This window comes from Staurois parvus, unplaced genomic scaffold, assembly GCF_062004578.1.
Source record: "Staurois parvus isolate SC_StPar_1 unplaced genomic scaffold, SC_StPar_1.0 ptg000365l, whole genome shotgun sequence".
In the NCBI taxonomy this organism is placed as follows: Eukaryota; Metazoa; Chordata; class Amphibia; order Anura; family Ranidae; genus Staurois; species Staurois parvus.
Window position 1 is genome coordinate 5,012,130 of NW_028318161.1, and position 71,470 is coordinate 5,083,599.

The 71,470-nt window shown below is 42.1% G+C and overlaps 3 protein-coding genes and 5 non-coding genes across 9 annotated transcripts in view; 7 read left to right on the forward strand and 1 right to left on the reverse strand.

Moving 5' to 3' along the window:
* Window positions 1-8,886: 8,886 nt before the first annotated feature.
* Window positions 8,887-31,432, reverse strand: MED22 (mediator complex subunit 22). Of its 2 annotated transcripts, none has more exons than XM_089685222.1 (5): window positions 31,257-31,432; window positions 28,575-28,704; window positions 24,093-24,173; window positions 22,811-23,019; window positions 8,887-11,151 (listed from the first exon to the last, which is right to left on the reverse strand). In XM_089685222.1, exons 2-5 carry the CDS (start codon window positions 28,695-28,697, stop codon window positions 10,977-10,979), a joined length of 588 nt encoding a protein of 195 aa, XP_089541348.1. In that variant the 5' UTR covers window positions 28,698-28,704; window positions 31,257-31,432; the 3' UTR covers window positions 8,887-10,976. The 2 variants fall into 2 exon arrangements, with proteins under 2 accessions (XP_089541348.1, XP_089541347.1); XM_089685221.1 differs by having other exon boundaries at window positions 8,887-11,157; window positions 31,257-31,430.
* Window positions 31,433-33,702: 2,270 nt separating this feature from the next.
* Window positions 33,703-33,771, forward strand: LOC149456293 (small nucleolar RNA SNORD24). Its single transcript, XR_016313920.1, has one exon. It is a non-coding gene; the product is annotated as a small nucleolar RNA SNORD24 (small nucleolar RNA).
* Window positions 33,752-39,981, forward strand: RPL7A (ribosomal protein L7a). The gene is made up of 7 exons (XM_089685220.1): window positions 33,752-33,962; window positions 34,210-34,359; window positions 35,055-35,195; window positions 35,377-35,456; window positions 35,998-36,128; window positions 36,310-36,379; window positions 39,825-39,981. The coding sequence occupies exons 1-7, from the start codon at window positions 33,767-33,769 to the stop codon at window positions 39,927-39,929; spliced, it is 873 nt and encodes a 290-aa protein (XP_089541346.1). The 5' UTR covers window positions 33,752-33,766; the 3' UTR covers window positions 39,930-39,981.
* LOC149456295 (small nucleolar RNA SNORD24) lies at window positions 34,915-34,986 on the forward strand. The gene has a single exon (XR_016313919.1). It is a non-coding gene; the product is annotated as a small nucleolar RNA SNORD24 (small nucleolar RNA).
* LOC149456296 (small nucleolar RNA SNORD36) lies at window positions 35,239-35,313 on the forward strand. The gene has a single exon (XR_016313921.1). It is a non-coding gene; the product is annotated as a small nucleolar RNA SNORD36 (small nucleolar RNA).
* Window positions 35,849-35,922, forward strand: LOC149456297 (small nucleolar RNA SNORD36). Its single transcript, XR_016313918.1, has one exon. It is a non-coding gene; the product is annotated as a small nucleolar RNA SNORD36 (small nucleolar RNA).
* LOC149456298 (small nucleolar RNA SNORD36) lies at window positions 36,169-36,244 on the forward strand. The gene has a single exon (XR_016313922.1). It is a non-coding gene; the product is annotated as a small nucleolar RNA SNORD36 (small nucleolar RNA).
* Window positions 39,982-63,274: 23,293 nt separating the features above from the next.
* LOC149456299 (sulfotransferase 1C1-like) overlaps window positions 63,275-71,470 on the forward strand; it is an 11,718-nt gene continuing 3,522 nt past the window's right edge. The window contains exons 1-4 of the mRNA XM_089685223.1: window positions 63,275-63,463; window positions 66,320-66,442; window positions 69,091-69,188; window positions 69,268-69,394. Coding sequence (XP_089541349.1) covers window positions 63,337-63,463; window positions 66,320-66,442; window positions 69,091-69,188; window positions 69,268-69,394 — 475 coding nt within the window. The 5' untranslated portion in view covers window positions 63,275-63,336. The remainder of the gene's footprint in view (window positions 63,464-66,319; window positions 66,443-69,090; window positions 69,189-69,267; window positions 69,395-71,470) is intronic.

Here is a 71,470-nt window from a genome sequence, read left to right on the forward strand (position 1 = left end):
GCAAGCAAAGATAGAATAGAAAGTAGAAAAATGAAGGATCTGTTGCTATATGTCTCTCTATATAGTTGTGTTCAAAATAATAGCAGTCAGACATCACTAACCTGATCAATCACTGTTTTTGGTAGAAATGATATTTCTACAGGGCAAATAATTTACTAGCAGGTGTAGTAGAGTAATAGAAATCCAACAGTCATGACATGCATGCTGCTGATTCTGTGTAATTGAATCACTAATTGAAAGGGGCATGTTCAAAATAATAGCAGTGTGGAGTTCTATTAGTGAGGTCATTCATTCTTTGAAAAACAGGTGGCAATTATTGCCCTTATTTAAGGAAGGAAGGCAGCAAATGTTGTACATGCTGGTTACAGTGCATTTCTCTCTGAAATTCTGAGGAAAAAGGGCCGTTCCAGACATTGTTCAGAAGAACAGCGGACCTTGATTAAAAAGTTGATTGGAGAGGGGAAAACATATAAACAAGTGCAGAAAATGATAGGCTGCTCAGCTAAAATGATCGCAAATGCTTTAAAATGGCAACCAAAACCTGAAAGACGTGGAAGAAAGCGAAAAACTACCATTCGAATGGATAGAATAGCCAAAATGGCAAGGACTCAGCCAACAATCAGCTCCAGGAAGATCAAAGAAGGTCTAAAGTTACCTGTGAGTACTGTTACAATTAGAAGACGCCTATGTGAAGCCAAGCTATCTGCAAGAAGCCCCCGCAAAGTCACACTGTTGAAAAAAAGACGTGCTGAAGAGGTTACAATTTGCCAAAGAGCACATTGACTGGCCTAAAGAGAAATGGTGCAACATTTTGTGGATTGATGAAAGTAAGATTGTTCTTTTTGGGTCTAGTGGCCGGAGACAGTTTGTCAGATGACCCTCAAACACTAAATTCAAGCCACAGTACACTGTGAAGAAAGTGAAGCATGGTTGCACAAGCATCATGATATGGGGATGTTTCTCATAATACTATTTATCGCATACCAGGGATCATGGATCAGTTTGAATACATCAGAATACTTGAAGAGGTCATGCTGCCTTATGCTGAAGAGGAAATGCCCTTGAAATGGGTGTTCCAACAAGACAACGACCCCAAACACACCAGTAAATGTGCAACATCTTGGTTCCAGATCAACAAGATTGACGTTAGGGAGTGGCCAGCCCAATCCACGGATCTAAATCCAATAGAAAACTTGTAGGGTGATATAAAAAATGCAGTTTCTGAGGCAAAACCAAGAAATAGATAAGAACTGTGGAATGTAGTCCAATCATCCTGGGCTGGAATACCTGTTCACAGGTGCCAGAAGTTGGTTGACTCCATTCAACACAGATGTACAGCAGTTCTCAGAAACAGTGCTTATACAACTAAATATTAATTAAGGGATTCAAAGGAAAGCAAAATCTTCAAACATTTTTCAGTTTATATAGTGAATGTTTGAGTTTGTAAAGAAGAATACAAACACTGCTATTTTTTTGAACAGTCTAATATTCACTTTTCTTCAGTTTTTTTAGAGGAACAACACAAATTTGATATATTTTTCTTCACGTTTTGATTTGGAATAGAATATGTAGTGTTCCCAATGCATTTGTGTGTATGGAAATAAAAGCTGTTAGAAGGATTTTGATATGCACCACTTGTCTCTAAGGACTGTTTCCACAAGGGTTACAATCCTTCAGTGCAGAGCCAAGTCCTAACAATGCACTGAAGCTCTAATGCAAACTATCCCACGTACGCTGCCAGCCAATATTTGACGATCGCGGCGTCTGACCCCAGCCCTTCTCACCAACTCGTGACCAAAGGACTAGGCAATCTAAAACCACGCTGTCACGTGCGTAACAATGCCATGCCCAGCTGCACCCTGCACAAAGATTTTCCAGCTAATGGATCACAATCTGTGTCTGCAGCCTGAGAGCGATTGTTACTGGGTCAGGTTAATTACGCAATTAACCCTTCACACTGCTACCACCTCCTTTTTGTACAGAGAAAGAGGAAACTCTGCAAAATCAGCAATAACACTATGATGTTGAATAATCGTCTGTATACCACTTCACCGCAGACAGGATATACAGAGGTTTAAACATACACGGTAGCGCTCTTCAGAGGCAGGGGTACTTAGTTTGAGAGCTTTAGAAACATAGGACAGGGTCCACAGGGTAGAAGACAGGGGTCAGTGGGACATAGGATGGGGTCCGCAGGTCAGAGGATGGGGTTACAGGTGGCAGGGCACTCAACAGAGCTGCTCCTTGCCACACCACACACAGCTGAGATCAGAGTGTTTTACAAACAGATCCTAGATCTGCACACTGTGACTGTAACTGTAACCAGCTGTTATAGCTGCTCATCTGAGAACTACAACAGTCAGCTACAGTCAAACTGCGCAGGTCAAGGATGTGTTTGTAGAAGAATTTGGTGTCAGCTATGTGCAGTGAGACAGAGCAAGGAAGAGGAAGGAGCTGGGAAAAAACCAATCATGTTAACCCCTTAAAAGCAGCTGCAACCTCCGACCGGCTTTGCTGAGGTGGGTGTCCCAGGCTTTCTTCATGTGCCATCACAAATGCAGCTGCGTCCTGGGGGTTGCCGACCCCTGTAGTAGAGGGTTCTACATATACATTATTATGGGGGTCAGACACACTCTGCACTCCTGTACTGTAGTTAGTAAATGAGACATGCGCAGTGACACTCTCACACTTGTGCACTGTAATAAACCGCCCTCCCCCAGTCTCAGACCCAGCCGCAAGCTGTCACAGCCAGGTGCCTACACTGAAGATGCCGGTGCCAGAGAGAGAAGACGACTGGTGAAACCAGCGGTGGTGAAGAGGGACAGATAAGTGGCTGTATTTTAAAAGTCAGCAGCTACAGTTTTTGTATTTGCTGACTTTTCTTTTTTAGGTGGAACTCCGCTTTATTATTTATTTATTATAGGTACTTGTATAGCGCCGTCAATGTATGCAGCGCTTTACATATTGTACATTCACATCAGTCCCTAACCCTCAAGGGGCGTACAATCTAAAGTCCCTAACTTACATTCATGCATACACATATTAGGGCCAATTTAGACAGGATTCAATTAACCTACCAGCATGTCTTGGGAATGTGAGAGGAAACCGGAGTACCCGGAGAAACCCACGCAGGCACAGGGAGAACATGCAAACTCCAGGCAGGTGGTGCCGTGGCTGGGATTCGAACCAACAACCCTAGTACTGCCAGGCTGAACTGCTAACCATTTAGCCACTGTGTTGCCCACAGCTTTAAAGCCGCCCGCCCCCCCAAAATAAAAACAAAAAAAACTAATGCAACCTCTACATCTCAGGATTGATAGGCTGCAAGAATATACATTTTTGTTTTGCAGTTTAATACTGCTTTAGGCTGCCATGATCATGTATGTTGGTTCTTACAGGATATCAGGCCCTGCTGTTTGTCTTTCCTAACGTGGTACCTTCTTCTAGATATTACAGTTCAGTTACTGCAATCAAATCTGATTTCTGTAATAAGCCTATCTACAGTGTCTCCAATGAGGGGCAAATTATTTTTCTTTATGTTCATCTGGTGATCCTGCCAGTAAGTCTGTTATTTTCAATGTCCTTTACCAGACCAAGCTGTCCAGAAAAATGGACCTTAGATGCTGGAGACAAATCATTTATAGATTAACTCTGCTCAAATTACCCTTGAAGCAATTCTGGCAGGAGCCTTTGGCAGGGTTTCCCCAGCTGCACCAAATTTTATGGTGGTGGGCTATATTAAGAAATGATATGCTGGCCCTCCAGAAGGACTTTGGACACGGTTTACATGTAAAGTCCCCCTTTTAGATAACCAGGGCCCTAAGTCTTGGGGTACAGTTGCAGCTGAGCTCAGCTAGAGAAGAAAGTGATGACCACAAGTGTTGTCTGAACAGCCCAGAGTGGTTGCTTCTGCGCTCAGCTGGAACAGGGAGAGATCTGAAGTAGCAACATTATTGTGAGGTTCAGACCATCCTGCAAACAGGTAATTGATACCCAATGATCACAAGATCTAGTTTTCCCAGAGTGGACTTTTTTCTTTTTTTTTTAATATGGAAAGAAGGGAACTTTTGTGCTATGGAGTTGTGAGTTTTAAATTACATGTATTGTTTTGTATAATAAAGATCTTACATATCTTCCACCCTCCTAATAATGACCAAAATATAGAACTCATAATGGCTGTAACCATCTTTTATCTCTGCTCTCCCCTGCACCTACATCCAGTATAATGGACAACCTTAGCATTGCCACTCTAGATGGCCATTACACTCTATAGAGGTGCAGTGTGTGTGTGTGTGTGTGTGTATATATATATATATATATATATATATATATATATCTTTTAAACTCACAACTCTAACACTAAAGGGTCTATTTATAAAAACAAATGCTGTGCAAGTGAGTATTATGTTGATTTCCTATGAGTGTCAGCTCCATATAGTGGTCATAATGTGGCATTTTCTTGATTGAGGTATTTCAGGAAAGTACTTCATTATGGCCACTAGGTGGAGCTGCTGATGATAGGATCATGTTAAGTAATATTTGGAATGATTTGTTACAGATGAGCAAATGCTTTGCACAGCATTTTTTTATAACTTGTAACCTATTTGTTTAGAGTCTTAAAGCAGAACTTTAGGCATACAAAAAAAAAAAGTTCACTTTTTTCTTGAAGAGACTTGCTTACCTTTCTATTCGCAAACTCTTTAGCATACATTGAGCTGTGCACGCATTTCTCAGAGTGCAATACTGACATCAACTGGGTGCTGGATTGAATGACCTGTGTGCTTGCATAGGAACTGCACTAGACCTATTTTCTTGCAGTACATACAGTGAGAAACAGAAGTATTTGAACACCCTGCAATTTTGCAAGTTCTCCCACTTAGAAATCATGGAGGGATCTGAAATTCACATTGTAGGTGCATTCCCACTCTGAGAGACAGAATTATTTTAAAAAATTCAGGAAACCACATTGTATAATTTTTAAAGAATTTGTCTTGCACTGCTGAACATAAGTATTTGAACACCTGAGAAAATCAGTGTTAATATTTGGTACAGAAGCCTTTGTTTGCAATTACGGAGGTCAAACGTTTCCTGTAGTTCTTGACCAGGTTTGCTCACACTGCAACAGGGATTTTGGCCCACTCCTCCACACAGATCTCCTCTAGATCTGTCAGGTTTTTGGGGCTGTCGCTGAGCAACACAGAGTTTCAGCTCCCTCCAAAGATTTTCTATTGGATTTAGGTCTGCAGACTGGCTAGGCCACTCCAGAACCTTAATATGCTTCTTATGGAGCCACTCCTTGGTTATCCTGGCTGTGTGCTTCGGGTCGTTGTCATGTTGGAAGACCCAGCCACGACCCATCTTCAATGCTCTGACTGAGGGAAGGAGGTTGTTGCTCAAAATCTCACAATAAATGGCCCCATTCATCCTTTCCTTAATACAGTGCAGTCGTCCTGTCCCCTTCGCAGAAAAACACCCCCAAAGCATGATGTTACCACCCCCATGCAGTAGGGATTGTGTTCTTGGGATGCAACTCATCCTTCTTTTTCCTCCAAACACGACGAGTGAAGTTTAGACCAAAAAGTTCTACTTTGGTCTCATCTGACCACATGACTTTCTCCCATGCCTCCTCTGGATCATCCAGATGGTTACTGGCAAACTTCAGACGGGCCTGGACATGTGATGACTTGAGCAGGGGAACCTTCCGTGCAATGCATGATTTGAAAGCATGATGGCGTAGTGTTCTACCGACAGTGACCTTTCAAACTGTGGTCCCAGCTCTCTTCATGTCATTCACCATTGATCTTGCATGGAGTCCCAGTCCGAGGGAGACTGACAGTCATCTTTAGCCTCTTACATTTTCTAACAATTGCTCTAACAGTTGATCTATTTTCACCAAGCTGCTTGGCAATTGCCCCGTAGCCCTTTCCAGCCTTGTGGAGGTCCACAGTTTTGTCTCTGGTGTCTTTTGACAGCTCTTTGGTCTTGCCCATGGTAGTAGTTGGCGTCTGACTGACTGAGGGGTGGACAGTGTCTTTAAAGAGCTCAGACAGGTGCTACTAAGTTAGATTAATGAGTGGAGTAGAGGTGGACTTTTTAAAGGCACACTATTAATACCACTCCAAACCACTGACCATATACTAAATAAGTAAATATACCCCAGTAGCATAAATCCACCTTCAGGCTTGAAGTAGTCAAATTAATAATCAAAAAATGCCACTCAATATAAATAATACATCAAAAACATACAAAATCCCAAAAAAAAAAAAAATCAAACGTCCAAAATTCTAAAGTTCAAAACTATAACCCCAGTGTTTGTAGTTGTCATATATGTGATTCCACACAGTAATCTCAATATTAGAGCCTCCCACAGGCTTGCACGATCAAAATCACCTCAAAGAAAAAGAAAAGAAAAAACATAGTGCATTATGCTTTTACATAAATAAACTTTGAGTGAATGCACTCCACAAAAAACACACTTGTGAATCCAATAGTGATTAGAGTGCAAGTGTATAAGTGAAACATGTGTTGTGCCACACAAGTGAAAAACCGTGTTCACTTCTATTAAAGGAAGGAATAAATACCCTTACCAGAGCAACAAAATAATTAAGCCTTATCCAAATAGCAATGGAAGTTTTATAGCCCTTGAAAAGGATACTTATGGTTATCCCTCTCTCCTTCTATCCTCAGGATCCATCAGCAAGTCAGCTCCATACTCCTCCTTACACCATACGCCACCAAGTTGCCAAAATATATGGGGAATAGAATAGTGTAATACCACCACTGTACCATGTAATATCTTTATTCAGTGTACTCACAATATACAAGCCTTAAAACCGCATTAATAACCGCAAGTAATATCAGACCTTTTAACAATCCTCTGCAATCTCCATATAGTTTGGTATGCTTTTGCCACTACTAAATTGTCCGCCGCCCCACTTCCGGTTCTCGTGTGCGTCTGACGTCACTTCCCTTTGGCGAGTTTCGTCATCCGACTTAGATCCGTTATAACTAAGTCGGATTACGAAACGCGTCAAAGGGAAGTGACGTGACACGCGCATGAGAACCGGAAGTGGGGCGGCGGCCATTTTAGTGGCAAAAGCACACCAAACAATCTGGAGACTGCAGAGGATTGCTGAAAGGCAAGAGAGGACCGGAAGTGGAGCGGCGACCATTTTAGTAGTGGCAAAAGCACATCAAACTATCTGGAGATTGCAGAGGATTGTTAAAAGGTCTGATATTACTGGATTAATGCGGTTTTAAGGCGTGTATATTGTGAGTACACTGAATAAAGATATTACATGGTACAGTGGTGGTATTACACTATTACATTTTCTTATATTTTGGCAACTTGGTGGAGTAAGGAGTATGGAGCCGACTTGCTGATGGTTCCTGAGGATAGAAGGAGAGAGGGATAACCATAAGGATCCTTTTCGAGGGCTATAAAACTTCCATTGCTATTTGGATAAGGCTTAATTATTTTTTTGCTCTGGTAAGGGTATTTATTCGTTACTTTAATAGAAGTGAACACGGTTTTTCACTTGTGTGGCACAACGCATGTTTCACTTATACATTTGCACTCTAATCACTATAGAGGATTCACAAGTGTGTTTTTTGTGGAGTGCATTCACTCAAAGTTTATTTATGTAAAAGCATAATGCACCATGTTTTTCTTTTCTTTTTCTTTGAGGTGATTTTATCGTGCAAGCCTGTGGGAGGCTCTAATATTGAGATGCCAATATCCTGACAATCCTGATTGGCTCACCCTCTGACGATGTGCGTGGCACGTAACGCGTAAGGAGGAGCCTGCTCGCGCCGCTGACGTCACGCCGTTGGAGCATCGTGGAGCTCCGACAGCCAACACATTTTTGGGACCATCAGTGTCTGATCTTACGGTTTCCTTATATGTTTTTGGATGCATACCTGCTTATCTACTCAATAAATTTGTATTACCCTCCTACACTATGGGCGCCTTTTTGCTTTGACCCCGTGTGGGGAGAATCTTTTTCAGACACCTTTTGCTCTGGATTTATCCAGAAAGGGAGGCACCTGTCACCATTAGAGCTACACCTATTTATCTCTAAAGGGGAACTCTGGTCTGGAGCATTAACCTACTAGTGTTCCTGAACCTGATCCACTCTGAGAGGGAAGTCATCCTGCCTGCTGATCCAGATGTGTAGTTCGGCCCATACCAGGAAGCAATTTGTTCATTGCACTTTAATAGTGCACTTCCGGCGAGTGCGCATTTCTACTATTTATCACAAGGCACTTTCACCGATCTGGAATTGCGGGGACTTTTATTGTGGAAGACATAAAACCTGCAGATATCTACAGAAGACTTCAAGCACAGTACGGTGATGAGATGCTCAGCCGTAGTAAGACATGTGAATAGTGTAAAAGTTTCAAAAATGGCCATACATCTGTCAGTGATGATTCCAGCCATGGTGGTTCCCAGCCCACAGCAGTCATTCCTGTGAACGTTCAACACGTGAAACACCTGATCGTGGATAACCGACACATAACCTGTCATGAAATTGCACAACAGACAAATCTTTCTGTGGGAACGGTGAACACAATGATGGCGAAGTGAAGCAGGCTGTCCTAGAATGGTTCAGGAGTACTGACAAATCTTTCTTTGCCGAAGCTTTCCAGGCATTTTAAATGCTGGGATAAGTGTATAAATGTAGCAGGCGAGTATGTCAAAAATGAAATGCAATTTCCACTCCTTGAAATTTGTTCTTTTATTATACAAACTCAAAAGTCCTGGTTTGACTTGAACGCCCCTTATATTATATGTGGTCTGTAAAATGACTTGTCTGTAGATATATCAACGGTATATCTGCACCTGGCAGGAATACAAACTGTACACAATAAAATACAAAGACAAAGTTAGAAAAAAAAGTATTTAATTATTATATTGCCGTCTACAATATATACAAAACAAAACCAAAAAAAACTCGACTGGCGAGCAGCAGTGTTACTTGTCTACATAGTAACCAAATATAAAATTTTAGCGCACTGCACTTTAACCTCTGCTCTGGAAATAAAAGGTTTAAATGTTTACTTGACAGTTAACCCTTCTCTTCCCAGAGCACACAGGACAGTGAGGTGCTGATCACAAAGACACTATCATAAATGAAGTGTGAGTATCTCCAGCACGGAGTCTGTACAGCCAGACAGACAACATCTCAGAATGTCTCTTAGTGGCTGTTCCCTGAAAGATCCAAAAATACGGACCTATATTTTCCATCCCCTGTGTAGATATTTTCACTAACCCCATATGTGTTGCTTGGTCCTAACATTCTATGTGGCTTGAGTAAGGTGTTTCTGGGAAGGAGTGTATAAAGCCTGCGTACCACATATCATAGGGAAGCAATCACCTCACTGCCTTAACAAATAGCAGCTTGCATTAACAAATGTAGCATTTGGACTACTTTTCAATTGGCAGTCAGGGGGCAGTAAAATCAGGTGGTTGATCCCTGTTTTTACCTCCACCAAACCTAAAAGTGGACATGGTGCTGCTCAGAGCAGCACACATTGTTGTGGCTGTGACGCTTTGCATTATGGCGCAGCAATTTTAATGCTACATGCAGGGTTTGACAGGCAGCCCTGTTCTGTCTAACTCTCCCATGCAAGTCAATGCGGGGCGCACCGCAGCCACACAACAAACCATTAGCACAGTCCCACAGTGTAAAGTTGCTGTTCAGCAATTTAAAAAAAGAAAAAGGAGAAACAAAAACCAGACATCAGTATTTCCTTCTAAACACCTGATAAACTCCTTTCACTGCCTTCTGAAAAGCCATCCATCACAGACTGCTTTTCAGAGGGGCAATCTGTGATACTGCTAGCGTGAAAGGAACCTAAGTGCTTGTATGCAAGGGCTTCAGTGTGTGAAAGAGCAATGTATGCAGCAAGCTTTTACAAAGCTTTCAGCAACCTTTCAAGCTAGCTTTGTTTTAGCCTTTAAAGTAGTCTTCAGTTACAGTACAGAGACATTAAACATAATCTGAATGGGAGTGAGAGAAGTGTCACTTTAAACAGGCTGCTATCAAGCTTTAGTGGGCTTTCAACAATATTCAAGCAGTGTTGAAGCTTATGGAAGACAGCTAGCAGCTTGTTTAAAGTGACAGACTTTACTTTAACCTCTCCAAACTGGAGCTGATTGGTTTAAAGCCCTGTGACCTAAAATGTAAATGCTTTGTAAAAAGACTGCTGCACACACTGTTCTCATGCATGTGTACAAAGCCATAGATAAAACAGGGGTGAGTGATTATCATTTCACACATCAAACCCTTTATCATGGGTAATGTCAAGGGGTATAATTGCCAGGAGATCCAAAAGGATTGATTATCCAGCCCAACATCATCCAAATGTAACATTTCTAATGACAGACTATAGTGAAGTTGCTGCCTAGATTTACCATGATGACATATAGTGCTGTCTCTGCTCAAACAAGGTCCACCTTCCCTCTGTAAAGTCAGCGCTACTGCAAAGTTTGTTTTGAGGTGATTGTGCCAGACTTTGCCTGCCTTTCTCTGTGCAAATTAAATGACCCAGACTCAAACCACATGGATGATATAGCTTGAGGTCTTACACAAAAAAAATAAAAAATTAGCAGACTCACCAATTGTTGTTGCTTGTATCAGCAGCTAAGCAAGGTACTCCACTACCAGTTGGGGAGAGAGGTGTGCAATAATACAGAGTGTAGATAAGCCTTCCTCTAAGTATGACCAAATACAATGAAATGGGAGGCATGGGAGCTTCTCTCAGAAGAAATGTTGGAGATGGAAGGTCTAACATGGCTGCCCCCACCTTCCAAAGCCTCCTCAATCAGCAGATATTGCACCTGCCTGATTACAAGTGATTATAAAACATTACCTATGTGTGATTGTGGAACGGAATGGGCAGATGTCAGTCTTTAGTGACCATCTATGTATATGTTGCTAATGGACCTGAATGTGGAAGAGGACAAGTATAACTCAGCTGTGTTCCACCATGCCTCCGCCATTTAGGTGAGGAGATGCATGAATTTGGTTATTGCTGGAAGCGGTCTCCGCTGATACCAATGGTGAAGAGAAATCCGGAGGTGAGGAGTCCAGGCTTTCGCAGGTCCAATATGCTTCACACAGCGGGAGGTCACTTGGCTCACACACACTGTAGCTTACAACACAAAGGCCAACAGGTAAAGCAGAGAGTGTCCGGGAAGCGAAAGGAGAGTGGAGAGAAAAGTAAGACAGAGGTAAAGGGTTAAGAAAACAGCAGCAAGAATGCATTTCATTAAGGACTGAGATAACGATCCCATATATGCCATAACTACATGGAATAGCAGCTGGCCATATGGGAGCACTGTCACTTGTATGTCACCAGTTTACACCCCGTACTGAGAGAAGCTAATCGTCACTACATAGGTTAAGAACAAATATATGGCCTGTCTGCATTATGAATATGAAATTCTTTTCCGTTAGGATAATCCTAAACTTGTGGAAGAATTTGTATTCTATATATAAACATAACACATTTTTGCTAGATTACAACACAATTACATGCTGTATGTAGAAATACTATTTCCAATGGATGCTATGGAAGTTGGATCATCCATGGACATGCCATACATGACCATGGGTTCAATGCAAAGGCTGCTTATGGCGATACACAGTACTTACACTCTATAAAATGACTGACTGGTATTTGATACAAAACCTTATTTTCTATACTGCTATGCCAAATTTGTGTACACCTGAATATAACAGTTTTCAGCTTCCAGCATTCCCTATGTGCTGCGCTCTACTAACAGGCAATACCACCCATTACATATTCTGACATGCACTACCCTAAGACTGGCAATAAAGAGACGTTGCGGTCTTTATCGCATGACACCTGAATACATTGAGGTATTGATTTAAATATCAAACTAGCCCAGATATTATAGAAAGAAACAGCTGATGAGGAGAAGAGCAACATTAAATAAAGTATAAAATTAAATGTCCTATGCTCCCAGTCTGATTGAATGTCATAAGACATACAGTGATGATTTTATTTTTGAAATGATTGTATATTGTACATGCCTTCAAATCCAAGAGCATGTGTATGCCACCTCCACCTGTACCTGTACTTGAATTGCCTCCATCAGATCATTCCCAGGGATTTACATTCAAGGAATTAACTAAGCTTCCTGAACCATTATAATGGTGAAGGGAATTGTCAGAAGTGGCATGCACCACATTAAACGGTAAGTTCACCTTTTAACAAAAAATAATAAATGCACATTTTTTTTTGCAGGTAAAAAAAAAAAGTGCATTATTTTGGTGTTTCTGAAGCCTCTAAAAGCACAGCACCAGCAATCACCAGATTGCTGGTATCATGCAGGTCTCCTGCATACCTGTCAGTGTATCTGTGTGCCCATATGGGACATACCAGGCAGATACTTACTGACAGGAAGACTCAGTGAACTACCACGTTTCACATGGGATGTGAGCCATCAGAGGAGAGCTCACGTCCATCTCTCTGCACATGCAATGATTACATAGCACGAGCAGAAAAAACACAGGGTTAGAACCCTCCTTCTCCTTCGGTACTGAGTTGTGAGAATGCAGATCTCGTTCTCTGTCAGGCACAGCACACTCTCTATCGCTCCCAATTAACAACTGTTACAATTATAATTGGTAATTAAGAGCAGCAGCTGTTTCATATTCTAAATTTAGAAGAACTGTGCAAGACTGTACTTGCACAACTCTTTAATTCCTCCTCCATGTTTTTCTTACACAGTCCCTACTTAAAGCCTACCCAAAGGACAACTTGTCCCCTGACATTTCTCTAGTCCTCACTTAACATTCAAAACTCCATGCAGTTATTGGCAATACTATCAAAGAAAAAGACATTGTTATGTGCGGCCAACCTTAAGACAAGTTAGGCAAATTGGAAACACTTAGGGAGGTCAACGCAGCTTTATTCTTTATATATTACTATCATAATATAAATCAATTATATATTCATTAGAAGCCACAGGCACAAAATAACTGAAGTATCTGAAAACATACACCAGGCCTATTTATAAAGATCAGTGAAAAATATTTTAAAATAAAAATAAAACAATTGCACCACCCTGAGAAAAGGTCCTCCTTTTTTCACACTAAACAGAAACTGTGTACTCATGTTGCTTATAAATGTTTGTATAAATAAAAAGGTCTGTCTACAAAAAAAACATTTAAAAAGGGATTATCACCTTTGTAGGGAGAAAAAAAAAGGAGGGGAAATAATCCTGGGGCAGCAAAAATAGTTCTTGCGGGAATGTAGTGTAAAATGCTTTTCTTGGAGTACATCACTGGACACAGAGGAGTTAATAGTCCTTACTACATGGGGTATGTTGCCACCTTCAAGTGAATAGACAGGTGCCAGAAAAAAAGAGGAGCCTCCACCCAGACCAACTCTATCCAGCGTAGCTAAGCCTCAGTGTGTAGTAAGCAATCCTGTAACCTGGTAGAATTTGTGGAGAAGACCAGGAAGCAGCCTTATAGTCCATTCTTTTTCTGCCTGAGGGACCTCATAAGGGTCAGGCTACTTCTAAATCCACTTCTATGTGGATGTGTAATCTCATTTCTTAGTCCTATGTGTGCAAGGGCAGAGTTCTCCTTTCCCAGTTAAGGCCCATTTCACTAGGAGTGTAGGTGCTTCCGGGGCCACTTGGCATTCAGCTTCTGTTGTACAAGTGAAATGGGCCTTAACTGGGAAAGGAGAACTCTGCCCTCGCACACATAAGACAGAGAAATGAGATTACACATCCACCTAGAAGTGGATTTAGAAGCAGCCTGACCCTTATGAGGTCCTTCAGGCAGAAAAAGAATGGAATTAGACTGTCAAAACGAAGTAGCAGACTTCAGATACATTTGCTCAGCCTGAACAACATCCAAAGTGTGAAACACCTCTTTTGGATGCTTAGCAGTAGGACAAAAGGATGGCAACAAATGAAACTACCTTAGACAGGAAAGAGGAACAAAGCTTCACCACCACCACCTATAATGGTGAAGAACCAGGTAGAGTTCTTTGCAGGAAAGCATAGCCAAATCTGAAACCCTGTTAGCCGAGGTAATGGCCACCGAAAAGGCACCCTTGTGTGTAGGAAGCGACAAGGTAAGAGAAAAGACTGACTAAACTTTGACCAAATAATGAGGCTGAATTTTGTCCTTTGACGGTAATAAATGGCAAGGATATCGCCAGATGAGATTGGAGAACAGCTGGAATATGCCCTATGACATACTGTCGAGCATGGAACTTATGCGTTTCACACCAAGTGAAAGAATACGCTTCTTGCAGAGAAGTTCCACATACCAACACTTAGAGTAACTTCACTTTCGTTGAGAAAAACCCCAAACCCATCTGGGTAATCAATGTACACAGGGATTTTACCAAACTTTGCAGCAAATTCCTACGCTTTGTTGAAGAAATAGCTCTTTACTTCACCCAACCGATTACATACTCATTCTGAATGAGAGGGCCTGATGCATTATTAATCAGTTGATGCACTGTGTTCTAACGAGGAAAGCTGTAGTGTCTGTAAACTTTTGGAAGTGATTTGCCCTTGGGGAGTATCTCACCAATACCTAAATTTCTATTGCAAGGAGTGCCTAAAATCTGGCTTTTACCTTAGTGTAGACTTCTTGGAAAAATCAGTGAGTCAATCACACAAGCAGAAAATGAGATATTTGGAGGCGTTCTCTACACCAAATACAGGCATACAGAACGCCTCCAGATTGCCATATTGCATTGAATTTTACATAGAATTACAGATTGAAAAGGAAAGGTAATTTTTAAGAACATTAAATTACATGGCCTGTGTAGCAGTTGTATGTGCTATGCTCTATTTGCAAACTTTTTTTTTCCCCCATGAAAGTGGAGTTACCCTTTAAGCCATGTGGACAGACATAGTGCCCACATGTGAAAGCTGCCTTATGGAGTCCTCCAAGGCATGCACTGGGAAGCTCAGGGCTCTCAGAAAGTCTTCCAGGACCTGCCAAATGGCAGGATCATCCAGATCAAATTTCCTGAAATGAAGCATATGTTTCGCCCAGATCTTAAAGGCTTACCACACTTCTACTGCAGCCACCTCAGAGAGGACCTCCAACCTCTTATTTGTGGCATCTTTAAAGAATGAGACATCATCCATGGAGACCATCAGGGTGTTAGGAAATAGCTGGGTCAAAAGTAGGCAACCCCCATTTCTTGCAGAATTCTTTCACGATGGGGTACTGGTGAGTATATCGTTTTAGTGGCAAAAACATCTTCTCTGGGTAAGCCCAAACAGCATACATCACTCCCTGCAAGTGAGGTTGTACTGGAAAGCACTTGGGGTGATAGCTAAAAAGAGTGGGAAATTTGACTGGAGAGTGAAAAACCATTTTACTTTTGACTGCTGATGCTTGCAGTTGTTTTATTTTCTTCTTTGGGGTCTTGCTAGAAGCTTTTACTTTTTTAAATCACTTTTTCTGTCACTTTTTAAATAACGTTTTTTTTCCTTCCTTTCCTTCGGTCATTCTGCTGATTAAGGGGAGGGTTAATTGGTAACAGGTGCTGCAGGTACTATATAACTTTCTGTAGAGCTCATTCTGAGCTTGCCTGTATTTTGCTTGCTGGACCTTTGACAAAGTGGACCATTGATTAAGTGGAGTTAAAATACCAGAGTAGAAAACAGGAGATTAGAACAGGAATCTACTAACCTGTAAGTGACTATTGATATTTCCTATTAGTAATATCAATATTGTAACTGGGATATGAGTGCTAGCGTGGTTGAAGGTTTTGTGCAGTGCACAGTGTGCCCCATGTATGCAACAATGGAGCAACAGCTCACAGATGTGAGCGGGTTGCCCTTCTAGAACCTCGCGTTAGAGATCTGGAGGAGCAAGTTGCAACACTGGGCAGAACCGACAACCTTGAAAGGGTTCTTCTGCTCACTGAGCAGGTAGCTAATGGGATTGATGTGGAGGGTGGACGGGCTAATCAGGATTATCAGGTAAGAAGATGGGTTACTGTAGCGAGAGGGAGTGGTAGGGGCTCACAGAAAAAGAAGGCAGGCCCTGGGTTAGTGCACCCAAACAGATCTGCCAAATTGGGTGAAGATGTGGGGGTGGCAAGCTCAGGGGTGGCCGCCCTGGGTGTCACGGTTATCACTAACAGCCGGGAGGGCAGACCATCTGGGAGGGGTGGTAAGGGTAGTGCAAGAAGACCTAGACAGCTGGTGGTAGTAGGGAATTCTATAATCAGAAGGACTGATAGAATAATTTGTCACCAGGATCGCCTCAACAGAATGGTTTGCTGTCTCCCTGGTACCAGGGTTCGGCATGTGGTGGACCGGGCTGATAAATTACTGGGAGGGGCTGGGCATGACCCAGCTTTCAAGGTACATGTTGGAACCAATGACAGAATACATGGAAGGTGGAGGCTCCTTAAGAATCAATTTAAAAAACTAGGCTGCAAGTTGAAGGGAAGGACCTCCAAGGTGATATTCTCTGAAATATTGCCTGTGCCATGCGCAACTCAGGAAAGACGGGGAGATTAGGGAACTAAATGCGTGGCTAAAGACCTGGTGTAAGAGAGAAGGATTTGGGTTTCTAGAGCACTGGGCTGCATTTTCATTGGGATGCAACCTATATGCTAGAGATGTTCTGCACCCAAATTGAAGGGGTCTGCTGTGCTGGGGGAGAGGTTTATGGGACTGCTGGAGGAGTATTTAAACTAAGATCAAGGGAAGGATGGAGAATTGGATTATAATGGGGAAGACAGATTAGACAGGGGTCCGTTCTTATTGGTGGGTGGAATTGGGAAAGATGGGGGGAGGGCTATGGCAGATAAGGTTCCCATGTTACAAACAACCATTGGAATTGGTACCATTTGTATGAAAATAAAAAATATGCAAAATACGTGTGCACAAGGTGTCAATGAATTGTTTGTTCACCAATGCCAGAAGTCTGCCAAGCAAAATAGGTATGGCGTTTGTTACAGATCTCCCAGTGTTTATGAGGAGGTGGAGACTCAGCTCCTTGCACAGATTTAAAGGGCTGCAAGTGCTGGGACAGTGAGAATAATGGGGGATTTTAACTACCAGGAAATTGAGTGGAGTAATGGTACTTCAGGAACAGTTAAAAGGACAAAAACAAACATTACTACAGGACAATTTTATGGTACAGTTCATAAAGGCCCCAACTAGGAATGACGCTCTGCTGGACCTGGTAATCTCAAACCACGCAGAGCGAATGTCCATATAAAAGAACATCTGGGCAGCAGTGACCATAACATGATTTCATTTATTGTTAGCTGTAAACAGCAAGCACATACGGGAAAAATAAAAAACGCTCAATTTCAAGAGAGCTAATTTTCCAAGGCTGAGATCTTCTCTCCAAGACTTAGACTGGGAGGGAATATTGGCATAGGTGAACACAACAGAGAAATGGGAGTTCTTCAAATAGACTGTATGTGAACACACTGAAAAATATATTCCCATGGGCAACAAGTTTAAAAGGCTAAAAATGAAACCTATGTGGCTTACGGCCAATATCAAAAAAAGCTATAGATAACAAAAGAGCTTTTATTAAATGTAAAAATGAAGTAATGCTATCATCGTTTAAATATTACAAAGAATAGAAGAGAAAATGCAAAAAGGAAATAAAAGCCGCAAAAATTAAAAAACGAACGACAGATTGCAAAAGATAGTAAGACAAACCCCCAAAAATTCTTCAAATATATTAATAGTAAAAAGGTCCGGTCTGAGCATGTAGGCCCTTTACAAAATCTAGAGTGGGTGACTGGGGACAAAGAGAAAGCTAATTTATTAAATACCTTCTTCAGCTCTGTGTATGCTCTGAGCATGGGGGAGCATTTGTCCATAATGGGCATGGTATTGACACAGCTCCAAATGATCTACACTTGCTCACAATTGATATGATCCAGAAATATTTAGACAAAATAAAGATGAATAAAGCACCTGGATCGGATGGCATACACCCACGGGTCCTTAAAGAATTGAGCTCTGTCATTTCAAAGCCATTGTTTCTAATTTTTAGGGACTCTTTAATGACTGGCATAGTACTACTGGATTGGCGTAAGGCCAATGTGGTGCTAATATTTAAAAAGGGATCAAAATCTTTACCAAGAAATTATAGACCTGTTAGTTTAACTTATATCGTTGGGAAGATACCGGAGAGTTAAAAAAAAGACCACATAGATGAGTTCTTGCTGGAAAAAAAAATTTAAGCAAGAGAGAATGGAAAGACAGAAGTTGTCAAACAAATCTGATTTCTTTTTAGGAGGAGGTGAGCAAAACCTTGGACAGGGGGGTGGCTGTGGACATGGTATACTTGGATTTTGCAAAAGCGTTTGACACAGTTCCCCACACACAGCTAATGTGTAAGGTAAAGTCTACAGGCTTGGAAAAATCATTATGTAAATAGAAAACTGGCTAAAAGATCGTATTCAGAGAGTAGTGGTTAATGATTCATATTCTGAATGGTCTGGGGTTGTCAGTGGTGTACCCCAAGATTCAGTGTTGGGACCCTTACTTTTTAATATATTTATAAATGATATAGGGTCTGGAATTAAAAATACCATTTCAGTCTTTGCAGATGACACCAAGCTGTGCAGTGGAATAATGTCCTTACAGGATGTCTCCAACTTACAAGCTGACCTCAATGCACTGTTTAATTGGGCAACTATGTGGCAAATGAGGTTTAATGTTGATAAATGTAAGGTTATGCACTTGGGGGCTAAGAATATGCATGCTTCATACATACTAGGGGGGGTACAACTGGGGGAAATCAATGGTGGAGAAGGATCTGGGAGTTCTGGTAGATCACAAGCTTAATAATGGCATACAACGCTAAGCTGCAATTTCTAAAGCGAGCAAAATCCTCTCTTGTATTAACCACTTGCCCTCCTGAGGATTTACCCCCCCCCCCCCCCCTTCCTGACCAGGCCATTTTTTTGCATCACGGCGCTGCGTTATTTTAACTGACAATTGCGTGGTGCAGCCATATGAAACTTACGTCCTTTTTTCACCATGATTTGAGCTTTCAGTGGTATTTGATTGCCTGTGCATTTTTTATTTTTTGTGCTTAAAAAAAAAAAAAAAAAAAAAAAAGGTCGGCAATTTTGAGGGGAAAAAAAAAAAAAAAAAACAGTACTTTTTGCTATTAAACATGTCCAGTAAAAAAATTTTAAGAAATCAAATTTCATCATAAATTTAGGCCAAAATGTATTCTGCTACATGTCTTTGCTAGAAAAAAAAAAAAATCGCAATATGTGTAAATTCATTGGTTTACGTGAAAGTTGCAGCGCTTACAAATGGCGGTATATATACTGGAATTTTTTTTTTTTTTTTTATTAGTAATGGCAGCAATCAGTGACTTATAGCGGGACTGTGGCGGACATTCTGACACTGGGGAACTGACTTGGTGTCACTGACATTCCCAATGACACCAATACAGTGATCAGTGATTTAAAAGAAAAAAAAAACAAACACTGCCACTGTACTAATGGCACTGGGCAGGAAGGGATTAACATGAGGGGCAATCAAAGGGTTAACTGTGTGCTGGAAGTGTTTTACTAGGGGGCGGTGTGTTGGTGCTTCACTGCAAGCACACTGCTCTGGATAGCTGTGCTGTGCTCGCGCCCCCTCCCCGAAAGTACAAAATTGCGTATATATACTATTATTATTATTATTATACAGGATTTGTATAGCACCAACAGTTTGCTCAGCGCTTATATACGTGATTTTGAGCACCGCTGTAGCAGTATTTCTGCTATAGGATGGCAGGGAAGCGGTTAAAAGAGGTATAGACTCCAGAGAGAGAGATATCATTTTACCCCTGTACAAATCATTAGGAACACCTCATCTGGAATATGCAGCTCAATTTTGGGCACCAATTCACAAAAGGAATATTGGGGAACTGGAGAAAGTTATGAGGAAAGATTAGAGGAACTGAACTGATTCTCTCTTGAGAAGAAGAGATTAAGGGGGCATATGATCAACATGTATAAATACATCACAGGTCATCACAGAGGACAAGGGGACACTCTTTACAAAAAAGAAATTTAATCTCCAAATATGGAAAGGTTTCTTCACAGTAAGAGCTGTGAAAACGTGAAATGGGCTCCCTCAAGAGTTGGTTCTGGCCAGCTCAGTGGAATACTAAAAAAAAAAAAAAAGGCCTGGATTGTTTCTTAGATACACAGAATATAACTGGTTACTAACATTTTCAGGTAAAGTTGATCCAGGGAATATTCGATTGCCTCTCGGGGGATCAGGAAGGAATTTTTTCCCCTGCAGGAGAGAATTGCATCATGCTTTACTGGTTTTTTTGCCTTCCTCTGGATCAACTGTGGGTATAGGATTATAACTTTTTTTTTTATGGTTGAATTGGATGGACTTTTGTCTTTTTTCAGCCAGAATATATTATTTATATATATATATATATATATATATATATATATAAAATCTCTATATCTTAGGGTTAGATTTTTTGGGAAGCAGCAAATTAAGGTTAGTGTGATCCACATCTGCCAGGAAGCCCATCTATAGAGGAATCCCGATTCTCCACAGCTTCCACTTCTTCCTCATATGCCTCATCGTTCTGCAAAAGGGAGAAGGCAAAGAGAATGCCCATGCTTGTGTTCCAGGCAAGCGAGAACTCCTGGGAACTGATCTCGTGGTCCAGATATAGCTTTGGAGAATTCCTCTCTTTGCCCAAAGGAAGTGGAGGATTGTGCCCCTGAAGCAGTGGAGGTACCAGATAGGGGCACGGTTTCACAGCTAATCTGACCCACAGGGGGCCATTGCAGGACAAGAGTACCTCCCTACCTAAAAAGGGAATCGGGGAGCACCTCTGTCCTTCGGCCCACCCCCCTGTCTGCATGACGCCATGGCTTGCTGAAGGATGCAAAGCCTGAAACCAAGCAAAAAGTAGCCATTCACCTGAAAGGTGTGTTGGTTATGTCAGAACACTAAGGTGGCAGCACTTACAAGTTCCTCTGTACTTGCCGTGCTTCGATGGTAAGAAGTCAGTCACCAGATCACGCTGCAGGCCTCAGCAGGCCCAGACTCCATCCAATAGGCAGCCAAACCCTGCAGAGGCTCAGCTATCCTCAAAAAGAATCACTGCCCTGGACCTACTGGCCATAGTAACCAATAAAGTGAGAGTCCACCCCTGCCCAGACTTGTGAAGAACAGGCCTACGGAAGTAGGTACAAAGTGCCCCCCCCCCCCAAAAAAAAACCAGACTCGCAGAAGCATGCATCACTTTGGGACACTGGCAGCATAATCCATGTAGTAATCACTATTAACTCCTCTGTGTCCTGTGATATACAATTAGGAAATTCAAATTTAAAAACAACCGCCAGGTATATCATAAGGTCATGAAGGGAATGCCGGTCTGATGGTTACACAATCCTTCAATACATAATAATAGACAGATCACCATGAATATTAAGCAGAATTTTACAGAGATGGAATAAAATATCCTGGAATCAGTCAAATTCAGTTACTATGAGATGCACAAACCTCAAAGTAAAAAAACTTTACATTCCTTGACTAGGCCAAATTCCCCTTATTTGTGCTTCGCATGTTCTCCCTCTCTGACACTGCATGTCACAGTGGGAGAGTTTCAGCAATTATGTCAATCTTGAAAGCAGTGGGCAGGACTAGGTTTGGACAGGTGCTTACAACCACATTGGATACAAATGGAGAAACAGAAAAAGGGTGCACCGACTTAGTGCATTATCGTTTAAAATAATTTATTGAAGAAACAAAATAGGTATCATACTCACAATGAACATATTACACAGGCATGTCAAACTGAACAAGATGTATGACCCAAACAACATCTGAGTCCATATGATGGAACCCTGGATGACCAACTGGCTAACGCGTTTCGAGGACACAACCTCTTCCTCAGAGCCAGGTTGGCTCTGAGGAAGAGGTTGTGTCCTCGAAACGCATTAGAACTCAGATGTTGTTTGGATCATACATCTTGTTCAGTTTGACATGCCTGTGTTAATATATCCATTGTGAGTATGATACCTATTTTGTTTCTTCAATAAATTATTTTAAACAATAATGCACTAGGTCGGTGCGCCCTTTTCTGTTTCTCCATTTGTATCCAGTGTATTTGGACCACCCTGGTCTGTTGAGGGCAGCAAGCAGTGCATATTCCAGAAAATTCCAGAACATTCCTATTGGGTCTACTGAGTCCTTTCCTAGCGCAGGAGTAAAGTGTTTGTTGTGTTGGCTTATAACCACATCCCTGCAACATTTTCACAACCCATTGTAGTGCAAGGGGGCTCAGCCTAAACGAGTGGCAACTCTGCTTTGAATTCAGGAGCAGTGCATCGTTGTCACACCATTACAAGAACCTATACTACATGGACTTGACTAGCAGGATTTATGTGACTTTGAAGGGGGACTAAGACAACTGTAAGTACATATTCACTTGTAATTAATAATGTTTTATATTTTGTAAGGGAGGGCATACTTCTACTTTAAAGTGCCTTTTTTTACCCAGGCTAAGGCCTCACTCTTGTAATGCTTACTATTTTTATTTAATACAAGATGCCACCTTCATATAGCACACAACACAGTGATTCTACAGGGTCAATAAATCAAACATACAACCCAAAACACTGGCACAGGCCATCTCTTATTTCATTAAGGCACATATGTCTGCCAACACTGCAGCCACCAATATAACCTACATAGTCCAACATGGCTGACAAAGGCACGCTTCCTGCAACATGCCATTTTCCGCTGGAGTTGTACCCAGGCCCCTATTTATACCTGGAGGAGTAATATTCCTCTTCCAGCTCATAAAGATCAATGGCAATCTCGTCCCGCAGAGAAATGAGCTTTTTGTCGCATTCATCCTGGAGTGTTCGCAGCTGTTGGTTCCTTTGATTGATGGCCTCATTCACAGAGGGAAAATCATTCAGAATGAGGTACTGTTTCAAATCAGAGACCAGCCTCATGAGAGATTCACCTGCACGCACCTAGAACACATGAGAAGAACAGCGATTGGTGCATCTACCAACAACACTTTTCAGAATGGTAAACTGGTGATCCCAAAAAGGTAAAGGTGAGGTTACCTACAAAACATGCCCTATGGACAAGCTACCCCTTCCAACTACCTGAAGAGAAGGAACTAAATGGTGGCTGCATTGGATGTAATTTATAGTCTGCACATCAGCGACTGAGAACAGAAAATTATAAATGGAAAATGGTAGTGACTTTACCACTCTGTACCCCCTCAGAAAAAGATGTTGTGGTGCAAAAGGATACAGGAGGGACGTATTTCTGCTGTGCTCAGCAGACTTCCTCCAGGAAACTATATTCTCTGACAATACATAAAAAAATGGAAAATGACAGCTCAGGAAAACAAACAGTGGGGGGGATTTACTAAAACTGGTGTGCTCAGAATCTGATACAGCTGTGCATGGTAGCCAATCAACTTCAATTAAGCTTTGACAATAAAACTTAAAAGCTTTCTATGCAGAGCTTAACCTAATTTTGCGCCATGAAAGGCATGGCACCTTTACTGGTTAAAGAGACACTGCAAGAAGATACTACAGAGATTGTGTAGGAGGCATCTTGTGTGAGAGGAGTATAGATACTGTGGTCCATGCAAAGACCTACCCAAGAAACATTTTACCCCATGACTGTACAGAGAACATTAGAGGTCAAACTGGTTATTCTGCTGTCCCTTTAGGAAAATGTAACTTGGAATAGTTTCTTATGTATAAAGCTGATTTGATCTGTAGAATCTCTTTGCTAATATTTCTAATAATGCAAATAACCCGGATTATCTACTCTATACTGAAAATTATGCAACCAATTTAAAATTACTTTCTGATGTATTTGTGCCAATAAAAGACATGAATTTATAGGCAGTCTCTGCAATGAAGATCTGCATATAGTACAGGATGTTGTGATGCAGTCTGATCATAGAATACTGTTTGGGTGGCACTGGAGGTATTTGATAGGCAATTATATGAAGTGCTGAATCCTATAAACTTCAGCAGTGGGACATCTGCAATCACTCGCCACCCTTGTCCGCCATGCTTACTATGTTAGCAGCTCGGACGTGCATCTCATAGTTATCCTGTTCTCCTTGAGTTGAGCGTGAGACTTGATGCTCTTCTTCAATCTGTAACATACAAAAATAAATACAGTTGAATTCTACATTTGTTTCAAAGCCCAACTATAACAGCTAAAATGTTTGTTATAGTTTTGGATGGAAGCCTTAGCCCACATTTTTATAGCTACCAGGTTTTCTGTCTCATGGACTACTGCCTGCAACACATGAAATGAGCATTTACTAATTTGCCAATTATTGATATGCTACTTAATATGTGCTTGGAGGCTACAACAATGTTTCCATCAAAACATACAGGTGCATCTCAATAAATTAGAATATCATCAAAAAAGTCCATTTATTTCAGTAATTCAATTCAAAAAGTAAAACGATGCATTCATTCATGCAAAAGGAGCCCCAGCCAAGTATTGAGTGTATACCTTACTTTACATGGGCATACTTTTCAGTAAGTCAACATTTCTGTATTAAAAATCCTTTTTTTTTTTTTTTTTTTTTTTTTTTTTATTGGTCTTATGTAAAATTCTAATTTTCTGAATTTTGGGTTTTCACTAGCTGTAAGCCATAATCATCAAAATGAAAAGATAGGAAATGCTTGAAATATATCACCCTGTGTGTAAAGAAGCTATATAATATGAGTTTTACTTTTTTAATTGAACTACTGAAACAAATTAACTTGTTTGTAATAGTCTAATTTATTGAGATGCACCTGTACATGCTTCGGGGCTCAGTGACTATTCGGCATCTGTAGCCATCAGCTCAAACTGTAAGTTAGTAAGCTGCTGCTAAAGTATTTGTATTTTTTAAATTTACACAGCTCTGGCACAACACAAAACCAGCCTGGTGACCCAATTTCTCTATTACAGATAATTAATACAAGTAATAAGTAATACAAATAATAGATATGTTCCCTGCCCCTGTTATTTCGAGGTAAAGGAGAAGCAGCAAACTGATGAGCTTCTCTCTCAACCATTTTCATCTCTCCTCCTGTTAGCGTTATTTTATAACACGTATATTTGAAAAAGAATTATATACAAGAAAATGTGAAATTCAATCAAGTCCAGGGTTTTGACAGTGCAAAGGTATTAATGTCTAAAGAATTCATGGATTCAGTATATTATGTCCAGGGATGTCCAATTTGTATCACCCAAGGGACATGTAGTTCTGGGCACCGGGCAGGTAGTTTTTTTTTTTTTTGCCTTTAGCACCTGTCAGGTGGAAGCATTCGGGCGACAGCACTGCTGCCTGATTGCTTCCACACAGCCCACAGTGCCAGCCACCGCTCTCCTGCCCGCTATATGTCCCGGGCTCCGCTTGCCCATCTGCGGGCCTGGGACCAGTTCGGTGGCTGACGGCGGGTATATGGGAGGGAAGAGAGCGAAAACATCCGCTCCCCTCCCCTTCTGTCTTGACCCGGAAGTGATGTGATGTCACTTCTGGGTTACCGTTGACAGATTTCCTGAGGATCGAGGTTGGGAAAGAATGTAATGCAGTGTGATGTGCACTGCATTACAGTCAGTGGAGCACAGGGGAGACATCCAGGGTCTTTTAGAAAAAAAAAAAAGAACCGGTCACCAAACATTATCACATAGGGGACTTTGTCCCTTATGCGATGGAAGAAAAAGAAAAATTAAAAATTTTTTTTTTTTCTTTAATTAAAAAAAAAAAAAAAAAAATTAAAGTTACACCCAAGCATATAACCCCCCCCCCCCCAAATAAAAAAAAATTGGGCCCACAAATATGTACGCACATACAAACATAAAAGCACACGTTGGGGCGCCTATGCAAGAAAATAATGATTGCGATACACGTTATATATCACTGCGCACGCCAGAATGAGAGCAATAATTTTAGCACCAGACCTCCTCCATAACGCTAAACTGATGACCTATAAGGGGTTTTAAAAGCATCACCTATAGAAAATATAGGGTAGTGAAGTTCATCGCCATTTCACCAGTGCACGCAAGTTTAAGGTTTGACATGTTGGATATTTATTCGATGAAACCTCATCTTTTATATTTTACCAAAAAATTGGATTTTTGTGTAATGTATTGCTTTTTGTAACCTAAAATTAACTTGAGTGTATTTTTTACAAAACTTTTGCGTTTCCTAGACCTTTGTGATAATATTGTGTGACATAAAAAATTGGAACTACCGCTATTTTATTCTCTAGGGTCTCTGACTTCAAAAATATATCATGTTTTGGAGTTTTGTGTAATCTTCAAGCCTTAAATGATTTTTTTAAACATGTGCAAAAACCACACAGACGGCTCTGACAGCAAAAGGAATAAAGAACAAGCCCGACATGCCCGTTTCCTGACAAGCACCCAATCAGCGCTCATTACACTGTAAGGTCTCCCCCCCACCCCCCCTTCCCTGCTAGTCCCCGGGTGCGGTGCTGGAGACAGGCAGGGAGAGAAGGAAGAGATAAAATGCGCAATGTTACGTATATTAAATGTTTAAGTCGCCATAAAGCTCTTTTTTTTTTAAAGCCAAAGACATTACTTAAAGCAGATTTAAATATGGTTTTGGTTGAAATTTATGTACTTATTTTTATCAGGACAAGTAGATTGTCATGAGGGACAAGTAGATTGGGGCACCAATTTAGTCCCTGGACAAGTAGTTTTTTCAAAAATTTCAACACCCCTGATGTCATAAACAGTACAGTGTGTACCAACTAACTACTAAGTCAGTAAAGAAAAAACAAGGTAATATTGGGCATGCATTGTCATTAACCGCTCCAACACTAACGGATGTACCTCTATGTCCTCTAGTTAATGCAGGGATACCAGGTTCATGGCTGTAGCCATGAACCCGCTATCAGTGTTTTCAGCAGGCGATGCCAAACACTGTAAAAGCAATCCGAGCAACTAAATAGTCTCTGGATTGCTTTTACAGGCGATGGAAGGTAGTCAACCCCAGATCTCTCCATAAAGAGGACCTTTCACAGCCCATAGTATCACAAGGGATGCTGCTCAACCCTTGCGATAGCAAAGTTAATAAAAACATTTTTTTTTAAAGAGACCATGTAAAAACAACCCCCCCCAAAAAAAAAACAAAAATGGCTAACCGCCTCAAGTAGGAGGTACACTGGCAAGGCAACCTTTCTGCGCTGAATCATGTACCCGATATATGATCCAGCACCTGCTGTGCTGTGATTAGTTTTTCTTCCTCAGGCAGCTAGTATTGCCCCAGTGCTGACAGAGATGGGAGAAGAAAACTAATGATGATTTGCAGGCTCCCAAAGTGTTTCAGATCAACTAATAATGTCATTGGTTGTTAGAATGTCAGTGGCTGGCCCGCACAGTGCCCAAGGTTGTTAATGCTGCAAAATAAAAACCAGTGGCTTTCGGTAGCCAAAAAAGGCAGTCTTGAGCCATCCACTGGCTTGTTGAAAATGCCTACTGATAATGCCTGGCAATTTTAGATATTTAGTCACAGCATCCCTGAAGAACCCAGATGAGACGCCATAGTTGAAAAAAAGTTGTAATAGACTATGAAAGTATCTCAGTTGAAAAAGTTTGTGCCTAGCAGAAATAACTATCAAAATAGGAGTTACAAAATGTCTGCCAATCTTGGTCAGAGATATGAGGAATATCTTTATTCTGGTGTTCCTTTACTTTAGTTAGATTGGATGGTCCAAAGATTAAGCTGGTATGGACTGTCTGGAGAAATGTACTCCCCAGCTTGGGGGTCTGAAAGTTAATTCAGGTATTAGAAATGCCCAGTTCCTGCTTCAACCAAAGAAAAGATTTAAAGGCTAAGTCCACTTTATTAAAAAAAAAAAAAAAAAAAAAAAAAAAAAAAACACCACAACAATAAATGCACATATCTTTGCAGGAAAAAAAATTACATTTATTACTAATTAGTCACAGGAGCCTGCACAGCATTGCACCTGCAGTCAGTGGATCGTGGGTGTAATGCCAGGCTCCTCTAGCTCTCTATCCGTACCAATGTGTGGGCTATCAGAGAGCTGGAGGAATTGTCAATGGACTACGAGTGCAGTGATCACACTTGTATTCCATTGAGGACTACAAGTCTGTCTGCCACATTGGCTCACAGGTCTGCAAATGGATGATGCAGCTGTGCAGACACTGTCATGGGGAAAGGTATGGAGGTGATGTTGCGGTATGGGCTGTCCCACGTTACATGCTAAATAAGGGTTTAAAAACATAGTGCAAATGATGGAGGCTCCAACCAGCATGTTAAATGTTAGCACATGAAAACCACAGCACATCTGACTGGTTTTGATTGCTGTGCATTTCTCTGAGATTGAGCTCTACTGCACATGGGATGGCAAGAGGATGCAGTCAAGTCAAATTCAAATACTTGCACTAGTTGCTTTTAAAAAAATACAGCAAATGATTTTGTTATTGAACACATACCTGCATAAGCTGGTGTTTTCTTATCTGCCTGGAGTTCCGCTTTATCATTTATTTATAGTTAAACACTCACCCGGGCAGTTTTGATGATCTCGGTGAAATTGTCCATGATGGACTTAATATCATCTTTCAGCCGCTTGTTGTAGGACTGGAGCAAAGTTTCCTTACTCTGAGGTAATGCCCGCTGCTGAGACATGATGTCACTGGAGGAGTGGAGAAGAGCGTTATGACATCAAACATAAACATGCCCCAGATTCCACAGGCCTATCACAGGAGTTGAACAAAAACCAGACGTCTCAGGAACCCATACAAAGTCCCGAGAAGGGGGTGGCAATGGTATGAAGCCCAATGGTGGCATATATTTATGTATACAAACAGTGTGTGTGTACCACCAATACTGAGGCATTTTATCCTTCTACTCATCACCCACACTGGAGCATTTTATCATCCAACTGAATCCAGGGGACGAAGAAATTCTTACTACTGACACCGGGGTATTTTTGTTTCTCCCCCTGCCCATAAACTCCATTGCATTCTTACCTGTTACGTCTCTAAACAAATCAATAGAGCATTTCCCTGCAAGAGAAAAAGTAGAATACTCAGCTCCCTGTCAACCCATGAATCCTACTGTCAGGAATGGACTCCCCAATAGTGGTGGGACTCACCTGCCTTGTGGGTTGCAGTACCAGGACTGGCCAGCAGGCTGGGCACCGGGCAGAGGCACATCAGGCTGGACACCGGACAGAGGCACATCTGTCCGGTGCCCAGCCTGATGTGCCTCTGCCCGGTGCCCAGCCTGATGTGCCTCTGCCCGGTGCCCAGCCTGCTGGCCAGTCCTGGTACTGCAACCCACAAGGCAGGTGAGTCCCACCACTATTGGCGAGTCCATTCCTGACACCTACCTCCCCTCCTTCAGTCCCTTCTGCATTCAATACACTGGGAAAGTCCAATATCCATGTCCCCAGCCACGCATTAGTGCCTCCAACTCCTATAATGAACAATACTACCTCTTCTCTTACAGAGAACTGGCCTTTTGATTCAGAGACCTGACAGGATCTTTAAAATGGAACTTTAGTCAGAAAATGAAGTCCTACTAGATCACTTTTGCAGGTATAGTTATGTAAAACAAGAAAAATAAGAGCCTATACTGTTTTAAATCCAGTAATACATGGTCTCACCCTGCTCTGCACATGCTCAGTTGCTCTATTTTTAGTCACTGTACCACATTTGTGGAAGCTGATCTGCTGACAGCCCAAAGATGTAATGTAGAACTCAAAACTTTTTTTCCCATTTTGAACAGCGTAATGGAGGGTTATAAGCCCTAGAAGTTTATTTTTTGCCATCTGTGTCCCATTGGGGGGCTTTAACATCATTTCCTGTCCCATAGCCAAACCAGGGAATTCCCTGAACCCCACGGTCACCAGAACTAGTGTCCCCATTGCACAATTCCCCCTCTTACTTTTCTGGGAAGAACACAAAATTTTGGATTTTCTTTACGTTCACTTTTGATGATAATCTTACACAGGACAAATAGAGAGGGTGAATCTCCCTAATGGGGCACAGAAAGCAATCAAAACCTGACAGGGGTTCGAATCCATCTCCACTTGGGTTTTCTGCCAAAACACTGCTTCTCCTGGAAGCACTGGCCCTGGGTTTATTTCCCTGCCTGTAAACACTCCTGCCACTAAAAGCTTCTAAAATTCTATGTATGCATGGATACATAGGATAACATGGAAGTGCACACACGTGTGCGGAGTGAGGACACCACATGTAATTTGCACAGGAATCACACCGTAATCCTGTGAAATCACATCCAATGTCTGTGTAGTGCGATTTGAGCCAAACATTTTGTATGGCTCAAGTCGCATTGCATCAAAAAGCTGCAGGCCCCTTCTTTTAAACCGTACCTGATTCACATTGCATGGGTGGTCACACCCCAGTGAGGTAAACGCACTGCATTTTGCAATCGGTTTTGGGGTGTAGTTAAATTAACACCCGCATCAGATCGCATTGACACTATGCAATTGCAATGAGGTGCGAGAAACACAGGATTTGCTGCATTTCCAGCACCGCATTAGTATTAACCAGATCTAAGGGCCAGTTCACACTATAGAAATGCAGTCCAGATGTGTTCAGATGCATTTCTGCATGTGTATTTTTGACGCATTCCAGTGCATTTTTTTTTATTCATTCCAGTTTGTTTTTCCCAATTTTCTCCAATTTAAAACGGGACGTGTGTGTTCCAGTGCATTTTTGATGCGTTTTGGTGTGTTCCAGTGCGTTTATGCATTTTACTGCATTCCAGTACAGTTCTGTGCAGAACAAATGCAGCATGTTCTACTTTTATTCTGCACCCGGAACACGCTGGAACTACAAGCACTGATGTGAACTATGACATTGACAACCATATAACCGACTTTCTGTGCATTTTGGATGCAGAAAAAAGCAACTGAACCGCATGCAGTGTGAACTGACCCTAACAGTGGCTGCAAAAACGCCCAGTGTGCTGAAGGCCCAGGTCTCTCTCTAGGTATGGGATTCTGGACTCTGGAAGCTGGACTGTACACACAACAGATCTGCAAATGCACCTTAATAAACAAAAGGAGGAAAAGGGAATAAAGTTCCAATGTGACCAATAGGCGTCCAGAGCAGTGAGCCACCCTCCACCTACCACAAGCCAGCTCTGCAGCCTCACACCAGCCTAGGCTTCTATATAACACATCCCCCTATATCTGCCACCCCACCGCCAACACACCTCTCCTATCCACTCCGTCCGTCGACCAGCAGCTCCGCGCTGACTGATTGCCTCACCGGAACAGGCAGGGCCCCGCAGATCATATAGGCTAGTCGAAGCTGATTGTTGTAGCGGAGCCAATAGTTCTTCTGGGTGTGACGTCTGCGCTGCCAGACTCCCCGGACTGAGAGTAGCTTTGGTTTACTTGTCCGCCACCTGCCAGCAGATGGCGCTCTTTACCACACAGTGATAGTTCTTTTTCCTCATTCGCCGCTAGATGGTGCTCCTCCCTGTTATGTGGATGAAATCTCGCGTCATCCGGCGCAGGATACTTATATTACCCAGAATCCTCCCTTCTTCCTTTCTCTCCCCCATCCGCCATGGTGAGTGCTGTACGCCTTTGCGGCCTCTTATATCTGCCGCCATCCTCCGGCGATGTGCCCTGGCCGGAGCTCAGCCTTTGGCCGCTGTGTCCTGTATTGGTCTCCTCCACACTGCCGGGAATATGAGGCGGGGAGGGGGCTGTACAGTGCCGGCAATGAGTGATGATACCCGGCACTGTGCGGAGTACACCGGCGGGGGCTGTCTGCTCCGTACACTGTACTGTCCTCTGTCCCTTCATAGTGTGCTCTGTATAGCACGTGTCCTGTGCTCTGTGGCCTACTTCAGTGTATGATGGCTGCTGTGTGACGGTATGTGCTCAGGCCTTCTGATGTGTGATCTGTATACTGCATGTACTGCTCTCTGTATACTGTGTGCTGCCTCCCCTCCATACTGTTACTACAGGTATGTGTCTCCTATGCTGGCTGCTGTGTGACGGTGTGTGCTCAGGCCTTCTGATGTGTGTGATCTGTATACTGTATGTACTGCTCTCTATACTGTGTGCTACCTTCTCTCCTCCAGGGTTACTACAGGTATGTGTCTCCTATGCTGGCTGCTGTGTGATGGTATGTGCTCAGGCCTTCTGATGTGTGTGATCTGTATACTGTATGTACTGCTCTCTGTATACACTGTGTGCTTCCTCCCCTCCTCCACAGTTACTACTGGTATGTGTCTCCTGTGCTGGCTGCTGCACTTTGGCAGTATGTTTAGGCCTTTAGGTGTGTGTGATGTGATCTGTATATTCTGTACAGTGATGTATAATGGCTGCTGCAGTGTGACAGTATGTTTAGGCCCTGTTATGTGCCCTGTTCTGTGCTTAAACACTGCTGCCTCTCTCCTCCACACTGCAGTGTCAGCATGCCCTGTATATGCTGACTGCTGCAGTGTGACAGTATGTTCAGGCCCTCTGATGTGTGTGATCTGTATATTCTGTGCAGTGATGTATGCTGGCTGCTGCAGTGTGACAGTACGTTCAGGCCCTGTTCTGTGTCTCTATACATTGCTTCCTCTTTTTCTCCTCCACACTGCATTGTATATGCTGACTGCTGCAGTGTGACAGTATGTTCAGGCTCTCTGATGTGCAGTGTGACAGTATGCTCTGGTCATGTTCTGTCTCTATACACTGCTGCCTCTCCTCCACACTGTGTAGTGTATGCATATCTTGTATATGCTGACTGCTGCAGTGTGACAGTATGTTCAGGCCCTCTGATGTGTGTGATGTGATCTGTATATTCTGTGCAGTGATGTATGCTGGCTGCTGCAGTGTGACAGTATGTTCAGGCCCTGTTCTGTGTCTCTATACATTGCTTCCTCTTTTCCTCCTCCACACTGTGCATTGTATGCATGCCTTGTATATGCTGACTGCTGCAGTGTGACAGTATGTTCGAGGCTCTCTGATGTGCAGTGTGACAGTATGTTCAGGCCCTGTTCTGTGTCTCTATACACTGCTGCCTCTCCTCCACACTGTGTAGTGTATGCATATCTTGTATATGCTGGTTGCTGCAGTGTGACAGTATGTTCAGGCTCTCTGATGTGCAGTGTCTGGATCACTTGCTGTTTCCCTGTATCTGTTCCTTACCACAGTGGTGTAAAAGATGAGTTAAGTTGTAGTTGTAGACTCTATACACAGCTGGGGGGGTTCTTATGTATGCACTTGTTGGGTAGGGATGAGTTGTTGACACCTTTAGATTCAGTGAGGGTCCATTTACATCATGGCTATAGATCAGCACAGGACAAGTGCCAGGAGACACACACAACAATTTTTATATACCCAGTAAATGCCATAATTCTGCATTGAGTTGCATTAAACGAACATGTGTGGGGTTTTTTTTAGCACAACCCCCAGCACTGCATGTAACTGTAGCAGTAGTGCTTCAGCTTGAGTGAACGGTCATTTTGTGATGCGTCAAAATTTTTTAAACCAGAACAGTGACCTGTACAATACATTGCAATGATAAATCCCACCACCCCAAAAACACATTTTTGCACTCGAGCTGGTTTGAATGAGCCCTGAATGTTAGTGTGCAGATTAGGATGTCATGTTTTTATCTCCTGTCTATCTTCCTATGTGTTGGGTTCCTAAAGACGCAGATGATGATCCAATATTTGCTATCTGATCTATGATTACACTGTAACCACCAAGATCACTGATGCGTCTGCGGGTGCTGTGTCCTGGTAGGTTGGTGTGCTGTCAATGTGCTAAGTGTCCCTCTTCTCTCCACCAGCCTAAAGGAAAGAAGGCCAAGGGGAAGAAGGTGGCTCCGGCCCCTTCTGTGGTCAAGAAGACCGAAGCCAAGAAGGTGGTGAACCCACTGTTCGAGAAGAGGCCCAAGAATTTCGGCATTGGTGAGTGAGTTGCCTGAGAATTCAAGGTGATTAGCAGACAGTCAAAGTTCACCACACACTGCAAAATTTGGGGCCTCACTGTTATACACATCGTGCTGCTGACTGAGCATTGTCCATGTGTTGGCAATGCTCCACCATAGCTGCGAATGGTTGCATTCAGTTGACCAGAAGCCTAAGCCATCTGTAGTTCTAGATGTTTCTTTTGTACTATCACCACACTGTTAACTGCTGTTTTTATTACCCACAGGCCAAGACATCCAACCCAAAAGAGATCTCACCCGCTTCGTGAAATGGCCTCGCTACATCAGGCTTCAGCGTCAGCGATCCATCCTGTACAAACGCCTGAAGGTCCCACCAGCCATCAACCAGTTCACCCAGGCACTGGACCGGCAGACAGGTGACTGAGGATGCTTCTTGCCCATGTAATGGCTGTGTGTGTGTGGTACCCAAAGTCATTTGGTGCCAAGTACACCAGAATACTGATTATACCAAAAGCTGAATGTTTTCCCAGAGAAGACCTGAGCTGAGAATTTAGACATCTTTGAAGTCTTTTGAAAATTCTAGTTCTCTGGCGGTGTGATGATCCAAAGGCATCTGTGTTCTCAGATCCAGACCAGGAGCGATGGCAATTTTTTTTGTCGTTTAGCAGTATGCTAGTTTCTTAGCTTGCTCTCCTTTCTTATTGGAAACCTTTCTGTAGAGAAAGATGGATCTGCCATTGCTGACTCCTTTCCTGAATCCCTTTTTACTTAGTTGTGGTGCTGAATCCATGCCTTCAGTTGTCACAAACACAACAAGTAAGCAAATGAAGACTTCTGACTTTCTAAGCTGCATCCTCTTCCAGATTTCACTGCTTGGAAGGCTCTGTACATGTCAGATTCTGCTTTGACTTGCTTTTTAGAAACTATATTAATGCAACAGATGTGTGCTGCTGGGTTTTAAGTTGGTGCTGTGCAGATGATGATAAATAATATTTGCTATCTGAGAGATGTGATTACACTCTTCCACCAAGATCACTGATGCACAGACTGAGGTCTATCGCTGAGGGTTGAACTGATGTGAATGAAAGCTAATTATTTTCCCCTCCTACAGCCACTCAGCTTTTTAAACTGGCACACAAATACAGACCAGAGACCAAGCAAGAGAAGAAAAAACGCCTGCTGGCTCGTGCAGAACAGAAGGCTGCTGGTAAACCAGATGTCCCTACCAAGAGACCCCCGGTGATCAGAGCAGGTGGGTTGTATGTAGCTGCATGCGGGATGTTGTCTATTTGTCACTGCTATGATGTTTGAATTTCTTCACCTGAAAAAAATGTGTTGATCTAAAAATGAGCTTTTTAACCCTGAGCATTGACCACTTCCTGGTACTAGGTCCTCCTAACATGTGACCAGCTGACCAGTGTCCATCTTTGCAGGTGTCAACACTGTGACCACTCTGGTGGAGAACAAGAAAGCCCAGCTGGTGGTGATTGCCCATGATGTGGATCCTATTGAGGTGTGTACAAGATTGTAGTACTTCTCTGCACTTTGGTGGCATTGTTTGAAGCTGGACAGTTGATCCACTTTGAGCAATGTAGGGGGTGTAATAATCACCTTGAATGAATACATAATTCAAATGGTAAGGTCATTGGGAAGTTTAATTTAAGGTAATTGCAAAAGGGGCTGGATGTTAAAGTATACATATTAGTAACCATATAGCATAAGAATCATCGTAAACCACTGATTCAGTGAGTTAAGCATCCTGATTTTGGGGATTCGTCAGAAATTCCCTCTGCTCCCTGTAATTAGTATATTTCAGCTAAATCAATCCTGGGTTTCAGGTTTGTACTTAGACTGGATGTTTCATGTGTAGTTTACCTTGCCTAAGGTTACTTTAGAGACCATAAATTGCAATGATGTATGAATTTCTTCGTCTGATTCTACTGTGAAGAGTAAATTCGAGCTTTTTAACCCTGAGCAATTGTGGTCATAGCCTTCTGGGTGGTCACATCATTGTCTTCTAGAGCAGGGTCTTATGTGATCTTCTCATCTTCCAGCTCGTGGTCTTCCTCCCTGCCTTGTGTCGGAAGATGGGAGTGCCCTACTGCATCATCAAGGGCAAAGCCAGGCTGGGCCGCTTGGTACACAGAAAGACCTGCACCAGCATAGCTTTCACACAAGTCAATCCGTACGTATCTTATCCTTGCTTCAGAAGTCTTGCAGGTTTTTGGCAATGATGTATCTAGAATTTCTTCACCTGAAATGTCACCATGTGGCCTTCAGAGCTTTTTAACCCTGAGCAGCCATACATTTGTGCTGTACTTGTACATCTGTCTGATAGACCTCCACTCACTTTGTTTCTTTTACAGTGAAGACAAAGGATCTCTCGCCAAACTGGTGGAAGCAGTGAAGACCAATTACAATGACAGACATGATGAGGTAAGAGTTGGGATAGTGACTTTTTCTGATCTGTTGTGACTACTGTGAACTCGGTCTGTTGCTAGATTCACTGAAATCACCTTTGCCTTGTTGACTTGTTTGGTCATACTAGTGCCTTTGCTTCTGTTTTAAACAGACAAGCTTTCTTCATTAGGAATGTGTAAATATCTAAATATGAAGGCATTTTAGTTCACAGCCCTTCGCACCTAATAGAGATCTCTCCCATTAAGTTTGAATCTGGTCAAGACTATACAGAAGTCTCTACATATTTGTATATGGTTGCCACCTACAATGTTCCTTACAAGGTAGTACTGACAGATGCGCTCTATGCAGGAAAATCTCTTGCCATACATTTTATCCTCTGCCCTGAAGCTTGTTTTGCTGCTTTATGAATTCTAGTTTTCTTGTGTGCTGGTCATCTGAAGGTGCTCAGGTGTCAGCAAAGTCACTCCCTGTATTGCCAAATAAACATGACCACTTATTATTTGGGGGCACTGCAGCTCCAATCCAAACATGACACTAGATCACATTTACACAGGCTAGTTGCTGACCAGTTAGCACTCCTTTCTTAAATTGTGCTCATGTGATGTGCAAAATTAAGTAACCAGGACAATGCTTACATGGTTTAAAGGTATGTACAAATGTTCTTGGATTGTTTACTCTGCTGCTTTGGATTCCTTTCTGTTGCTTTAGAAATTTTGGTTGCTCTGTCAGTTAATTTTTGGGAATGAAATCTGCCTCTAGCATAGGTGTATTAGTGATTAAAACCGCTTTTAATTTTTTTTAAAAACCAGTTTATACTTACCTGCTCTGCAATGGATTTGCACAGGGCAGCCATGAACTTCTTAAGTCCCTGCCAGTGCCCCTGGCTCTTCTTCATGGCGTACCCTCATAGACAGCCACTTGCTATTGGACTCGCTCCTGAGCCGTGCTGCCTGGGTACATAAGATACAGTGCCGCCTCATTGTGGGATTTGACTGGCGGGAGCCAATGGATCCTGCTGTCTCAGCAAAGCCTGTGAGACCAGGAAGTGAGATGATAGGGCTGCTACAGATGTGCATGGCAATGGACCAAATGAGGACTCTTTAAGTATTGGGGGTGTGGGGAACGGCATACTGCTACCTAAACTTTTTTTTTTTCCCTTGATGCAAAGAGGGCATTACGGTAAAATGTCTAGCCTTTGGAACCACTTTCAGTTAATTTGTAAAAACTAGGACATTTTGTGGCCTCAAAGTTCCCCTTCATCAATTACATAAAATGTACAATATCTATGATCTTTAGAGAGGTTGTTGAAAGGGAGATGTATTTCAGAGTCATAATTGCATGACCTTTTGCCTGTCATGGGTCTGCCATTCAGAGATGTTTTCCATCTGAAAAGGATGGTTTCCTGGCTGTTGCTGACCTGGATTAACCACTTGCCCTCCAGAGGGTTTACCTCCCTTCCTGACAGGCCATTTTTTCACAATACAGCGCTGCATGACTTTAACTGACAATTGCGTGGTCATGCAACACTGCACCCAAATGAAATTTAGTGGGTTTTTTTTTGTTTTTTGTTTTTTTCTTTTTTCCTACAAATGGAGCTTTCTTTTGGTGGTATTCGATTGCCTGTGCGTGGGTTTTTTGCGCTATAAACAAAAAAACGGACAATTTTAAGAATATTTTTGGCTTTTTGCTATTAAGCATGTCCCAGTAAACAAATTTAAACCAAATTTCTTTGCTAAAATAAAATCCCAATACGTGCAAATTGGTTTACATGAAATTTATAATGTCTACAAATGGGTGTGTACTGGAATTTAATTTTTTTTTTTTAATACTAGTAATGGCAGCTATCAGCGACTTATAGCGGGACTGCAGTGGGCAATCTGACACTGGTGAAAACTTACTGTCACTGATATCCCCAGTGACACTAATACAATGATCAGTGCTAATAAAAAGCACTGACACTGTACTAATGACACTGGGCAGGAAGGAGTTAACATCTGGGGCGATCAAAGGGCTAAACTGTGCTTTGTGCTGTTTTGCTGTGTGTGGTTTACTGTGTCAGCACATTGCTATGCAGAGCAATACAAAACAATGTGCAGGAGCTGACAGGGGAGAGATCTATATTTACAAACAGGTCTGTCCCCCCTCAGTGATACTCCGCAATCGCAGGGTGTCGGCAGGGAATCCATGTGATCCACAGCTGAGGCCACCAATGACGGCGCGGATATGGCGCACGTGCCCCCTACCCAGGCATGCAAAAGTGTGTGTATACACGTGATTTTGCGCAGCCCTGCAGCAGTATTTCTGCTATAGGGTGGCAGGAAAGCAGTTAAGTACTCCGGTCAGGATGGTTGGTAACATCAGCTCGCCCATCCAATCTGTTTACTTGAAATTCTGGGTAAATTACTCTGGTGAAGCTGTAGCAGAATGACAACCAGTCATGTAGAATTTTCAGATGAGGCTTATTCCTAGGTGTTGATTTACTAAAGCTGGAGAGTGCACAGTCAGGCTGGCTTCTGCATAGAAATTAATCAGCTTGTTCAATTAAGCTTTGGCAATAGAACTTGGAAGCTGATTGGTTTCTAGGCAGAAGAGAGCCTGATTTTGCACCCTCCTGTTTAGTAAATAAACCCCAGTGTCTGGTTCTGTATACATTTTGTTTGCTCTTGTATTTTGTGGTAAAGCAATTCTGTTGTGAGTCAAGAGATTGATGAAACACTGTCAATTTATTGACATCTGTGACATATGTAGATATTTTGCTTTCTGGCCTGTAGACAAAACAATATTTCTAAAGTGAGGCAAATCCCAGAATAAAAGTCCCACACCTTCTGGTGACTATTTAGAACTTTGAATTTCCCTGTTTTCAGTGACTGTGACCCTCAGGACATATTGTAAATATTCTTAACTTAGAACTATAGGCAAAACCTTTTGATCATTTTTGGATTTGAGGGCTATAACCTGTTTAATTTTTTTTTTTTTCCCCAACCATCTGTGTCCCATTGTGGAGATTTCCTTTAATGTCCTCTCCAATTACCAAACAGGAAGGGAGAGGAGATTCCTGCAAATTAAAAGAATCCCTTGAGGCCCACCAGGTCACCTAACCTAGTGTCCCATTGGAAGATTTCTTCTTACTTTTCTGGGGACAAACCAAAATTTGGGATTTTCTTTCAGTGATGGTAAACTGGACAAATAGAGAGTAAATCTCCTTAACAGGAGCACAGACGGCAATAAAAATGGCAGGGGTTCTATTCCCACTCCACTCTCCAAAACTTAACAAAAACCTTGCCTTTATTCTTTCTTGGGGGGGCACAGACAGCAATAAAAACATGCCAGGGCTTTATCTCTGTCTATGCTGTACAAAATCGAAATGGCCTTTGGACACTTATTATTGTATGTAGTAATTGGTCTTGATCAGAACTTTAACATGCACACAAATTAAAATTATATTTACCTTTTTCTGCAGATCCGTCGTCACTGGGGCGGAGGAATCCTGGGACCCAAGTCTGTGGCCAGAATTGCCAAGCTTGAGAAAGCAAAGGCCAAGGAACTGGCCACAAAACTGGGCTAAATGTACTGGGCTTGTCTTTTTTGTTCTGTACATAATAAAGAAACTTCCTCAATGTTCTTTGCTTGCGTTTTTTATTTGCACTGCCACATATTCAGAGATATGAATCCTATCCTGAAAATGTTGAAAACTTTCTGAAGTTATCTTTCGGAGCAGCAATGAGACAGTTCCTCCCACCTCCGTTCTGTTTTCTCCAGCTGCACAAGAGCATTACTATCTGCTGTGTGTGCACAGGTACAGTGAGGGAAATAAGTATTTGATCCCCTGCTGATTTTCTTTCTTTGCCCACTCGCAAAGAAATGATCAGTCTACAAATCGAATGGTAGGTGTGTAGTAACACTGAGACAGAATAGCAACAAAAATTTCAAAAGAAATGCATGTCTAACAAATTATGCACTGATTTGCATGTTCATGAGGAAAATAAGTATTTGATCCCCTATCATTTAGCAAGATTTTTGGCTACCAGGTGTCTTTCATACAGGTAACAAGCTGAGATTAGAAGCAGTCTCTTAAAGGGAGTGCTGCTAATCTCATTTTGTTACCCGTATAAAAGACACCTGTTCACAGGAGCAATCAGATTCTAAACTTTCCACCATGACAAAGAGCTGTCCAAGGATTTCAGGGACAAGATTGTAGACCTACACAAGGCTGGACTAGGCTACCAAACTATCGCCAAGCAGCTTGATGAGAAGGTGACAGTTGGTGCAATCATTCGCAAGTGGAAGAAACACAAAACAACTATCAGTCTCCCTAGGTCTGGTGCACCATGCAAGATCTCACCTTGTGGAGTGTCAATGATTATGAGAACAGTGAGGAATCATCCCAAAACTACACGTGAGGATCTTGTCAATGATCTCCAGGCAGCTGGTACCACAGTCGCCAAGAAAAAAAATTATAACACTAAACCAACAAAGATTGAAATCCTGCAGTGCCTGCAAGGTCCCTCTGCTCACGAAAGTACATGTCCAGGCCCATCTGAATGATGTTCAGTTTGCCACTGAACATCTGAATGATGCAGAGGAGGACTGGTTGAAAGTGTTATGGTCAGATGAGACCAAAATCAAGCTCTTTGGCATCAACTCAACTCGCCATGATTGAAGGAGGAGGAATGCTGCCTATGACCCAAAGAACACCATCCCAACTGTCAAATGTGGTGGAAACCTTCTGCTTTGGGGGTGTTTTTTTTTTTCTGCTAAGGGGATAGTACAACTGCACCGCATCAAAGGGACAATGGACAGGGCAATGTACCGTCAAATCTTGGGTGAGAACCTTCTTCCCTCAGCCAGGGCATTGAAAATGGGTCGTGGATGGGTGTTCCAGCATGACAATCACCCAAAACACACGGCCAAGGCAACAAAGGAGTGGCTCTAGAAGAAGCACATTAAGGTCCTGGAGTGGCCTAGCTGTGCAAATCTGTGGAGGGATCTCAAAGTTTGAGTTGCCAAACGTCAGCCACCAAACTTTAACTTGGAGAGGTTCTGCCAAGAGGATTGGGCCAAAATCCCTCCTGAGATGTGTGCAAACCTGGTGGCCAACTACAGGAAACGTCTGACCTCTGTGATTGCCAACAAAGGATTTGCCACCAAGTACTAAGTCATGTTTTGTGAAGGGAATCAAATACTTATTTTCCTCATGAACATGCAAATCTGTGCATAATTTGTTAGACGTGCATTTCTTTTGAATTTTGTTGCTGTTCTGTCTGTTTACAATACACCTACCATTCGATTTTTAGACTGATCATTTCTTTGTGAGTGGGCAAACATTCAAAATCAGCAAAGGATCAAATACTTATCTCCTTCACTGTAGATGGTTCCAAGGTAGGTTGATGGACTGCTTTTTTTTCCCTCTTTTTATAGATTGCCATCCTACTATACCCAAACTGTGGGAAGGCACAGTTTGGAGTACTCCTGAAAGTAGAGGTCCTCTGGGTGTTGGTTGCTTCAAGTGTTCGCATGCCTCTTACAAGTGTGGGGTGAATGTACTTTGTTCCTGTTTAGCATCGGTGTGACAAGTTGTCATTGCAGGGCCGCTGGGGTTGGTTTACTCCATTTTTACAATTTGAGTTTTTTTTTTTTTTTTTTTCTTTTCTCCATACTTCACCCCATAAATTGGGAAGTTCTTTGTTTTTTTTCCTATATGAATATTACCTTAATGCTGAATGCATTTTGCAATATTGTAGTTTTTTTTTTTTGTTTTTTTTTTTTTTTAATTCACATAAATGTATATAGATGTGTTAAGAAATTTAAAAAAAAAAGTACCTTGGTCAGATCTCTGCCCAAAGGTTTTAAGATGTCTTATGCCTTAGTTGTGAAATTCACAACTACTTTCTCTAATATTCTTTAAGAACTAGGCTTTATAGAAGGTTCTGCATGATTTGTGCATTATACAAAATACTCTATTTTAGATGAATGACATTGGAGTCGGTCCCTTAATCAAGTATCACTTTGATTATACTAAAGTTGCTGCGGTCCTTTGTATATGTACATGAATGGCCCATGACGCCTAGCTCCTGAGGCTTCATCCAACAAAATATCACTCACATTCAAGCGTTAGCAGATGCACTGCCTGGGCCTGAAACTGGTCGGGTTATAGGAAATGATTCCAGTCACCTACCATTGCAGGAATGTTCTAGACCACCTTTCTTATTAAAATTTTATAGCTCATATGTTTATAAATGTAGTCCTTATTTACCAAGTTATTCATGTGGTCCTTTACCCTGTAACGTTTATTAGGGCTAGTATTTCAGCCTGTACAGATAACCTTTTAATTGTGATTACCTTTAGACCCGACTTGGTTTGTTATGGTACTATACTAAAAAAGTCAATTGCTTTTATATGACCTTAACAGAACATGGTGCAGTAAGTCAATATGAATGTTATATTTCAGGGGTAGGCAACCTTAAAGAGGTGAAGATCTACCTAGAAAACATGGGAGCAGCAAAAGATCACCGGGCACAGTGCTGCCTCCTCACAACTGATTTTTAGACCTAATTGCTATACTACCATCTCGTAATCACACGCATTTCACAGCAGTCATGGGTTTAAATCCGGTGCTGAGGTGGCAACATATTGCCTTCTCACCATCTGTCAAACACACTTGGATTGTTTGGTGCACTTTCTGAAAGAAGTGCACCAAACCTGCAGGATACAATAGAAGTCTTTGGCTAAGTGCAGGGTCACTGCACTACACCTGCAGTGTGGGTAAACTGCAGCGCATAAGTGTGAACGTATCCCTATACTATGATGCCTAGTGTGTTGCTTCACACTGACCTGAAGAGCTCTTCTTTCCTGCTGCTGGCACCACAGTGGAGACCGCTAGCCGGGATAAGAGGTGGAGTGCAGTTGGTTTATGCATTGGCTTATGCAGCTCCTGCTCTATGGTACAGCTCCAACTTTACAGTCCCTCTACATCATACTCATTTTGATGCTTTGGGATGGTGGGTCAGCAAGCCTAAACTGCGATTGACTGGTGTTCTTACGTCTGTCTTATTCTGTTACTGCTACTGGTTAAGCCTCCTTCAGGCTAGGTTCACATATGTGCTGGTGGATCTGCACAAAAATCTGTGCAGCCGCACCACCCACACAGGAGAATGTGGACCCATGGGTGGTTGCCATTTAATTCTAATGGCACGCCGCCCGCACTGGAAATCGCAACCGCCCTGGGAACCGAGGTTCCCATGTGGGCTGTGGTTTTCAAAGAAATGCAGGGCATGGGAGTTTATTCAAATGAATGGACTCTTGTGCCCGTGCAAAATGTGGCACGCAGGAATGCGGATATGTGAACCAGGGGTAAGTAGTGATCTACTCACAGCAGTATTACAAGTCCTAAGGGCCTGGAGAAGGCACAGACTTCAGATACCAGCCAGGGCACTTGATATTTGCATTCAAATGTGGGGACTGAAATATCACATATGCAAGCATGTATGAATCCGATTGTCCTTACATATCCTTCATATGCACTATCATCATATGATACTTACAGTCAACAAGGATCTAATCTACCAGGACTCAATCCTACACCCACAAGTACCAATCCAGGGGGTTAGTGACTGATTTGCAGTCTACCAAGTTGAGTATGGGGTTTATTTTTTTTTTTTTTTCCTTTTATATAGTGGTCAGAGGGCTCATCGTGTACACTGATAAGTGTGTTATTTTAGACCATGCTCCAAATAGCTATTTGTAGTAACAGTGGAAGTCATGGTTTAGCTACCATGGAATCCTACAAGACATTTGTTTTCTCAATCATTACAGTAGTTACTGGCTCCTTCCCGTTCTAACATGACTGCGCACCAGTGCACAAAGCAAGATCCATAAAAACATGGATGAGCGAGTTTGGGATGGAGGAACTTGACTGGCCTGCACGGAGTCCTGACTTCAACCCGATAGAACACCTTTGGGATGAATTGGAGAGAAACCTTCCCGTCTGACATCAGTCACTGACCTCACAAATGCTCTTCTGGAAGAATGGTCAAACATTCCCATAGACACCCTCTTAAACCTTGTGGCCAGCCTTCCCAGAAGAGTTGAAGCTGTTATAGCTGGAAAGGAAAGGGTGGACCAATTCAATATTGAACTGTACAGGCTAAGATGGGGATGCTATTAAAGTTCAAGTGTGTGTAAAGGCAGGCGTCCAAATACTTTTGCCAATATAGCTTGTGTGTGTGTATAGATATATATTAGATTTTTTTTTTTTTATTCTTCTTGACTGCTCCATGTCAGAACATCTGGGTAATGCAGGCCATAGATGGGTCGTTTATCGGCCAAGTTTTCGTCCGCACGAAAAATCGGCTGATAATCACGCCGTTAGTGGGTCTAGCCCGTTGGCCATTTTTCGCGGATCTCCTCATTTATTTTTATCGGTCATGCTGGAAAATCTGTGAAAAACAGCCGTTTTTCGTGGATATGGGTGGCAGCATCAGCATTTGGCCAATAAACAGCTTGTCTATGGCCTGCCTAAGGGTCCCCCACCATATGTCAGCACAGCTGGGTAAGGGTCCTTCCCCCCCCCCCCTCTTCCCCATGCTTCCAGGACCTAACTCATAATTTTGAGCCCACCTGCAGTCTCGGCATTCCTCCTATGTGCAGGACCTAGGTGTGCTCCTCTACCTGGCCAGTCTAAAGGGCTGGCTGCCCATGTGGTTTTCAGCTGGACATGGTCCCTGGTGTACTGGCTAAATGACCCATAATCCAGGGAGCCCAGCTGCTGGTCCTTGGGGCAGCTTTTATCACAGCTAACAGCTTTGTCTGGGGTCTGCTGGGTCCATGTGAAGTGGGCAGCGGTGTTAGCAGAGTTTCACCTAGGCACGCACACCCCTGCAGTGCCAGTGTTTACAGTCAGATGGCGGAGGTTGGGTGAGCTAAATTTAAAAATGCTTTGTATCCAAATAAATGCTGCATTGCTGGGTATTGTTGTGCCTTGCTCCCTGCAGCTGCTGTGCATACCCTGAACTCCTCCATAGGTAATACTCTGCAGAACAGGTGCACACAGTAATACTTTGTCTGTTCACACATGGCATTACCTGTTGGTGGCATCTCATGTTTGCTTTTTATGCCAACCCCCTCAAAATACCAGCATTCCCAGAGGAGTCGCCTGTGAATGACTACCGTAGCCAGGATTGCCTGTTGGAATATAGGACATCCTTTTATATTTTGTTTGTGCTCTCCAGTTTCTGGGGGAAAAAAAAAAAGTCTTTATGATGTCAGCAATTCCCTTGGATGGTTTGTGTACAATGCAGAATATTATTGTAATTCTGTTGCAGATTCCTTCCTTTTTGTTGCTCTTTTTAACTAAACATTTTCATGATCTCCTGCTCTCTGGCAAGGCAAGGTTTGGTTCATTAACCACCTGGTGACTGCAGGGCTGTGGTTGGAAGCTGAAGTATCAACCTCCATCTAGCAGCTGTTAACCCTTTAGGGTTTGTTACTAAGCAAGCTATTGTCTACATGTTTTTTGTCATTACATTATTATTTTATTTTTTATCTGCTTTGTTAAGTGGCAGGCATAACCCTGTGAAAGGATTATCTAGTCTGGCAAATAGCAGTCTCAGAGCTTTCCAAAGCAAAACAACATTCTTCGGACTTTTCAAAAAGAAGACGCAGATGAACATGACTCCTTTAATAAGAGATCTCCCATATTAATATACACGTGTTCCCGGCTGCCCGCATACTAATACAGGCCATAGATGGGTCGAAAACCGGCCGTTTAAAAAAAAAAAACACGAAAAATCGGTCGTTCAATAGGCCAACGTTACCACCAATGGTAAAAAAAAAAATCGGACGATTTTCGTCCCGTCTACAGCCAGCATTTAATTACTTCTGTCCCTTGCAGAGAGCTCCACTATTATATTTGACATGAAAAAGTATTGCAGTTGTAACAATGTATCCATTTTGGATACAGATGTTTTTATTCGGATACAAATAGATACATTGTTGCAAGCGCAATACTTTTCATATAAAGTATAATAGCGGACTGGAATTCTTCTTTTTCTTCTTCTTGCAGGTCACCATTCATCTGCAGATTTTATATCTGTAAAATGATCGGCCGATTTGCCCATTATTGCCGGGAAAATTTCCAACTTTACCGATAAAAAAATGTGCCTAAACCCCGAAAAATGGCCGACCAATTAACCCAGTAATGGTGTGAAAATCGGCCGTTTTTTTTTTTTCGCTCGAAAAATCGGCCGATCTTCTACCTGTCTATGGCCTGCATAAGCCAGCCTGGACAATCGGAGTGATGTCAGGAGGAAGGGGCTTGAGGGAGGACTTCAGCTGCCCATTGGCTAAAGAGGCAGCAGCACCGCCTCCCAATGCCTCTTCAACCAATGGGTACATAGGGTGCTCTGTCCATCACCGTAATTAAGTCTTCATCCTGCGGGCTTCCTGTGTTGATGCAAGATGGATCGGCCCAGCAAAGAAGATCCTGCCAGTGATGGAGGTGAGGGAGGAGTAGAGTGTTGTACCCTGGTAGTAATTAAGGGGAAGGGAGCTGCTAGACCTGCTAGAAGTGTATAGCTTGTGTGCCCCCCCCCCATATTCCTTTGATACCAGTCATTGTAATGCCATTACTGTCATTTTAACAGAGTGAAAGTAACTTTGCACCTGTGCAGTAGGGGTGTCAGCTTATTGTCCCATGATAAAAGGACCACAAAACAGGTGGCATTACTATAACTGGTATTAGGCTAGGGCAGTGTTTCTCAACTCCAGTCCTCATGGACCCCCAACAGGTCATGTTTTCAGGATTTCCATTATTTTGCACAGGTGATTTGATCAGTTTCACTGCCTTAGTAATTACCACAGCTGTTTCATCTGAGGGAAATCCTGAAAACATGACCTGTTGGGGGTCCATGAGGACTGGAGTTGAGAAACACTGGGCTAGGGTTACATTGGCTAGTGCTCTTAAAAGCAATCTGCGGTGGATTGCTTTTTAGAGTGTGGCTAAGCAGCCAAGGTCAGGTATTCAGTAGACAATCCTGCCACATCCTGAATGCCTGTGTTTCTCCTTGAAAACAGATGTTTATAATAGGAATTATGTGCCGCAACTGCAAGCAAAGAGTTTTTGTTCACAGTTGCAGTGCAGCCTTATTGACTTGAATGGCTGAGTTGGACATGCAATACTGCCTGTCACCTCGACTCAACATGTGTTAAATTTGCTGCAGCATGTGAATAGTCTCCTTCAGCTGTATTTTAGATTTTAGGTGGGAGGCCAGGGGGCGGTGAAACTGCAGCTCAGCCACTTGTTTTTACCACCCCTAACCACCTCCGTGAAAGATGTGAGGGGGCTGATGGGACCCTGAGTTTAAGGGGAAGGAACCCAGGGACCTTAATATAAAGGGAGAACACTAGGGATCCTGATGTTTGGGGGGGGCTCTGGGAACTCTAATGCAAGGGGGGCTCTTGGGATGCTAATGTAAGGAGGAGGGGAACTTTGGTGTAAAGGGGGAACTCTGGGGACCCTTGTTTAAGGAAGTGACTCTAAGGATCCTGATGTAAGGAGGGGGTGTTCTGGGGACCCTAATGTAAGGGGGGTCGACAATTGGCACTCTGATCTTAGGAGGGGAACTATGGTGACCCTAATGTAATGGTAGCCTTTGGGACCATGATGTTAGGGGGAGTGATGTGGGGGAGGGGCTCTGTTTGATGGGGATTCTTGGTGTAAGGTAGGAAACTAATGTAAACAGGTGGGCTTGTCTTGACCCCTGCACTCTATACATTATGGTGTACATTACATAGTCTTGACCACAGTGTTCATTAAAACCAGCAAATGTTGGGTCAATGAAGTTCTTCTTTAAGGTCAGCTCAGACAAAGTGATCTCTTTTTGTGCGCAGAAAAGCATATGTGATGGAAATGTTTAAAGATTTAAAACTGATCCTTCGTTCTGGGGTTTATGCGTATCTTTAAGACTTTCACTCGTGACATAGTAAGTAGCAGTATTTTGTGGGTATGAGGTCTGTGCTATATGTGTCCAATGTATACAGCACCTAGGCACTGATTCTGCTTAATCATCCCCTTTAATAACCCCACTGTTAGGCAAAATCTATCCTCTGCGTCACTTACTGCTGACCTCTGAACTCTGCCTCATCTACTACTGATCCCTGTCCTCTGCCCTGCTGACCCCTTTACACTGCCCTACAAACTACTCATGCTGTCCTCTGCCATGCTTACTCCCTGCACACTGCTCTTATGACTCCCCATCCTGTGCCACCCAGGGACGAACTGACCATTTGAGCACTCGGGCACTGCCCAAAGGCCCGGGGTCAGTAGGGGGCCCCATGAAATGCCCCTGGTACCTTTTATAGGTTTTTTTGGGTGTGCATTGAGTGTGGGCAAGGACACAGGGGCCCCATGATCCCTGATTGCTCGGGGGCATCAGTCAGGCTAGATCCGGCCCTGTGTGAATCCCTGGTTGACATCTGATATGGCGTAGAAATGGTATCAATATGAAAAGCAGGGATGACAGGGGACAACCCTCTTAGGTACTGTTGGAATAGAGAAAGGTTTAGAGGGGGTATGATATATTTTAATTGCTGCTGTAGGTACAGAGTACAGAGCTTGAATCTGGGATAAGGTATCTGGGAAGTCTGATATGTTGCAAGGTCGAATCTAAAAAAAATCCATTCTTAGTGAAGGCCTTTTCCACATCTGTAAAAAAGCAGATGCATTGAATGGCCTTCGTTTGTTGTCCCTTGCTTCTCTAGTGGGAGTAAAACCTTTTAAGGCAGGATGGATGATATCTGGCAGTAAAGGCTGCAAGCAAATAAAATGAAATAAAATGGTGTAGCAAATAAATAATAATATTAGTGCTGCACTCCCGTGCTAAAATAAATGTTAACTCATATTCTAAAGTGATGTATCTAAAAATGAATAAATAAATTATATAAACCATTCAACAGTGACTACTGTCCGTGATTAAACTATATACTTGTTGATACTTTCTATAGTAAAAAACATAATATGGTGACCAAAATAAAAAAATGTATATATATAATTGCCTTAATGCAATCCAATAAAATAAAAATCAAACAATGTCTGTGTTGAGTGAACAGTCCTCTTGATAAATAAAACCAACTTGTGCCACCAAATGGATGAAACAACGGTGAGTATTAATATATTATGCGCTCACCTCCTAAAAAAAGAGAAAGAAGAGAGAGGGTCAGTAGGCTCCTAAAAGAAATTCTGGATTTAGAGCAGATACAAAAGAAGAAAATAACAAGAGAAATAAGACAGAAGTTAATGGATAAAAAAGATGAGCTAGAGAGATTGATGGATGAAGAGAAGAGTATATAACAAAGTACTAAATGAAAGATATAGATGGGGAGATAGACCAGGAAAATACTTAATGAGAGCTCTGAACAAAAAGAAAAATAGAAATTATATAGAAAGGATAAAAAACCCTAAGGGAGAGTCGGTCTATTCAACTAAAGAGATTATTAAAGTGTTCATGGAATACTATAGAAAACTGTATAATATTAGCCCCCATGGCTCTTCAAAAGAAAATGTAAAGGATATTAACGAAAAAAGGATGATGTATTTAAAAAATGCAGGATTACCAAAGTTAAGTGAAATACAATTGAAAGCCTTGGATGTGGAAATTTCCCAGGATGAAATAAGTAGCATTAAGAAGTACAGGGGGTGGAAAAAGTCCAGGACTGGATGGGTATACAGTTAAGTACTATAAAAAATATAATGAAATATTGTTACCTAAGCTGAAGAAGTATATGAACGACCTGGGAGGAGGGATGGAGGGGAGAAGAGAATCTCTTCAGGCCCATGTTGTACTCATTCAAAAGGAGGGAAAAGACCCTTCCCAGTGTTCTAGCTATAGACCAATTTCATTATTGAACACTGATACTAAGTTGTACGCAAAGGTTCTAGCAAATAGGCTGAAAGATCTAATGCCCCAATGGATTCATGGAGATCAGGTGGGCTTTGTCCCAGGGAGAGAGGGTAGAGACAACGGGTTGAGAACTCTGATGCTTATTCAGAAAAGTAGAAAAGGGAAAGCCCCGGTGGTACTATTGTCTATTGATGCCGAGAAAGCGTTCGATAGAGTGGACTGGGGATTTATGATGGTCAACTTAGAAGTGTTGGGGATTGGTGAGAGAATGCGTGAGTGGATAGGTAAATTATATAGGGAGCCCACCGCAATTATCACGGTAAATGGGGAGAGGTCAGAATCCATTGGAATGTCCAATGGAACAAGACAGGGCTGCCCACTGTCCCCCTTGCTGTTTGTTCTGTCATTGGAACCCCTGTTGTCTACGATAAGGAATAGTGGAGCGGTAAAGGGAATCCAGATAGAAAATATAGAACATAAAGTAGCGGCCTTTGCGGACGACCTATTGTTCTATGTAGATAACCCCCAAATAACATTACCAAATATAATGAAGATCTTGAAGGAATATGGTGATCTATCTAATTTAAAAATTAATCCAACAAAAACAGAGATCCTGAACATCAACATACCAAAGAGCGAAAAGGAAAAGTTACAAAAAGAATTCCCCTTTCCAATGTAGAGAAAAAGATTTAAAATACCTAGGAATAAAACTTGCTATCTCATATAAACAACTGTATAGATTAAACTATATTTCTTTGATAAATGAGATCAAGGGAGAATTAAAAATATTAGAAGGAGGAAACCCATCATGGATAGGACGTATAAACCTAGTTAAAATGGTAATCATACCTAAAGTACCGTATAGATTCCAAATGGTTCCAATCAAACTCCCAGAGGCTTTTTTTAAGATAATGAAAAAAATGTTAATAAGATACATCTGGAGGAACACAAAACCAAGAATATCATACGAAACATTGAGTAGAACTAAAGAGAAAGGGGGAATGGGACTACTTGATGTCAAGAGATACTATAAAGCAGTAATCTTAGCAAGAATTTATGATTGGACATTCAACCACAAGGAGAAGAGTTGGGTAAAAATTGAAAAAGAATTGAGTGGGATTAGTTTGAGAAAGATGATATGGGTCCCAGCACATCTTAGAAGAATTAAAGAAAGCACTAGTATCTACACTTTAAATGTTTTAAGGGTATGGGATAATTTACACAAAAGCAGGAAATGGGAATTCAATTCTATATTAATGCCTCTTGTAAATTCTGATTATTTCCCCCCAGGAAAGGATGAGATATCTGGTAGATGGTTTAAAAGGGAAGACATCCAACTGAGAGATGTACTGGTAGAGGGGGAATTGAGACCATTTAAAGAATTAAAAGAGAAGAAGGGAGAAATTTTTATTGGAATAGACGAGTGGAAATATCATCAGTTAAAATGTTTTATTGGAAAATTACCAAAACCCCTGAGATTAAAAAAGGATTGGAATATGTTTGAAAGGTTGTTGGAAACACGTAGAGATGGGAAACACGGTATTGCTAAAGTTTATAAAATACTCACAGAATTAGACACAGACACAAAGTTAATCTTTATAACGAAATGGGAAAGAGATATGGAGGTGGTATTAGATGAGGACCAACAGAAAAAGATATATAGATTGATACACAAGAATGTTAGTATGAGAGATGTGGAGATTAATTATAAATGTTTGACACAATGGCATATTACACCGAGTATTGAGCACAAGATGAGGGGGGAGAACTCTAAAATGTGTTGGAGAGGTTGTGGGGAGGTGGGCACGGTGTTTCACATATGGTGGCAATGTCCGAAAATTCAGGCTTTTTGGAAGATAATAGTTAATTCAATAGAAACAATAACTGGAAAGGACATAGGTTTAGACCCAACGATGTGTCTCCTACATAACGTTGAGACTTCAGTAAATAAGTATAAAGATTCAGGCGAGTGGTACTATTTAAATGCTGCAAAGGGGTTGATACCCAAGTTCTGGCAAAAAACAGAGGTGCCGAAGGAGGAAGATTGGATCAATAGAGTAAATCAAATTAGTAGAATGGAAAAATCGTACTATAGGCAGGAAGATAGGATGGGAATATACTTTACAAGATGGGAAAAATGGGAAAAATCAGGATTGAAAGAGAAGTATAGAAAACTATAAATGAAGAAACTAATGGGCCTCGGGAGAGTATAGAACGTGCAAAGGGGAGGGAGGAGGAAGGGGGGGGGAGGGGCTGGGAGGGGAGGGAAAGAAAAGAATTATTAGAAGGGGTAAGGTAGAAATGTATGGAATATTTATATGTATTGTTATCTCTTCTTATGGAATTTTTTTGTAATAATATGAAAAACTAATAAATATTTAAATTAAAAAAAAAATAAAAAAAAATGAATAAATAAATTATATAAACCATTCAACAGTGACTACTGTCCGTGATCAAACTATATACTTGTTGATACTTTCTATAGTAAAAAACATAATATGGTGACCAAAATAAAAAATTTTATATATATAATTGCCTTAATGCAATCCAATAAAATAAAAATCAAACAATGTCTGTGTTGAGTGAACAGTCCTCTTGATAAATAAAACCAACTTGTGCCACCAAATGGATGAAACAACGGTGAGTATTAATATATTATGCGCTCACCTCCTATTTAGCCTAATGTGATTTAGGCTAAAATCACTTTTTGTCCTAAAAGGACAGATGAACATTGCTCCTGCTCCAGATCTCCTACTCAGATGGTTCCACGTTGCAGTATGCTAATAATCCACCTGGTGTCTCTCCAAAGTGCTGCACCCTATGATGGATATGGATGGATTCCTTTTTATGTCCCTTCCAGAGCTCCACATACATGGTATCAAAAAGAAAACTAGAAATAGTGCCTTATCCTTTTAACCATTTTATTAATCCAATAAACTGTCCCACTCACATTAAGAACAATTAAAATGTGCCTGTGATAAATGCCTTTGTGTGTGCTCTGCACACTCCTATACTGGAGTTTGGAGTGTGACTGTTTGAGGTTGTGGACAGGTGTCTTTTATACTGATAACAAGTTCAAACAGGTGCCATTGATACAGGTAATGAGTGCAGGACAGAGGAGCCTCTTAAAGAAGAAGGTACAGGTCTGTGAGAGCCAGAAATCTTGCTTGTTTGTAGGTAACCAAATACTTATTTTCCACCATAATTTGCAAATAAATTCTTTCCAAATCAGCCAATGTGATTGTCTGGATTTTTTTTTCTCATTTTGTCTCTCATAGTTGAGGTCTACCTATGATGCCAATTACAGGCCTCTCATCTTTTTAAGTGGGAGAACTTGCACAATTGGTGGCTGACTAAATACTTTTTTGCCCAACTGTATATCACTGTATTTAGTGCAATTCCTCTTTAACCTTATACATTGACCTCTAGGTATATTATTCAACCATGATTTGTGGTGACAACTATTAATCGGTATATATGCATTCCTATCCGTTAGTTTAAAAAAATTCTTAATATACAAAGACGACCCTTCTTTCTTAATTTAGATATCCAAAAATTTTATATGCTCTGTGTGTATGTCCCAACTCAACTTTATGTTCTTGTCATTCTTGTTCAGACTATCATAAAGATCACCAAGTTTTGTCTTCTCACCATCCCATATAATCAATAGGTCATCAATATATCTTCTATATACTAATATTTGTTTTCTCATGTTGTGGAAGATATGCATGTCCTCCCACTTAGCCATATATAAATTGGCTATGCTATGGGCGAATTTAGCGCCCATAGTGACCCCTTTTACTTGTAAAAAATATTATTTATCATACCAAAAATAATTGTGATCTAAACAAAATATAAGACATTTCAATATGAACCTTTTTTGTTTATTTGGGATTTCAGAGTATTTATTAAGGGCCCATTTAGCTGCTTCCACTGCCCCTTCATGGTCTATATTTGTATATAATGATGCAAAATCCGCAGTGCTTAGATGTGTATCAGAAGTAACTCTAATATTTTGTAAAATCTGTATGAAATGTTTAGTATCTTTCAAGTAAGCTGCTGTTTTTGTCACTAACGGTTGTAAATAGTTATATAGTTATAAATGGTGTAGCACTCTATCTATATTAAACATTTCAACAAATATACATAATATATAGATCAAAATAAGTGTATAAAGATTACATACAAAAATGTGATCTGATCCTCCAGGGATCTATGACACACTATAACGTGACACAAAACGTGAAAAAGACATGAATGAAACAAATTGGTGCAATATTGGACCCAATATATAGTGAATATTCAATAAAGCCCCCCAATCCCAAATTTGGGATTAAAGAAACATGGATATAAGTACAAAAACTGTATCCCCAAAATGGGGATAAATCCTGAATAAAGTGATAAGTGCTCAAACTCAAATATACAATATACACATGAAAAACATTACCCAAAAAAACTGTAAAATCTCAACAATCCATATATAGAAAAACTGTATAATGAAATATACATAAAAATTTTAAAATAAAATAAAAACAAAAATCATAAAAACGTCCAGTAAAGTGCAAATCTGCAAGATGTGATCCAATATTCAAGGACATGCAGGTGATACGGTGCATGTTTGTGCAAGCCGATATGAATCCTTAAATGGCTCACCTCCTTACCGCGGCCCAATGGGCCAAAGCGCCTTTCGGATCACACCAGGATCCTTCACGGGCAGTAACTCTTCAATAAACGATATCCAAAGAAAATCCCCATCAATGGTGGCTCCTAAACATCACAGGTTCCCCTTCCAGAGATAGGTACCACAATACAGCCAACTCACTCACATGGATCACATTAATGCCATAGAAGAAGAAGAAAGATCCTCTATAGTGTAACACTATTTATTTTTTATGTGTATAACAGAGCAAAACTTCCACTCACTTGTTAGCAGATTTACATAAGCTTTCACACCACATGTTATGGGTGTATTCTGCATGGATTTGGGTATACCAAGATGGCGTCTGCTGGAACGTCACCGCGCACCTACGCGTTGTGTCACGCTCACCACGTGACTTCCTCAGGGTTCTAAAGGCTGCAAGCAATTAGCAACAATTTTGGCAAAAATGTTGATATTGCAATTAAGAAGAGAGATGGGTCTGTAGCTAGTACAGTGCGTTGCATCATTTCTGGTTTTGAATAGGACTGTCAGGTGAGCATGAAGGGGAACAAATGCTCCTTAGTTAGGCTGTTGAAAGAAGGTAAATAAATATGGGGTCAGAGTTGACTGTAAGTATTGATAATAATGAAGAGTCATGGGGTTCGGACCTGGGGCTTTATTAGCCTCCATACCTGCAATAGCAGTCTGTAATTAAGCTTTGTGAATGAGTTTAAGGTCTTCAACGGCACTCAAAAGGACTGTAGGAAGGCCAGAGGAATTTAGATAACATACTGTATGATATATTTTTTTCTAAAGTCTTCCTTCTGAGTAGGGTCAGAAGGAGATAGCTTATATAAGGATTGGTAGATATTACGAAACGTGTTTGTAATGGTATCCAAGTCATATGAAAGGTCTCCAGAGTCAGTAAAGATGTGGGAGATAAAGGTAGTCTGTTTAGGCACTTTGAGGGCTTTGGTAAAGGGATGTCAACATTTGTTAGCGTATTTGTATAAAGTTTGTTTACACTCAAAGCCCTTTGATTCTACTCAAATTGAGCGATTTGAGTTTGTCCCGTTGCCTAGTCAGCTCTTGTTCATCTTGCAGTGTTTTGAGTGAGTTTGCGTTTTGAGCTCAAGGTTATGAATATCCAAAATGAGCAAAGCAAGTTTGGATTCTCTTTCCCATTTTAGTCTATGGCCATGTTTGATCAATACACCAAGCACAACAAGGTCTTGAAGAAGTCTTTGGCCTCTGTATGGACAGAGGAAATGGTTATCCTCAACAGTTGTACAGAGCTGCCACCTTGACCAATTTTCATTTTGACTCATCAATATGGCCCTACTCTCCTGTCAGGAATCAGCTTTATGCAATAGGTTCTGCAAGTAGTACAACCCCAGCCTAAGATGTTGTTTCTTGCTGATCCTCTCAGTGCTGCCTTGGAAGATTTGGGTACCTGGAAACTCACTTCATAGGAAATTTCCAAGGCAGAACAGCTTGTCCCTATGCTCCTAATAATTTTAGAGTTTTTATTTTGCAGTTTGTGGTGTATATGAATGTTTACCTGTTGTTCCTTTTGGTACTGTTAAATTGCTGAAGTTCAGGGGTATGCTGTTCTTTTTTTTATAATGATAGATGATGTTTTTCGGTTTCTAGTTGGGAGAATCCTTCTCTCTCAATGCTGTCCTGGAAGCTTCCTTCATAATGTGTTACCAGGTACCTAACTCTGTTTTCCAGGCTGCTGCTGACTTGGATACTTGTAGCAAGTATGCAACAAGTGAAGTCAGAACTGTCCTGAATACCTATTTTCAAGTCAGTGTCTCAAAGCATGGAAGCTACTGGATTGGCATGATAGCCAGAGAAGCCGCATTCTGGTTCAGAGGTGTGTCCCCCACAGGGATGGACTGACAACTCATGGGGCCCCTGGGCAATAGGGAATCATGGGGCCCCTGTGTCCTTGCCCAAACTCAAAAAAGCCTATGAAAAAGGTACCAGGGGCATCTCATGGGGCCCCCTACTGACCCCGGGCCCTCGGGCAGTGCCGAGTTTCCAAATGGTCAGTCCGCCCCTGGTCCCCCATATTATCTGCATACTAGTTTCCTCCGAGAAGAGAGTCTGCAATTGTACATCCTTTTTTGTGATTAAAATTGTATAGAAAGGTTGTGACGTTACCTATGAGGGAATGTTGGGTTGCCTCCGTTCTTCTGTTGTACCACTGGGTGGCAGCAGATGTGGCTGTTTGGAGCAGCTTGTTGTATGGGGGTTGTTCTATACAATAGGCATGTAGCATTAGTGAGCCTGTACTCCAAGAACACACAAATACATTCTCCTTTCTGGCATGTCAGGTGTTGAATACCACCATTTCTTTAAAGTACAAAACTGAATATTTGCTGCCAATCTGCAGCAATGTAATCTTTTAGGCTCTCTATAGGTTGAGGGTGGGCATACAAGATGGTCCACTACCAAGGCCTGGCAAGCCTCTCCATGGGTCCTCAGCTAAAAGGCTGCCCTCCAGGCCTCTGCTTCTGGGTCCGCGGTCCCTCTGGCATACTGCGCTTGCACGAGCCGGCCTCAGAACGAGGCTTAGCTTAGTGCACGGGCGTCACAAAGGTTACGGCGTATGCGCAGTACAGCGGTGGTGACATCATAGCTCTGGAGGCAAATTCTAACAGCTGGCAGAGCTGTTTTCTTTGGGAAATCTTGCGGACTGAATGCGGCAGCTTCCCTAAGTACTGTAGTCCATTGTGAAGGTCAGTACCTGTTTCCTCCTGCCCCCCCCTAGTGGTCTGCTAGGATTCTGCATGTCATGTTTTCTTTTTACAGCTTGGTTGCCTTTGCAGCTGACCCAGCATGGTTGCACCACCACCTCCTTGTAGCCAGTCCCTGCGCAGTAGATACGGCTTTATCACCTTGATCCCCCACTGATGCCTTTTTATGGGTTTTAATTATTCCCTGTTCTGTGTTTCTCTTTTTTTCTTTTTTTTTTTCAGCCCTTCTAGGTCTGATCGCCACTACATGGCACACAATGACGGAAGTGTTTCCAGATCTCTACGCCATCACTCTTCCTCTAGATCCAGATGCCACAGGTCTACTTCCAGCTCCCGGTGTCATAGACGTTCTCGTTCCTCCTCCAGGCATCATGTTAAGTGGCACTCCGGCTGCTCCAGCAGAAAATCTTGCTGGGGGTGCAAAACTCAGGTTCCTGTCGACAGGTCATTATGTGACTCCTGTTTTGCATGGGTGACTGGCAAGAGAGAAAGTACCAGCCAACAGGGAGTGGCTTTGGTTAGACGGGTCATTCAGGAGTCCCTGAAGGAAATTGGGACTAGTCGTGCCCGCAGCCCATCGGTTGGGGTGTGCTCCCCTCCCAAAGATTCCCAAGAGGGATTGGAGCCTTCACAGCCTAGTCACCTGTCGCCAGAGTCTCAGACAGACAGTGAGGCAAAGAGTGAGGATCCGTATGTGGGCTGCGCTTTGGTCTCACCCTTAGTCAAACAAGTCAAAGAGACCCTGAAGGGGAAAGAAGCCTTGGAGTCTCCTCCTAAACACAGAAAATTCTTTAAACATCTAAAAAAGGATTGTCCAAACTTTCCATTCCTGGAGGAAATTTTCACCGAGGAGTGGAGCAATGTCGATAAGAGGGCCTCCTTGCTGAACAAAGCAGCCAAGCTTTATGCAGCCTTGATGAGGCTAGCCAGGCATGTTACCATTCCTATCGGGGATTTGGTGTTCTTCAAGGACAACCTGGAAAGGAGAATCAATTCTGATCTCAAGCGAATCAACACCACAGCAGGGATGGCTTGCAAGCTGGCGCTTGCCCTAGTGGCCTTATCCAAAGTGTGGTCAGATAACATGGATGCGACCCTCAGAGGAGTTCTGGAAGGTGTAGCCTGGAATTCAGCCATCCAGGAACTGAGGTTGGCATCTGCCTTTCGGGGGGAGGCCTCAATCGACCTTACCCATGCTGTCCTCGGTTGCAGCCAAACATGCGTTGTGGCTTCAGCCCTGGTTGGCTGATCTGGCCTCTAAGCAGGCATGGTGCAAGATCCCCTTTTGAGGGTTCCTCCCTGTTTGGGAACAAACTGGACATCGTTATAGCCCGGGCTACAGGCGGGAGGTTCTGTTTCCTGCCCCAGAATCGGCATCGGCTCAGCCCTGAACTCAAGGCGTGGAATGAGCTAGGGATGCGTGCCTCTACAAGCCGGGCCACAAATGCAAAAGAAGCTTCAGGAGAAGCTGGTCATCTTTTCAGAAGTCCTCCAAGGGCTCGACCTCTGGAAGTTGTGAAGCCACAAAATCCTTTTGAGACCAGGCATGCCTTCGCCATTTTCGGCATGTCTTGGCGGCTTCAATCCTTGACATCTGGGCCATCAGCACGGTATCTTTAGGGCATGCTTGGGCGTTCAAGAGCCCTCCTCATCTCAATTTCACCTCTACGGCCCTTCCACATTCGGGAGAAAGGAGGAAAATCCTGTTGTCCTACATGGACTCTCTGCTGCCAGTTCTGGAGGGCGGAGGATTTCAGGGCATGTACTTGCCCCTCTTTTTGGTCCAGAAAAGAAACGGGCCTGGAGGCCAGTCATAGATCTCACCCATCTAAATGGCTGACTGTGATATGACTGTATCGTAGCCCTCCTTTACACAGTTTTATACTACTATTAATATCTTCAGCTATGTACAGGTTGCATTGTGGAATCTGGTAGATTGTTCAGCATTGTATTTTGTGTCTACAGATAACAAACACGGAGTATTTCAGATGGGTCTGTCACCCAGGAGGTAGGAGACTACTATCTCCTCTTTTTATATGTGCTAGCTTAGTCATGTATGATCTTGTTTTGTTCGGTATGATATTCCCCATTCAAATACAGTCATGGCCGAAATTGTTGGCACCCTTGATATTTCTCCAGGAAATCATGTATTTCTCACGAAACGTATTGCATTAACACATGTTTTGCTATACACATGTTTATTCCCTTTGTGTGTATTGGGACAAAACAAAAAAAGGGAGGAAAGAAAGCAAATTCGACATAATGTCACACAAACCTCCAAAAATGGGCTGGACAAAAGTATTGGCACCCTTTCACAACTGCGGATAAATAAGAATGTTACAAGCATGTGATGCTCCTGTAAACTCACCTGGGGCAAGTAACAGGTGTGGGCAATATAGAAATCACACCTGAAAGCAGATAAAAAGGAGAGACGTTCACTTAACCTTTGCATTGTGTGTCTGTCTGTGCCACACTAAGCATGGACAACAGAAAGAGGAGACGAGAACTGTCTGAGGACCTGAGAACCAAAATTGTGGCAAAATATCAACAATCTCAAGGTTACAAGTCCATCTCCAGAGAACTAGATTTGCCTTTGTCCACAGTGCGCAACATTATCAAGAAGTTTGCAACCCATGGCACTGTAGCTAATCTCCCTGGTCGTGGACGGATGAGGAAAATTGATGAAAGATTGCAACGCAGAATAGTCCGGATGGTGGATAAGCAGCCCCAAACATGTTCCAAAGACATTCAAGCTGTCCTGCAGGCTCAGGGAGCATCAGTGTCAGCGCGAACTATCCGTCGACATTTAAATGAAATGAAACGCTATGGCAGGAGACCCAGGAGGACCCCACTGCTGACACAGAGACATAAAAAAGCAAGACTACAGTTTGCCAAAATGTACTTGAGTAAGCCAAAAGCCTTCTGGGAAAACGTCTTGTGGACAGATGAGACCAAGATAGAGCTTTTCGGTAAAGCACATCATTCTACTGTTTACCGAAAACGGAATGAGGCCTACAAAGAACAAAACACAGTACCTACGGTAAAATATGGTGGAGGTTCAATGATGTTTTGGGGTTGTTTTGCTGCCTCTGGCACTGGGTGCCTTGACTGTGTGCAAGGCATCATGAAATCTGAGGATTACCAAAGGATTTTGGGTCGCACTGTAGGGCCCAGTGTCAGAAAGCTGGGTTTGCGTCCAAGATCCTGGGTCTTCCAGCAGGACAATGACCCCAAACATACGTCAAAAAGCACTCAGAAATGGATGGCAAAGAAGCGCTGGAGAGTTCTGAAGTGGCCAGCAATGAGCCCAGATCTAAATCCCATTGAACACCTGTGGAGAGATCTTAAAATTGCTGTTGGGAAAAGGTGTCCTTCCAATAAGAGAGACCTGGAGCTGTTTGCAAAGGAAGAGTGGTCCAAAATTCCGGGTGAGAGGTGTCAGAAGCTTATTGATGGTTATAGGAAGCGACTGATTTCAGTTATGTTTTCCAAAGGGTGTGCAACCAAATATTAAGTTAAGGGTGCCAATACTTTTGTCCAGCCCATTTTTGGGGTTTTGTGTGACATTATGTCATATTTGCTTTTCTGCCTCTGTTTTATATTTGTTCCAATACATACAAAGGGAATAAACATGTGTATAGCAAAACATGTGTTAATGCAATACCTTTTTTGTGTGAAATACTTGATTTTCAGGAAAAATATCAAGGGTGCCAACAATTTCGGCCATGACTGTATATACTTCATATTAATGTGTTTTTGTCCTGTTGGATTTTATGAATTGTGTGTGTATTTTTATTTTTGAATTGGGCAGAGGTCTTGGAGAGGTCACCCCATGCCTGGCTGCTTTCTAGGTAGACATTTTATGGCACACTATCTGTTCCTAATGCATTAATTGCCTGAAGGATTTTTCATAGTTTTAGGATAGGTTACTTCAAATCCCCTCCGGAATGTGATAAGCTGTAGGAGTTTTTTTTATAATCAGTAGAAACTAACAGACATCCTGCCAGGACTCAATTAGCTGTTTACAGCTCTGACCAAGTTATGTGTGCTGGTGTCTGCTGTCCGTGAAGTTTAGAAAGCAGGCTCTTTTGAAGTGTGTTAAAAGGTAAAGCTATGAATTCCATAGATTGCAGGAGGAGGGAGGGGTTAAGATCACTGGGCTCATGAAACAAAATGGCCGAGTCCCGAATAAAATGGCTGACACCTACAGCTTCCATGTGCCTAATATGCACAACCATTACACTGAGTACCATCAATAGTCAGATTTTGGCCTTGGCAGTTCTATTACAGAGGTCCATTGTTTCCTATTTCTTAATACATGCTTTCATACAGGGTGTTATGTGCATTGTTCCATTCTGTCTGTACTCTGTGGGACCTCAACTCAGTACTTTTTATGCAACAGAAGTCTCCGTTTTCAGTTCATCCAGGATATTCTCAGTGCTTCTGACCAGGAAGATTGTTTTTTTGGTTGCTGTTACTTTGGCTTACATGGTTTTGGAATTGGCAGCTCCTAAGTGTAAGAAACCCTACCTGGTCAATCAAGATAAGGTGGTCTTACAACCTCAGTCGTCATTTTGTGCTTCTTCATTCTATTTCATCGAGGATATTGAGTTGCCTTCCTTCTGTTCTTACCCTCCAATGATGGAGGACAGAGTTTTTCATACTTTGGATGTGGTTTCTACGGTAAAGGTTTACTTACAGTCTACAGCATTGACTAAACAATTTGTTTCTCTTTTGGTCCTTTTTATCAGCATGGAAGGGCCATGCAGCTTCTGATTTTGCTATTTCATTCTTCCAGGAGTGTCGGTGCCTCCTGGGCTATTCAAAATCAAGCTTCAGTAGCTCATGTTAGTAAAAGTGTGAACTGAAGGCCAGGCAGCAGCCTTACAAAGTTTCACCAGATAGATGTTCAGGCCTCTGTGGATGCAGCCTTCAAGTAGAAGGTCTTGCAGGCAGCTATGTGAGGTCCTAACTTCGGTATTGGTTTTAGTTTTTGGGACCTGTTGTGTTGCCTTCCCCTCATATTTAGTGCTTTGGGACATCCCTATTGTAATTGATATGATTCTGCTCTGTATCCTGAGATGTACGATAGAGAAAAAAGATTTTTGGTTTACCTGTAAAATCCTTTTCTTGGAGTACATCACAGGACACAAGGATCCTACTCTTCTTCGTTTGTGCATGGCTTGCTACAAAACTGAGACTGTGTGTGGCTTGGAAGGTTATGCCTGGGAGGGGTTTATAGTCTTTTTTTTTTTTTGCCCATGTCCAGTCACCTGATGGTGACATCTTAACCCAGTCATAATGGTTTTGAAGATGCCCTGTGTTATGTGATGTACTCCAAGAAAAGCATTTTACAGGTAAACCAAAAATCCAATTTTTCCATAGATTCCCCTTTGGTGACTGTTTTTCACTAAATCTGACCTTTTCTAGTTGTTGGCGACAATTTCATTCCTGTACACATCTCTCTGAATCTAGACTAGGGTGCCAAGCTGCAGGATCAGCTGAATGTTTGAGAGGAAAGCTTGCTTAATTTGTGTATTTGCTTCACAATGCAGAGGCTGCCACTCCCTCTTAACTTGGGATATAAAGTTCCCTGGCACTTGCAGTCCAGTGTAAAGTACAACTGAGGCTGAATTTGCACTGGTCTTGTCTGCTTGTTGACGTAGTATCCCCATGGCGGGCAAGCTAACCGTTGTAGAGGGCATGGCTCTGGCTGAAGTTATTGCTGCAAACTGGGAACAAATCTACAACTTCCAAGCAAGACCTGGAGACCTCTTGATAGACACTTACCCAAAATCTGGTAAGTACATAGCAAACTCAACTTTCATTTCAAGTAAAATTTATCAATACAGTAAGTGTGTATTGGAGGTGAATAGATAATTAGAAAGGGCCTCCTATTTCCTCATTTATCAGTATGTTTTTGTAAAAATTGAAAAGTTTTGTGGCTAACCGTAGTGCATTTTTATACTGTAATAAGACCTCTAGAGCAGACAACTGGCTGACAGTTTAGTGTGTATACAGTACCACTGTTGACTATGGTGGGAAATATTTTTAGTATGCTCTGCTCGGCATCTGGCTCAGTAAGAGCTGAAGTGCATTTGGCACAGACAATTTTGAGTTTTATATTAACGTGGTTATTAGCAGCTTCACCAGGGTCTCAGGTCTTGGAATGGGTGAAGCCTTTAATCTTCTGTAGTAAATCTTATACTTTTTGGATTCAGTAGATTGCAGCCATTTCTTTTATGAACTTCATAAAAACTTTACATATCAAAATTCTCAACAGTTATGTTTAAAATGTGTATTTTTTCAGCTAATGCTTGTAATAGTATTTCATCATAATGAAAGGAATTTAACTGTTAATCATTACAGGACCAGTCGGTCTACCCACAACTGTTCCTACCCACCACATTGAGTGCCCACTCTTACTACATGCTTTATCTGTTTTATGTATGCTGTAAATAATTGAGCAGGGAATTGTTGATACTGTAGTCCAAAAATCTGATGGAAAATGACTGAATCATGCCACATTAGGTTTGACTTTTTAGATCTGATAGACACTGTAATCTGTATATGGAGGAAGCATTGGCTGATGGTGTAAGAGGAAAAAGCAGTGGAAAGAGAAGGAGCAAGAGCTGATGGTAAAATTGAGTTTGGTATGGATTTTGAGGGGAACCCCATGCAAAAAAAAAAAAAATGGTGTGGGGCGCCCCAAATCCATACCAGACCTTTGTCCAAGCATCCAGCCTGGTAGGTCAGAAATTGAAGGGGGGGGAGAGTGAGTGCCCCCCTCCTAAACCATACTAGGCCACATGCCCTCAACATGGGGGGTGCTTTGGGGCAGGGGGCTCTGCTCCCAGATCCCACCCCCCATGTGATTGAGCATGGGGTACATGGTACCCCTACTCATTCACCAAAAAAGAAGTGTAGTGTAAAAAAACACAGGAGGCAGTTTTTGACAAGTCCTTTATTAAAAAAAACAAATATATAAAAAATTTCCACTTGTGTGGATCCATTGTCAATCATTCCCGCTGCCACCGCCGACCCAAAAAGGCTCCGCTCTCGAAGAAGGCTCCCGCTGTCTGACAGTTCTTAAATAAGTAAGTATTTAAGTACCGCATGCATTTAATTATTTTATTTGCTTCTGTGAATCGACATTAAAGTCTTTTTATGTGGTATTTACTGAGCGTTTTTGCTATTTGTGGTAAATACTGCATACTAGCAATAGTGAATTGACATTTTCAGTATTGCATGCAGTATGTTGACACCTGACCAACATAACACATGTGATCACCTATAGTGAATTGTCCCCAATGTGTGACTGAAAGGTGGACAAGCAGAGGTTTTAATTGGAGTTGGAAAGGTACAGGATATGTTTTTGATGATCTGAAGTGGACAGCAACCTTGTTGTGGAAATAATATGAGATGGGGATGGGAAATCAAAGAAGAGTGGAACCTGTGGAATGGAGAGCAATGGAGAGAGATCCATTGAAATAATACATTTGAAATAAGATATACCTGTGCTCAAATTTGGACATGTATATAGTCCATCAGGCACTAAAAGGATATGAACATATGTTAACTCTAGAAATTCTGGATGCACCCTGTGTCAACTGCTATATACCCATTCTAGCAAACTTTGCAATAAAAAAACATGGATTTTAAGTTCACACATGTTGCCATACATGTTTAAGCTGGTCAGCTGCATCAAACTAATCCCTCTATGGCCAGTCCTGGACCTGCTCTGCAAAATACAAATGCTACAGTGGATATACTGCCAATATGGGGCAAATGGACACAAGTTGGGGGAGAGCTACAGGTTCCGCTCTGGCCACTGACCTGCAATTCAATAGAAATAAGGTATATCCTCCCACCTTCCCTAATGGGAAACAGCATATTCCCTTGCAGTGTATTATACATGGTCAAAAAAGTCCAAGATCTGAGAAACCATGGTATTACCATCCAACATCTACAGAATGTATATATTTGGTTGGAGTAGCCCTTTAAAGGATAAGTTCACCTTTTTGACAAAAATATAAATAAATGCAGGTAAAAAAAATTAGCATTTTTATTATTTTTGTTTGCAGGAGCCTGGAAAGCATTGCACGAGCGATCAGTAGATCACTGATGCCACACTGGTCTCCTGCAGACCTGTCAGAATATCTGCTTGCTGTATGGGATGTATGGTCAAGATATTCTGGCAAGAAGAATCAATGAATCAATGAACTACCATGGTGCTCCACAGTGCCATGGTAGTTAATTGAAAACTACAAGCCAACAGCCACTAAGGCTGTTGGGACTTGTAAACACTCATTCACAGAACTCTGATGCAGCCATGGGTGTGCAGCCCTGCATGGACGCACTGTTTTCAAATCTGACAGTATGGGGGAACTTCTCCCTGTACTATCTGTGGGGGGGGGGGGGGGCGGCAGGCACGGCTGCAGCTAATGGAACATGTTGCATAACCACCCTAAAAATGGGTGGAACATGTAACATGTTCCCAAAGGTGAACTTACCCTTTAACCATCTCTGCTGTAAGTTGTAAACTGTACTGGGAAACCTCTACACGGATAGCTATTGCATAGTGTGGATTAATCTGTGTACATATAGTGATGCTTGATATGTCTGGGTCTTTGATGAGACAACATGTGAATTTCAGGGACCACTTGGATGCAGGAGATGGTGGATCTGATCCTACATGACGGTGATGAGCAGATATGCATGAGAGCACCAATATATGAAAGAATTCCCTTCATTGAACTCCTTCATATGATGAAACCAGGTCAGGAGACATGAGAATATACTGATGATTGTATGTACACACACACATACCCATCCAGAGCTTCCTCCCTGTGCCTCCATAGCAATTTTGGACACTGAGAAACTATAAATTGTTGTTGACCATTCACTAGCAGAGGTGTGGTTTTGGAGATGAGTAAAGGGAGAGTCATCTATGAAGAACAATTTATTAAATGTTGAGCTCAAACTGCTTGCCCAGTATCAGGGGCAGACTGACAACTCATGGGGCCCCCGGGCAATAGGGGATCATGGGGCCCCTGTGTCCTTGCCCAAACTCAAAAAAGCCTATGAAAAAGGTACCAGGGGCATCTCATGGGGCCCCCTACTGACCCTGGGCCCTTGGGCATCGCCCGAGTTTCCAAATGGTCAGTCCACCCCTGCCCAGTACTCAAATAGGGGGTGAAAATGTTGTTAGTGATAACATTGCAACCAGATGCTATAGCTGTTGAAACCTTTACTATTAAGCAGTTCAAGGGGGATTAGATAAAAATGTGTTATCATATGAATACCTGACTGGTTACAGGCATCTCCTGACAAAATTCTTGAGATCCTCCTGAAAATGTTATATTACCAGCCAGCAGTCAGAACAGGCTCTGATAAAAAAAAAAAGGTATCTCAAGAATTATAGTTACTCTCTGCCCAGATTTGAAAAGTTTCCAAGGATTTTCAGGACATGGCACATGTTATTTCAGGTTGTTATCGTGCAGTAACCTTGTTAATCATTTACTTTTTAGGCCGTGTTACAGTGTTTACTATCAACCACATAATTTCCTTCTGTAATGTATGTAATAAAATCTGAGAGGTTTAAGATAGTTATGTAGCACAGCAGCAATAAAGAAAAAAGAAATGGGTGAAATAGCACTTGGCATTCTATCAATGATGTGACAATATGGGTGCATTTTATTTGCTGCATAAACTATATAGTGGCTAAATGGTTAGCACTTCCGCCTGGCAGTACTAGGGTCTTTGGTTCGAATCCCAGCCACGGCACCACCTGCCTGGAGTTTGCATGTTCTCCCTGTGCCTGCGTGGGTTTTCTCCAGGTACTCCGGTTTCCTCCCACACTCCAAAGACATGCTGGTAGGTGAATTGGATCCTTTCTAAATTGGCCCTAGTATGTGTATGTATGAATGTGAGTTAAGAGACCTTAGATTGTATGCCCCTTGAGGGTTAGGGACTGATGTGATTGTACAATATATATGTAAAGCGCTGTGCAAATTGATGGTGCTATATAAGTACCTGAAATAAAATAAATATAGTCCCCAGACAAACTGTTAGCCATGTATGTCACTTGGCTCAAGGGGCATGATTATTTTCAGCTCTCATTGTCCTACGTTACCGAAAATAATAAAAGGTACGGCAAGTAACAATTGTTGGAACTGAGCTTTAAAGTGGCAGTAAACCACAACTTGGAAAAAAAAAAATCCCCTGCAAGGTAAAGTCATAATGTACTAGTTTGCATCGCATAACTAGCATAATATGAAAGACTTACCTCAAAACGAAGCCCTTTAGCAGTGTGCTGTCACCACTGATAGGGCTTACATCTTCACCCAATCTTCCTTCCAAGTTCGCGAGCTTCAGCAGTCTGACAGGCCGAGCCACGATGACGTCAATCAGGCTACAGCACAGTGTTCTGAATGAACTGCATGGATATGCGCTGGCTGTTATAAATAGCAAATAACTCCTAAACCAAGGGTCAGCAACCAGTAGATCACAGCCAGGTGACTGGTAGATCACAATTAGGGCTTGCTGACCCTCCATCCCAGAGCATCAGAGTGCAATGCAGAGGAGCTACTTGTAAAGTTGAAGCTGTAGTATGGAGCAAGACCTGCATAAGCCAATGCCTCCTCCTGTAGTGCTGGTTCCTGTCCCATGCGGAGTGATACCAACTGCACACTCCACCTCTAATCCCAGCTAGTGGCCTCCAGAATGGTGCCAGCAGTAGGAAAGCAGAGCTCTTCAGGTCAGTGTTAAGCAATACACTGGGTATAATAATATACCATTATCCTGTGAGTGCAGTGCAGTGTACCTGCAGCATTCCTGTGGGTTTGCTGTGCTTAGCCATAGACTTCTATGATATCCTGCAGGTTTGAAGCACTTTCTGAAAGCCCACCGAAACTCCTGAATGTAGCTGTTTTGGTGGGCTTTCAGAAAGGCACCGCACCTGCAGGATATAATAGAGGTGTATGGTTAAGCACAGCTAATGCATGTAAATTGCAGATGCACTGCAGTGCACTGCATCTGCGGTACAGGTAAACCGGAGCACATCAATGTGACAGCAGCCTTATATGTAAGGTTGCCACCTCATCCCTTTAAAACCAAACACATAATAATTACACAGGTTCTGAGGCTAATCTATTGCAGATAAGGCACTGATGAATGCAACTAGGGGGTTGTTCACAATTGCAGAAGGCACTGCTGCTCCACTGAAAAGCAATTCAAGTGTGTTTGACAGGTGGTGAGGAGGCGATATGTTGCCTCTTCACCACCTGATTTAAACCCATGATTGCCATGCAATGCAATTTTGCTCTATATGGGAAATATTCTCCTGCTTTCCCATCAGATGGATTTATTGTGGGAAGGCAGACAAATCAGGCAGTAAAATATCTATCTATGACCTCTACATTGAAGGGATTGAAGAAGTGAACACCAGGCCATCACCACGAGTACTGAAGAGCCATCTGCCCTACCAACTGGTTCCACCATCATTCTGGAAACACAACTGCAAGGTAGCTGCACTGAGCAATGTTGGTGAAAAATAAACTGCAGTGGCAACATTGATTGGAAGTGACAATAGTTTCTTTGCAGATCATTTATGTGGCGCGCAATGCCAGAGATACCTTGACTTCCTTCTTCTACTTTGACCATCTTGTACAGATCCACCCAGATCCAGGGTCATTTGAAGACTACCTGCATAGGTTTATGAAGGGAGATGGTGAGTAGGACAGATTGCATTAGGGTCTAATATGGGTACAATCTGCAGGCACAAGGCAGCAGGTGGCATGTAGCCTTCTGAGAAAATGTTTTTGACCCTTTTAAAATTTTCCTGATGGCTCATGTGCTGTGATTCCATCTCCATTTCTGTCTTCATAATAAAAGCAGTCTTATTTAAAGCTGACCTATCAGTTACTTTGATGACCTGCATCAACACATTTCTAAAATCTCAATATACACTCCCCAGCCACTTTATTAAGTACACCTGTTCAATTGCTTGGTAACACAAATTGCTAATCAGCCAATCACATGGCAGCAACTCAATGTATTTAGGTATCTAGATGTGGTAAAGACGATTTACTGAAGTTCAAACCGAGCATCAAAATGGGGATTTAAGTGACTTTGAACGTGGCATGGTTGTTGATGCCAGATGAGCTGGTCTGAGTATTTAAAAAAACTGCTGATCTACTGTGATTTTCATGCACAACAATCTTTAAGGTTTACAGAGAATGGTCTGAAAAAGAGAAAACATCCAGTGAGCGGCGGTTGTGTGGACGAAAATGCCTTGTTGATGTCAGAGGAGAATGGGCCGACTGGATCGAGATGATAGAAAGGCAACACTAACTCATGTCAATATGGACCAAAATCTCTGAGGAGTGCTTCAAACACCTTGTTGAATCGATGCCACAAAGATTTAAGGCAGTTCTGAAGGCAAAAGGGATCCAACTAGCAAGGTGTACCTAATAAAGTGGCCAGTGAGTGTATGTAGTGGCCAGTGAGTGCATGTAAAGTCATTTAAAACAAAACACTCTTGTAAAAAAAAGAAATCTTTTGTTATGTGAAAATCGTTTGTGAGATCCAGTCCAGTGCTTGTGCCAAGGTAGAGTGGGCCATTCTGGGAGAATATAATTATTCCTGCAGGCAGGCAAAATAATTTCCTCAGTCTCCCTCCTCTAGAAATCAGGATTTACACCATTGTGTCATCTATGCCAGGCCTCTCTAGCCAGGAAGTAGATAGTAACCCTGGATAAAAGCTGAACAAAGATGGAGCTATCCTTGCAGGAAGGAAGATTAAGGTTTTGTAAGAGGGAGTAATGTGATCTCTGTGAGACATAAATACTGAGCATGAAAGAACTTAAAATAAAGAACAGATCAACTGCAGCTAGATCTATTAAAACAAAGCATGGACAACATTAATCAACAGTCATTGATTCAAAAAGCGTGTGAACCCTTCTCTGGTAACTGCAGGGAAATCTTTTGTGTTTGATAAATGACATGTATGTAATTTATATGTATTGACTGATTTCAGATTCCCAATTAAAATCTTTAGTTCCACACCTGTAGATGAAATGGTACGTATATGAAGTAACTGAAAGCAACAAGCTCCATCAGGCTTGGGCCTGTTTGGCAGGATTTTCCAGTGAGGTTGCGGTTTAGTGTTAAGATTTTTTTTTTATTTCAGAAAAATTTGATCCAGCTTAAGCTAACAATCCATATTAATTCCTCAGTAAATACTATGTGCAGCCATTTTATATAAATCCCTGCAAGGATCACTTTTAGGAGTTCACAGGGAACATTTAGGGCAGGGATGCTCAACTCGTGACCCGCGGAGCTCTCTGATGTGGCCCTCAACCTCAAATCAGGTGAGTACATTCCTGGGGTCGGCAACCTGTTGATTGCGATCTGGGCTTGCTGACCTGCCATCCCAGAGCATCAGAGAGCATTGAGCCAGTGCTGGCAGGGGAGGAAGAAGGCGCCCACGGAGAGAGCCAGAGCCACAATGGCTGATGCTTCCTCTGTGGCATTAGTCCCAGGTGGAGTGATACCAAGTGCATTTTGCCTGGGACCTTTCTAGCAGCCTGGAGAGTGATGCCAGCAGAAGCTGAAAAAGGGAAAAAAAAGGTCAGTGTACTGAGCAATACATATACTGCACTTTTACAATGGCCATATTAGCAGCTATAAAAGGGTCAACTATTAGACTGCTTTCACATTGATCCGTGGGAGATGCACAGTGCACCTGTGACTTCCCTGCATGTTAGCTACAGTAGGCTTTTATTATATCCTGTGGGTTTGGTGC

Excerpts from the sequence above, each read along its gene's own strand:
- MED22 (XM_089685221.1), bottom strand. The coding sequence starts at position 28,697 with ATGTCTCAGCAGCGGGCATTACCTCAGAGTAAGGAAACTTTGCTCCAG. Across the intron at positions 23,020-24,092 it reads ACGTCCGAGCTGCTAACATA|GTGCGTGCAGGTGAATCTCT; the intron begins GTAAGCATGGCG and ends CATGTGTTCTAG. Across the intron at positions 11,158-22,810 it reads GAGGAATATTACTCCTCCAG|CTACAGTGTGTGTGAGCCAA; the intron begins GTATAAATAGGG and ends TTGTGTTGTAAG.
- RPL7A (XM_089685220.1), top strand. The coding sequence starts at position 33,767 with ATGCGTCTGCGGGTGCTGTGTCCTGGTAGGTTGGTGTGCTGTCAATGT. Across the intron at positions 34,360-35,054 it reads GGCACTGGACCGGCAGACAG|CCACTCAGCTTTTTAAACTG; the intron begins GTGACTGAGGAT and ends CCCCTCCTACAG. Across the intron at positions 35,196-35,376 it reads ACCCCCGGTGATCAGAGCAG|GTGTCAACACTGTGACCACT; the intron begins GTGGGTTGTATG and ends CCATCTTTGCAG.